This window comes from Mastacembelus armatus, chromosome 11 (genome assembly GCF_900324485.2).
Source record: "Mastacembelus armatus chromosome 11, fMasArm1.2, whole genome shotgun sequence".
NCBI classification, from domain to species: domain Eukaryota; kingdom Metazoa; phylum Chordata; class Actinopteri; order Synbranchiformes; family Mastacembelidae; genus Mastacembelus; species Mastacembelus armatus.
In genome coordinates, this window is record NC_046643.1 from 19,786,024 (window position 1) to 19,844,764 (window position 58,741).

General features: G+C 44.6%; 4 protein-coding genes and 2 long non-coding RNA genes across 9 annotated transcripts; 2 read left to right on the forward strand and 4 right to left on the reverse strand.

Moving 5' to 3' along the window:
- Positions 1 to 323: 323 nt before the first annotated feature.
- On the forward strand, positions 324 to 22,419 carry chd4a (chromodomain helicase DNA binding protein 4a). 3 transcript variants are annotated; one of them, XM_026301029.1, is made up of 41 exons: positions 324 to 522; positions 910 to 1,093; positions 3,878 to 3,987; positions 4,285 to 4,527; positions 7,189 to 7,307; positions 7,556 to 7,821; positions 7,961 to 8,091; positions 8,191 to 8,329; positions 9,191 to 9,360; positions 9,931 to 10,164; positions 10,552 to 10,755; positions 10,870 to 11,078; positions 11,658 to 11,789; positions 11,883 to 11,982; positions 12,157 to 12,348; positions 13,148 to 13,348; positions 13,447 to 13,584; positions 13,845 to 13,966; positions 14,373 to 14,546; positions 14,688 to 14,829; positions 15,030 to 15,161; positions 15,419 to 15,536; positions 15,746 to 15,870; positions 15,969 to 16,061; positions 16,247 to 16,385; positions 16,493 to 16,662; positions 16,794 to 16,971; positions 17,634 to 17,723; positions 18,192 to 18,283; positions 18,433 to 18,566; positions 18,817 to 18,961; positions 19,276 to 19,426; positions 19,597 to 19,706; positions 19,786 to 20,023; positions 20,158 to 20,211; positions 20,340 to 20,504; positions 20,596 to 20,704; positions 20,821 to 20,953; positions 21,355 to 21,550; positions 21,846 to 22,015; positions 22,096 to 22,419. In XM_026301029.1, exons 2-41 carry the CDS (start codon positions 1,033 to 1,035, stop codon positions 22,108 to 22,110), a joined length of 5,844 nt encoding a protein of 1,947 aa, XP_026156814.1. In that variant the 5' UTR covers positions 324 to 522; positions 910 to 1,032; the 3' UTR covers positions 22,111 to 22,419. The 3 variants fall into 3 exon arrangements, with proteins under 3 accessions (XP_026156814.1, XP_026156813.1, XP_026156815.1); XM_026301028.1 differs by having other exon boundaries at positions 324 to 518; XM_026301030.2 differs by lacking the exon at positions 324 to 522 and adding an exon at positions 690 to 712.
- Positions 7,124 to 8,314, reverse strand: LOC117152703 (uncharacterized). The gene is made up of 2 exons (XR_004463172.1): positions 8,185 to 8,314; positions 7,124 to 7,859 (listed from the first exon to the last, which is right to left on the reverse strand). It is a non-coding gene; the product is annotated as an uncharacterized LOC117152703 (long non-coding RNA).
- Positions 22,420 to 23,584: 1,165 nt separating the features above from the next.
- LOC113126919 (vesicle-associated membrane protein 2-like) lies at positions 23,585 to 28,670 on the reverse strand. Its single transcript, XM_026301085.2, has 5 exons — positions 28,634 to 28,670; positions 27,438 to 27,567; positions 27,005 to 27,163; positions 25,093 to 25,144; positions 23,585 to 24,767 (listed from the first exon to the last, which is right to left on the reverse strand). Coding segments are annotated over exons 1-5 (360 nt in total). The 5' UTR covers positions 28,636 to 28,670; the 3' UTR covers positions 23,585 to 24,750.
- Positions 28,671 to 29,713: 1,043 nt separating this feature from the next.
- Positions 29,714 to 34,429, forward strand: LOC113126942 (uncharacterized). Its single transcript, XR_003295350.1, has 4 exons — positions 29,714 to 29,767; positions 30,663 to 30,766; positions 32,800 to 32,842; positions 34,293 to 34,429. It is a non-coding gene; the product is annotated as an uncharacterized LOC113126942 (long non-coding RNA).
- iffo1a (intermediate filament family orphan 1a) lies at positions 34,351 to 43,619 on the reverse strand. Of its 2 annotated transcripts, none has more exons than XM_026301046.1 (10): positions 43,526 to 43,619; positions 42,144 to 43,251; positions 36,678 to 36,738; positions 36,319 to 36,414; positions 35,884 to 36,024; positions 35,618 to 35,796; positions 35,419 to 35,536; positions 34,883 to 34,972; positions 34,624 to 34,754; positions 34,351 to 34,518 (listed from the first exon to the last, which is right to left on the reverse strand). In XM_026301046.1, exons 2-10 carry the CDS (start codon positions 43,109 to 43,111, stop codon positions 34,371 to 34,373), a joined length of 1,932 nt encoding a protein of 643 aa, XP_026156831.1. In that variant the 5' UTR covers positions 43,112 to 43,251; positions 43,526 to 43,619; the 3' UTR covers positions 34,351 to 34,370. The 2 variants fall into 2 exon arrangements, with proteins under 2 accessions (XP_026156831.1, XP_026156830.1); XM_026301045.1 differs by having other exon boundaries at positions 34,883 to 34,978.
- A 1,013-nt stretch (positions 43,620 to 44,632) lies between these two features.
- On the reverse strand, positions 44,633 to 49,353 carry LOC113126884 (glyceraldehyde-3-phosphate dehydrogenase-like). Its single transcript, XM_026301079.2, has 11 exons — positions 49,194 to 49,353; positions 47,619 to 47,718; positions 47,242 to 47,351; positions 47,050 to 47,140; positions 46,800 to 46,915; positions 46,494 to 46,575; positions 46,006 to 46,157; positions 45,847 to 45,925; positions 45,569 to 45,652; positions 45,219 to 45,316; positions 44,633 to 44,906 (listed from the first exon to the last, which is right to left on the reverse strand). The coding sequence occupies exons 1-11, from the start codon at positions 49,214 to 49,216 to the stop codon at positions 44,837 to 44,839; spliced, it is 1,005 nt and encodes a 334-aa protein (XP_026156864.1). The 5' UTR covers positions 49,217 to 49,353; the 3' UTR covers positions 44,633 to 44,836.
- Between the last annotated feature and the right edge of the window lie 9,388 nt (positions 49,354 to 58,741).

Sequence of the window (58,741 nt, forward strand, 5' to 3'; positions counted from 1 at the left end):
GTGACTGTGCTCATTAGTATTATGGGATGTGGTGGGAGGGGTGGGGGGGTGTGAGCGTGTCCATGGTAACCGTGGTTGCCATGGGAGGGGGTGGAGGTGTGTGTGTGGGGGGGGGTGCATGCATGGAGGAATGGGGAAGAGACTGTAGGAGAGGGAGGGAGGGGGTGAGATGACTATTATGGTCTGTACGTTGCAAGGTAACTATGCAGAGTGGGGGAGGGGTGACTGAAGTGTGTGTATGTATGTGTGTGAAGAAGCGAGGGGGGGGGTGTATTATGGGATGCCTGCCCCCTGATCTCTTTGTGTGTGTGTGCGCGCGCGCGCGCACCGGGTGTGTGTAGTGTGCGAGGGAGAGAAAGACGAGACGGCGTCGTGCGCACACGCTGCCACAAAAAAACACGGAAATATCTTTAAATTGTATACACACCGTTACCTGAACAAAAACAGCCTCCAAGTACTGACTGATACACAAACTGCGCCCGGAGTTACTGTGTTTGGAGGCTGTGTGGAGTCAAGTTGTGAGTATGTCAGTTTGGGGTTTTATTGTTTGTGAGTCAGGGTGACACAGCCTCGGATGCCGGTGTGGTTCCGCTGAGATATTTCACGTTTGTGTGAGCGGCTCGGTTCTTGTCTTAAAATCGGAACCTGAGCGCCGGGTCCACCTCGGCTAGCCCGCATGCTAATGGGACTGAAAGTAACGTTAACGACAGTGGTATGTCATCTGATGGCTGCTAATCTTTGCTGTCCAACTTGACGGCAGGATAAAGTTGAATTTATCGCCAAACAAGCCCATGCGGCGACTGTTTCTGCTGCTCGGTGTTTTACCGGGTGTTGTGTTTTTGAATGCTGCTAAATATTCACTTCCGTTTTCTCTTTTGTTGTTCTTATTTCTCTCTCCGAACTGTACAGCGCACACCACGACCTGGACAGACTCAAGACCGGGTCAGAATCTGGATTATCCCATAAAGGAGTAACTTTATTTAGTTAGCTAAAGTGCTAGCTAACTAGATAGAAAGTTTTCTTCTGTCCGCTATGTCTGGGAGCGACGATGACAGAGATGATTACGGAGCCCCCGAGGACCGGTTACTGCACGGTAAGACCAGGCTCATGTGTTAGCCGGAGCTGCTAATGGTCGCGGGTTAGCATGAGCAGATGTTTTTGACATTCATATCAATCATGTTAGCAACGCGCTAACGATGCTAGCTAGCGAGCTAACTCCACGGCTAACGTTAGCGCTAACAGTTTTCCCGCTGCTGCGCTGCTGTTAAACGTATTTTTCTAAAAAATCACTTTTACCCCGAACGCAAACTAACGCGGTAGGGCTGATGGTTTCGTGGTCGCGAAGTCACGCCGACTAACCGGCATGTTCCCGGGGCCTAACGTTAGCCAGCTACCGGTATTTTTTTTTACGTGTCGATGACAAGATGGAGGCAGCCAGTTAGCTTGGAAGCTGGCGGATGACGTTCAGGAGCTTTCCCCTCCTCATGGCCGGAGCCTTCGGTTTGAATGTGGAGGAAAAAGTAAAATAATGCTCTGTATTATGACGATATACTGCGTTTTATCCAGCCTGTTAAATTCCTAAACACATGGCAGTTCTCACAGGCTGCATTGTGCTTTGTTTACACTCGGTATAATTCAAGACGGGGACGCGCCGCGTACACGGTGGAAGCACCAAGAACAGACAAGTTAGCTTCAAGTGCTAAAACCGACCAAAATAGGATTTTGTTTCTCAGACATCCCCACATTTTCACAAACCTGACAAGTGTTTGTGTGTAAGTCGAACACTATGGAAACCGAAAGTAGAAACCTCCAAAATATGAATGAAATGTTGTGCATGTTTGAGCCAAACGCCTTTTAATGTGCACCTGAGTTACAAAATAATTGCGTCTAATATGAATTATATGTATTTTCTGTCATAACTGTGGACACAGCCACTAAAAATACATAACGACTCTGCAGTGATGGAGGAAATACTCCAGTAAAAGTGAGAGTGCCACCCTGTAAAATACTCAATTACAAGTAAAAGACCTGCACAAGTCAAAGTTTGAAGATAGAAACCAGGAGGATGTGCTTTAGCAGGGTCTCTGCAGGTGCTGAACAGTGTCAGAACCCTGATCCTTGTTTCCTCAGAAAGTCCTGTGAGGAAAGGCTTAAATGTGATTTTTTTAAAAAGTCTGTATAGTTTAAAAAGGTATGTGATTTTAGACAGAACGATCTGGAAAATCTTTTATTGTCACACCTCTAACATCATGTATAAGACAAATATATGGGTTAACCGTCACATATCTATCAATTTATCTCTTCTTAATAATTAATGAATGATGCTATTACATTCATTTCCTAACTGGTTAATCCTCACATCAGTGTGGCTGTCAATCTTCTGTCTATCCAGGTCATGTTTATTTTATGATGTTATTAGGATTTCTTCATATACAGCTGGGGGAGTACTGATAAAAGTCCTTGTTGGTTTTCACTGATAGTTATATTCTATGTTATATTAAAATGGTGTTAAAATTTAACTTGGTGGACCTGCAGAAACCTGGTGAAAGTATTGAACATAATGCAACTCAGTTCAGCTGTGAGTGTTTTAGCGTTATTATCATTAGCCTAATATTACCCATGCAGCAAGTTGAAGTAGCATTTTACAGTGGTTTGAGTTAAACTATTACCTATATCACCACAGTTAATTATTGTCGTTAAGGATTCGGCATCTTAATTATTATCTCAAAATTATGAAAATATTGAGAAGTTCCCATGACAGTTACTCACAGCCCCAAGTGACACCTTTTAAAATGCACCTTTTGCACTCGCATCTCAAGTAGTTCAAGTCTCAGGTCATGTAGATTCAAGTCAAGTGTAATGCACCTGTTTGTGACTTGAGTCAATCTAAATCTCTGGGGTCAGGTTCCTAAAAGTGTGTTAAAGCTAAGATGGTTTAGATCAAACTGGAGGTGTATGGATAAGATCATCTTAGCCCCAAGATACTTTTTGAAACCAGCTCCTGCTCTGAAAACGTTGAGAACGTTACTTGTGTTTACAAAGGGCTTCAAATTAAGTTTAGATTTTTTTTTTTTTTTAATGATTCTATGATAATGAGATTGGATCTCCCCCCCCAGTTGCATTTACATTTGTTCACCCACCCATCCACATACACACAGCTTGGTCTCTTTTAATATGGCCTGAAAAACTCATCACATTAAAGCTTCTTTCTTACCTGCGGCATCTTAATGGCAACTTGCCATTTACTTTTTACCATAGTCAATTACATTAATAGGTTCTGAGTGCAATGCCACTTCACTTTGCAGCCATTGAGGCAGTGCCAGATACTGGACTCAGGCAGAACCACTAGTTTATCCTTTTCTAGTTCTGATTTTAAGGACTTAGGGTCTGCTGGTTTTATGTCTTTGGACAGCAGGTGAATGTGGCTACAGCCTTGCAGGGCTGCAAAGAGGGTGAAATTAACCTGCTCAAGTAGAAACTTCCATCACCACTCTAAAATGGACAATCCTTCTAATTGAGTCATAATATTAGTTTACTCGCTGAGTTTAGACAGTAATGCTTCTCAAAAAAATGTAAGCATAAACAGAATCACAGATGTAAAAATGTAAAAATTCTAGCATGTGAGAGAAGTTGTTTAATGAGAGTTATTCGTTTACCTGCCGAGTAAACAAACCGGACCACAGCCAATATATGTCAGTATGTGATCAATGTTTTGTTTCCAGCAGGATATGCAAGTGTCTGCTGATATGCATGTTCTTTTCAGGTCTCCATCTTCACTAATGTTACACCACTGCCCAAATACACTAACACACACACACTCACAGTCATTCCTATGTGTATCTTAACCATGAAATGTCTATTCTGGCCTGGCCTGTAGATGACGAAGAGGAGGATATCTCGGAGAACGAGACTCCAAAGGTGAAGAAGAAGAAAAAGGCCAAGAAGAGCAGAGAGAGCAAGGGCAGCAAGAGGCGGTCGCGCAGAGAGGTACAGATGCAGAGTAGTATGTATGTGTCATGTAGCTATGCACTCAAATACATCTGAAGAAAATATTTTTGATTATTTCTATGTCAGGTCTACTCGCTGTGTTAAATGGAAACCAGGATCCGACAATTAAAACCCAGACACTTATTTTAGATTTACATGACATGCAGGCAACAGCTGACAAATTTGCCTGTAGTTTGTAAAATGTGCAGTGTTTAATTCCAGTGAGAGATCGGTTTCCCTGCCCTGTTTCCATTTTGCTCTGTTTGCTGACCTCCGTCTTTGCCATCCTTGTTCCAGGAGCTTCCTATCAGCTCCCCGGAGCCAATGGACGTGAGCGGGGTGGAAGAGGCAGAGGATGGCGGCCCTGCACATCGCTCCGACAGTGAGGGCAGCGACTACACGCCAGGGCGCAAGAAGAAGAAGAGAGCCAGCAGCGGGAAGGAAAAGAAAAGGAGCAGTGCCGGGGTCGATCGCAGCGCCTCCAAGAAAAAAGACCCTGAGCCCGAGGAAGATGAGGATGATGATGACGATGACTTCTCAGTAAGTAAACCCTGGCAAATTAGAAATAGTGTGTTGGGCAGTTTAAGGGCCGGCTCAACATATGCCCACACTGATAATCAATATCTGAAATCTTTGGCCACTTTAGTGCCAGAGAATGAGCCAGCAAGTATTGATCTCATAGCCGTGACACAGTGTTTACTGTATTAACCCGTAGAGCCGCTCCTTACAAAACCCCAGGAGATGCTAAAATTGCATTGAATGGCTGAGTAATGGTTTTTTTTTTTATGGAGACACACATGGAATCTAATCACATTGGTAAACTACAATCATTTCAAGCTGAGGTCTTTGTACAAATATCTTGTTGTTGTTCAACTAATATTTGATCGGACAAACTTAATTATCTCAGACTGGTGACAGTGGCTATGTCAATAAGAGATCTAGAACATGAGGAAAGAGAGGAAGGTGGAGTTTTACTCTTAAATTAGGAGCTACATAAATGCAGTGTGTAGTTTGGGTACAGTATGTTTTCCCTGGGGATTTTGGCACTGCAGGGCTTTTACTGTACTGTTTGTTTTTCCATATTCTAAACAGCAGCTGGTTTATGTTTTTGCCTGGAAATCTTCTCTCCTTGTGCCTTTGAAACTTGCATGACTTGTGCTCTCTGCTGAACATCACATCTGCATTCAGATGTGATGTTGCCTGTGTTGGCCTAGTGCTGATTTAAATCAATCAGTGTTTCACTTCACCAACACTAAGATTTGACAGAAATGAATCAGTAGATGTGGTGTGTGTGGTTCATACATATTAATGATGACTGTTAAGTGGAACAATGCAGAAAAATACCGAAACAACATAAAGCTGGGTTCTGGTGTGGTCCAGTTTGTGAAGATGCCCTGATAGAAAATACCTTCTGAAACAGCCCCTTTCTCTGGTCATGTGATAGCACCTGGGGTCTGTGTACCTGTAATGGCGTGGGTCACAGTTTGACAAACAGAGATGTGATATGAAAGATGGTTAAACAAAGAGCTGTGTCTGGTGGCCAATAGGGGCCCTTGTAGTTAATGACGCTTACGCAAAGGTGTGTGTGTGTGTGTGTGTGTGTGTGTGTGTGTGTGTGTGTGTGTGTGTGTGTGTGTGTGTGTGTGTGTGTGTGTGTGTGTGTGTGTGTGTGTGTGTGTATACATGCTATTACCATGGCAACCATGCCTAGTGCCGCACTGCGCTCTTGACCCTTTTTCTTTTTGGTTAGATAAACATGGTTTGATTCATTGGCAGGGCTGTCCTGGAAGGCAGAGAAATGGGCAGCAGCTTTGGTGAAGGCCTGCTGGAGGAGGAACATGTGCTGTGCAATAAACAGTGCATGAAACCAAGTGTTTCCATCAGGCTGGTAGAGGCTGAAATTAACTTTACTGTTCACCTGCTCAGGGACTTGAGGGATAAAAGCCCAGTGAGCAAGAAAGTGGTTTTATTGGCTAAAATATTTACAGGTGCTATAGAAGTGAAAACTAGTTCACACAGAAGTACTTTACGACAGACGGCCACACTGAAAATAGTCATCCAGTTTTTTTTTTTTAGGTTTGATTAACTGTGTAAGTCATTTTCAAGCAAAAATCTCACCTTTTGTGGCTTCAGCTTCTTCTTTTCCTTCCTGAATATGGTAAATTATGATTGTAAGAAATCACAGGCTGATCAAATGACTGATCAAGTAACGAAGAAAATAATTGGCAGATGAATCTACAGTGAAATGTTTGACACCAGGGGCAAAAACAGAAAAGCTGAAACCTGTTACTGTTAGAAATATTTCACTTCATAGCAACTTAAATCACTGATCGCTTATATTTATCAGTTTGTTGGTAAACTAGCAAATCAGCTGGTACTAAATTAATAACTATATTAATAAGCTAATGTAGGCTAAGCTTCAAAGCTAAGCTAATGTAGGCTTAGCTTCAAATATGTAGTTGTGGAAATGGGGGGGGAGTCACTTGTTTCAAATAAAAATCCATCCACAGTCATTTACGTCATCTGTGACATATAATTTTGTATATCATAATGTCAAATACTGAAATCCACCTTTCAATAACAGGCTCATGTTCAGTGCAGAGAGGAAACAAAAGAGTTGGCAGATTTGTTGGCACAAAGACGTAGCAACACTTTTTAAAGTCTCCACATGAAAGTGCAGTTTACTGTTAAACCACAGATCTGCAGTGAAGCCACAGCTGCTGCCACATGTTGGGTCACTCCCTGTGTGTGTGTGTGTGTGTGTGTGTGTGTGTGTGTGTGTGAGAGCAGTCAATGTTGTAATTATCCAGCAGGAGCTTCTTACATAAAATTTGTTAGTTGTGAATAATAATGTTCAGAAACATTCTTGGCACCAGTCACTGTCTCTTTAGCAGTTGAAGCATAGCAGAACATTAGGACCTGTCTGCTAAACCGGGTTCTCTTCCACAAGCTGGACTTCTGATCTGCTGATTAGATCAATATTAATAATTTCTCATGCAAAACAACAGAATGTGGTTGTGGGGAAAAAATAAGCTGTGCTGTGAACTTTGCTGTTCCATCTCAGCTAACGTGGCTGCTAACGGTACTGAGGAACTCACAGTCACTTTTTATAGATCAGTTTCAGTTTTCATATTAATCTTTCATTCTGCATTTGCCCTTGACGGTGGTATCAATGAAGCTTCTTCTTGGTATTTGCTGCAGGAACCAAAGTCGTCATCTCAGCTGCTGGATGACTGGGGCATGGAGGACATCAGCCACGTCTTCACCGAGGAAGACTACCGCTCTCTGACCAACTACAAGGCCTTCAGCCAATTTGTAAGGTATATACATACATTTAGACTCACACAAATGTGATAATGTGTTGGGAAAACTCCAGCTTCCAGCAACGAGCAACTGGTCAGGGAAGCAGAGAACTGCACAAGGTCTTAAGAAACATTAACGTTGGTTTGGTTTTGTCATGTCTTTGTCTACTCCTGTTACTGGTGTTGGAAGTCAAATTGAGTTAAAATGTCACTTGCAGGAACCTATAATCAGATCATGTTTTAATTTTTTTTTCACTATGCTCCAGGCCACTCATCGCAGCCAAGAACCCCAAGATTGCCGTGTCCAAAATGATGATGGTTCTTGGGGCCAAGTGGCGCGAGTTCAGCACTAACAACCCACTGAGAGGAGCCGCCGCTGCCAACGCTGCTCTGGCTACGGCCAACATACCCGCAGCTGTCGACACCATGGTGGCAGAGGTCATCCCGGCTCCTGCGGCACCGGCAGCCCCGGCAGTGCCTCAGCAGCCTCCTGCAGCACCACTACGCAAGGCCAAGACCAAGGAAGGCAAAGGTACAGTGGGTTGGAGGTCTCAAGTGAAAAGAGAGGACCTGGAATAACAATCACATATGAATTTTCAGCAGCTGAAGCTGACCCATGAATCTCAGGGTGATTATTCTTACACTTTTTAAAAAAATTTTTTTTATTATAGGTCCCAACGCCCGCAAGAAGTCAAAACCTGCCCCTAAACCACAAGAGAAGAAGAACAATGCCAAGACCAAGAAAGTGGCTCCTCTCAAAATCAAACTGGGAGGCTTCAACAGCAAGAGGAAACGCTCATCAGTACGAACCATTTCCCTCTGTCTCGTTTATGTCCGTGTGTACAATACATGTACAAAGATATTCTTAACACCACTGGAAATGTTTGTGTCGTACCTGTAGAGCGAGGAGGATGAACCTGACGTGGACAGCGACTTTGACGATGGCAGCATGAACAGTGTCTCTGTCTCAGAAGGGTCCAACAGTCGCAGCAGCCGCAGCAAAAAGAAGGCCTCCAAAAACAAGCCCAAGAAGAAGAAAGGTACGGCTCAGTGTTTGTCCTCTTACTGTTACTATCACCTTACATTGACTATGCAGTGGGATTTGTGGAAGCTGGTTGTTTTCACTGCTTTACCTGATGAGTCAGTCAGAACTCTACCTGTTGATAGAATCCAGTCTGAAGATTGCAGGTTAAACACACACAGTGTCTCTGTGCAGGATAAAGCATTAAAAGTCTGTGCACAGCAACATGAGGAGGTGTATGCGCACACACACACACACACACATAGACATTAGTCACTGTGACTGAGTCAGCAGAGTTTGGTATATTTAGAAGGACATCTTAGCCTGGCTGGTCACCTGTTGACGCATCCTCTGTAGCTTCTGTCACAAGACCAAAGCGCCACTCGGACGACGTCATGGACAAATTCAGATCGGCAACTGACAAGAGGTCAATAAATCCTCAGCGAGACATGACTGTGTCAGTGTGGAAGCTTTTCACTGCAACGGGCTGTTTGATTTATGTTTGGTTGTTTTTGAAATACACACATCATTAAAAAACAAATGCTGCAACTCCCCTGACAAGATGTTAAACTCCTCAGTGTGGGCTTTAACTTTGTTTAGCCTGCATTAAAACTCTACATGACAGAAGAAAGAGCACTTAGGATCAGTTTTGCTGCACTTAAATGGATTTTCAGTGACACCCCAATTTCAGTCTGTTATTGAGGAAATGTGTCTTGAGGGAAAAAATGACTCACTGAGTGGGTTTTCCTCTGACAAACAACAAACACGTAGCACCGCAATGTCATACATATAAATACAGCGCCCGGGCTCACAGCACATATCACATCCTGTGTCTGTTACATATGAGCTGTTTGGGTAAAAGATTTTTCCTGTCAATCAGACTCAGAGGACGGCGATGGCTATGAGACCGACCACCAGGACTACTGTGAGGTCTGCCAGCAGGGTGGAGAGATCATCCTGTGCGATACCTGTCCCAGAGCGTACCACATGGTCTGCCTGGACCCCGACATGGAGAAAGCACCCGAGGGCACTTGGAGTTGCCCACACTGTGTAAGCACAGCTGCTTAAGCCGTATAGGTTTGGCCCCAAGATGGACTCTTAAAGAAATACACCAACTTAAAATTATCTTTGTGTTTCAAAAATGCGACTCAAAGCTGAAAAAAAAAAAAGCCTCCTCAAACCTGGTGTTGCTGCTGTTCTGTATGTTTAAGGTTTCTGCACAGTTTGTAAAGCTAAAACAAACTCAGTCCAAGCAGCATCTCAAGTCATCAGATAAATCTGAACAGTGTTTGGCTTTGAGTCTTTACGACAGCACTGTTTGGTGGAGGATTAGACAGGCATGTTGTTCTGTAGCTGTAGCCCTCTGAAGCTCAGCAGCTGATGTCAGCCATAACTCAACTCTAGGTGGTTTGTGTTGTGTTAAAAGCTGATTTTCAGTGGACTATTCCTTTAAAACAAGAGCAGGAACAGCTCAACGCACAGCAATTATTACAGAAGAGCGTTCATAGGCTAAAAATGATCTTATTATTGATCTCAGTTATAGATCAAAACCTTGAGTTTTTTAAAGTGAAAATAGTATAAAATGTGAATTTTCATCTCTGACTCCCTGACCCCCCCCAGGAGAAGGAGGGGATCCAATGGGAGGCGAGGGAAGAGGTGTCAGACGGGGAGGAGGACAACGGTGAGACGGGAGAAATGGAAGAGGACGACCACCACATGGAGTTCTGCAGGGTCTGTAAAGACGGAGGAGAGCTGCTGTGCTGCGACTCGTGCCCCTCGTCCTACCACATCCACTGCCTCAATCCACCACTCCCTGAGATCCCCAACGGAGAGTGGATCTGCCCCCGCTGCACGGTGAGTCCAGTCAGATGACTGACTCGGTTTGACCTCTCGGTGACAAAATCTGCTGAATCTGGCAAAGTCTCTGTATTGATCCAGAGGATATTTCTGCTGTTTCTGCTCAGGAACGCTTCACGGAAAGGTATTTATTGATCCAGTGGATATTTCTGTATTTGTACAGGTCAGCATACTGGTACTTAAAGAGAAATGTGAAACAGATTTAATGTCGCCTGTCGCAACTTTAACAGCGGCTGAGTGGGTTTGATGAATCACTGGTTCACGTGTTGTCAAGTTTTCAAGTTGTTTTCATAAAACGCTATTTTAACTTAAAAAGTAATGAAAATTGGATTCTCGAACCAAGATGAATTTTCCATTGATCAGTTAACTCTTTCTCCCTTCCAGTGTCCTCCCATGAAGGGCAAGGTCCAGAAGATCCTGACTTGGCGGTGGGGAGACCCCCCTCCTCCCACCCCAGTTCCTCGCCCTCTAGACCTGCCAGCCGATGCTCCCGCCCCCGCCCCGCTGGCAGGGCGGCCGGAGAGGGAATTCTTCGCCAAATGGTCCAACATGTCATACTGGCACTGCTCCTGGGTCACAGAGCTACAGGTCTGTACAGTTTGCACACACAAGAAAATGAGTCTGTATTTGACCCTGTTCCATACGAATGACTAGTTTTTTGTTTGTGTTTTGTTCCCCCTCTGACCTTCTGTCCCCCTCCAGCTGGAGCTTCATTGCCAAGTGATGTTCAGGAACTACCAGAGGAAGAACGACATGGACGAACCGCCACCCATTGACTTTGGCGACGGAGAGGAGGACAAGAGCTGTAAGAGGAAGAGCAAGGATCCCATGTACGTACAGCTGGAGGAGAAATACCTCCGCTTTGGGATCAAGATGGAGTGGCTGATGATCCACCGCATCCTGAACCACAGGTCAGCACACAAACCATTCGGGTCAGAGCTGCCTGCAGTTCAGCTTTACTTGCTGCAGCTTTAGAAATGTAATGGTTTTTAATTACAGTGCTTTTAGTTTTATAGAACCATTTTAAACATTACTTTAAAAAAATGACCAGGCTTGAGCTGCATTTATATGAAGCATTTTATTGTATAAACAAAGTAAAAGCCCAGTGAAAATAAAAATGCTTCAGTCTTTCAGAGTAAAATGGCCAATTTGGCAAAAATGTGTAATAAGTTTATTCCTTTGACCTTCTACTTACATCATGTCTAACTTTTTCTTTTTGTGAGCTGCTGCCTTGGAAAGATACAAATTCAGTCTGAGTTCTGTCTGTCCCCCTTTTAAGAATTTACAAGCACTTAGACACATTCAGCAATTACTGCATCTCAGGAATGAGACATTTATCAAGCACAGCGTCTCATTTAGTTGAGGCTTTATTCCAAAGAGTTTCACGGAGCACAATGTTAACTTAGATGTCAAATATGTTAGGTATCGTGTTATGCTCTGTCCTCTGTCAAAATGAAGATAACGTGAAGTAAAGTAAGAATCTTTCTCAGCGTGGACAGAAAGAATAACGTCCACTATCTGATCAAATGGAGAGAGCTGCCGTATGACCAGGCCACCTGGGAGGCTGAGGACATGGACGTACCTGAGTTTGACACCTACAAGCTGCAGTACTGGAACCACAGGTAAGACGCAGAGGATGCAGACACAGGACAACGCCTTCCAACTGTGGTGTGCCTCAGCAACACCTGCTGCTTCATCGCATGGCTTTGTTTCAGAGAGCTGATGATGGGAGACGAGGGACGACCTGGGAAGAAGATCAAGGTGAAAGGAAGAGTGAAGCGGCCGGAGAGACCTCCTGAGAACCCTGTGATCGATGTAAGTCCAGGACTATGGATTGCTCATATTGGTATGAAATTCATTGTTCCAGTTCCAGGTCCCTGGAAGTTATTTGCCTATTTATAAAGAATTTAACAAACTTTTTAAGGGGGAACATTCTCTGAAACAGCTGTTATAGTTTCACTTAGACACTTATAATTTTTCTGTTCCCAGCCAACAATAAAGTTCGAGCGACAGCCAGAGTACCTGGACAGCACAGGAGGGACGCTGCACCCGTACCAGTTGGAGGGACTGAACTGGCTGCGGTTCTCCTGGGCTCAGGGCACTGACACCATCCTGGCCGATGAGATGGGTTTGGGGAAAACGGTTCAGACCGCCGTCTTCCTTTACTCACTCTATAAAGAGGTGGGTGCTGGCTGAAACTGGGTTATGTTTGTCTGTGGTAAAGACGAGCATCATGCTCCCACACACACAGTGTACACTTTGTGGTAAAATGTTTTGGAAATGCTTCTTCTCACCTGGTGTGTCGGATGCATCATCTCGACCTAAAAAGTTGAACCTGGTTTTGATTTTTAAAACTGTCTTTTTCACCATCGTTATTCAATCTGTTTCTTAATTAGCCTAAAAGAAATTATTTAAGAAAAATAAAATATTAGGGAATATTTGACCATTTTAAAACATGTTTTATCTCTGTAGTCACGGCTGAGTCTCTCTGCCTCACAGGGAAACTGTCTCTAAGTAGCTGTCGTCCTATTGGCCAGAAGCCATCCAGCCATTTTGTACAAGTGTGTTAAATTCTGACTGCATCAAATTGGATCTCAAACAGTCAAATCATTCACACTGCTCATTTGTGGAACTGCTGCCACCTAAAGGCGGGAGGCCAGAACACACTTCCTGTCAGTGGAGCAGGAGCTCTTGAACTGAATTGGATTAAACTTAAAAACCAAATATTTCTGTTTTTATATTTTTCTTTTATACTTTTTCCTTAATATATTTTTAAAATTAAAGTCAGTTTCAGAACTGTGGGAGATTTAAGATCACAAGTGCAACCCAACAAATGAGCATGATGGAGTCGGATTTATAACGTAGTAAAAGTCTCCTGGGATCATTGTTTTGGAGTCTCAGGCTGCTCATACAGGTGCAATAAATACAGAAACTGAGTGTAAAACTAAAACACACGACCAGACTCCTGTCTCTCCTCCAGGGACACTCCAAGGGGCCCTTCCTGGTCAGTGCCCCGCTCTCCACCATCATCAACTGGGAGAGAGAGTTTGAGATGTGGGCCCCTGACATGTATGTGGTGACCTACGTCGGCGATAAAGACAGCAGGGCGGTCATCAGAGAAAACGAGTTCTCCTTCGAGGACAACGCCATCCGAGGAGGAAAGAAGGCGTCCAGGATGAAGGTAAAGGGGAGAAGGTCAAGTCATTCCTGGATGACTAATTTTTAAATTGGGATAAAACTCTGAGCTGTAACATCTTTTATGTTGATTTTCTCCAACAGAAAGACTCATCCATCAAGTTCCACGTCCTGCTGACCTCCTATGAGCTGATCACCATCGACATGGCCGTCCTGGGCTCCATAGACTGGGCCTGCCTGGTGGTGGACGAGGCCCACAGGCTGAAGAACAACCAGTCTAAGGCACAGACTGATTCATTAATTCATTACTACTGATTTTCCAACACTGTCTAAAACACAGCAGAGTTTCCAGTAATTCAACTGTTGGATGTTCTGCTATACCATATTTCAAAACAATAAACAGTAATAGGATTATTGTATTATATTGGTATTGCTTATAAAGCAGGGCTAGAAACACATCTGGATTGAAAGCAGACAGCTGCAAGGGAAGTTTCACTCACTTTGAAATGGTTGTAAACATGTTCTTCTTTTCTTTGCTGTAGTTTTTCCGGGTGTTGAACAACTACTCTCTGCAGCACAAACTGCTGCTGACTGGAACTCCTCTGCAGAACAACCTGGAGGAGCTTTTCCACCTGCTCAACTTCCTCACACCTGAGAGGTTCAGGTAGGCTCCGGACTAACATAACATTTTTTTCTTATCTTGTTTTTTGCATCAGGTGTGTGTCTGCTTTATTAAATTTATTTTTCTAAATTGTGGTATCATAATACTTTTAGAAACCTGGAAGAAGTGAGGCTGCTAAAAGAGCCTGATTTTCTGCAGCAGAAATTAGCGTTTCCTCTTTTGTACCCTCAATCAACAAACACTCCTTTAAAGAAACTTAATGAAAGGTTTCAATTCAATTAAAAAGTACACAGATATTCAATATTCCAACAAGAGATGTAAAAAAACACATCCATGCTTTTGCCACAAACACGTCACTGCGCTGTTAAGTCTCAAGGTTTCATGCTGCTGCTGCTTGTGTCTGAGCAGGAAAATCCCACCTCACCTTAACTCACCTGTCTGTCTGCAGTAACCTGGAGGTCTTCCTGGAGGAGTTCGCCGACATTGCCAAGGAGGACCAGATCAAGAAGCTGCACGACATGCTGGGTCCGCACATGCTCAGGAGGCTGAAGGCCGACGTCTTCAAGCACATGCCCTCAAAGACCGAGCTCATCGTCAGGGTGGAGCTCAGCCCCATGCAGAAGTGAGTCAAGAGACCAGCGCTACACAAGCTAGTGACTTTTAAAAAATGTTTTTGGTAAAGATCGTATGTACAAATGGAGAAGTTTGAAAACGAGGCAGTATAGAAAGACAAAGGATACATGTTGATATCTTTTGTTTTTAGGAAATACTACAAATTTATCTTGACAAAAAACTTTGAGGCCCTCAACACCAAGGGAGGAGGAAACCAGGTTTCTCTGCTCAACGTTGTCATGGACCTCAAGAAATGCTGCAACCACCCCTACCTCTTCCCCGCGGCTGCTATGGTACAACATCAGGGAGAAACAGACGCAGTGTCGATTTAGCATTTAGTTCAGGGCCCACAGGGGTTTTGTTTTCTTTGATCGGTTTAAGTCGATTATCTTTTTCTAAGAGATAAGTTACTTCTTTTATTAATCCACACTTAACCAGATATTTCCCTGCTGAGTTCACAGAACCATTGTGTTTGATTTGTCACTTTGAACAGGAAGCCCCAAAGATGCCAAATGGGATGTATGATGGCAGCGCTCTCACAAAGGCTTCTGGGAAACTGCTGTTGCTGCAAAAGATGATGAGGAAGCTGAAGGAGGGAGGACACAGAGTGCTCGTCTTTTCTCAGGTAGGACCTCAGAGATGAGACCAGTGAGGTGACACCTCCACATTTTCCACACTGGACTGATGCCCTGTATTTTTAGTCTTTACACCAAAGCAGGTAGAAAAAATCTTTTTCTGTGCAGTCTCTATCTGCAACCTAAACATGTCTTTTAGTGTTTCTGTTTGGAACTGCGACATGATGAAGTCAACAGAAAACAAAGTTTAAAGCATCAAATCTTATGAAGTGTCCTAACAGACCCCGTCCTGACTGTTTTGCTGCAGATGACTAAGATGCTAGACCTGCTGGAGGACTTCTTGGAGAACGAGGGTTACAAGTATGAGAGGATTGATGGAGGAATCACAGGAGGGATGAGGCAGGAAGCTATTGATCGCTTCAACGGTGAGATAGAGCACAAACTCCTCCTCTTTATTTTGGTCCGACTTAATCTTTCCTTCCTCCTCTCTCTTTGACCCCTTACCACAAATACTAAAATTAAATCTTATGTTTCCAATGTGAATGTAAAAAGACTTACAGTCTTAAATGATTCTGCACATGATGTATTGTAAAAAATCTATAAACTGACCTTTGTTCCTGCTCCTTTTCCTCAGCTCCTGGAGCTCAGCAGTTTGCCTTCCTGCTGTCGACAAGAGCCGGAGGTCTGGGCATCAACCTGGCCACCGCCGACACCGTCATCATCTATGACTCAGACTGGAATCCTCACAACGACATCCAGGTACAGGGCGAGTCCTGCCCCTACATTTCTTTCTTGCATGGAAAATTGTAGAAGCACAATGTGCATTTTTCATGTGTTACCTCGTCTCGTGTGTCCAGGCCTTCAGCAGAGCTCATCGTATCGGTCAGAACAAGAAGGTGATGATCTATCGCTTCGTCACCAAGGCCTCTGTGGAGGAGAGGATCACTCAGGTAATCAGGATTGATCAATACTCAGACTAAATTATTTAACAATGAATTTTCCTTGCAACTCCCCATTGTCAGATGTTGAGATCTGGCCACTGGTTCATGTGATGAATTTCAGTAAATTTGGAACTCAAATGTTTGGGATGTGTCTGCTTCTAATTTTCTGCCAACCTTTTGCCTCCTGTGTCCAGGTTGCTAAGAAGAAGATGATGCTGACTCACCTGGTCGTCAGACCTGGTCTTGGTTCCAAGACAGGCTCCATGTCCAAACAGGAACTGGACGACATCCTAAAGTTTGGGACAGAGGAGCTTTTCAAGGACGACGGAGAAGGTGAGGACGTGTCAAATCCAGATGTGCATGGACAGAGAGCCACAGTGGACAGATTTATTGGTGTGTGATGAATCGTAGAGATTTAACTGGAGTCTGGGTGTGTTCAGGTGAGAATAAAGAGGAGGACAGCAGCATCATCCACTACGACGACAAGGCCATCGACCGTCTGCTGGACAGGAACCAGGACGCCACGGACGACACGGAGCTGCAGAGCATGAACGAGTACCTGAGCTCCTTCAAGGTGGCTCAGTATGTGGTCAAAGACGAGGAGGAGGAGGTGAGTGGTGTGTATGGTGTGACATTTCATCTATCCATCCATCCATCCACCCTTTCCTCTCTACTCACCTTATTTCTCTCTCTTCCTTCATCTCCCATGTCCTGTTTGTCCTCCTTGTCCCCGTCGTTCAGGAGGAGGAGGTGCAGCGAGAGATTATCAAGCAGGAGGAGAGTGTAGATCCAGACTACTGGGAGAAGCTGCTGCGTCACCACTACGAGCAGCAGCAGGAGGATCTGGCTCGCAACCTGGGCAAAGGCAAACGTATCCGAAAGCAGGTCAACTACAACGACGGTTCACAAGAAGACAGAGGTAAGAGGAGGGAGGAGACGCTTGTTAGGCTTCATCACTAGTAGTCCAATTTTCATTATGTAGGTTGGTATCACAAATTAGTCTGAGGAGGCTCCACAGACTGTACAGCACTCTGCCTCCTCACTCTGAGGAGCTAGAGAAAGGACATAATTCATCTTTCATTTCAGAATTTCAAACTTTTCTTTGCAGATTTGATTTAATGTGAAAGTTCTTGTGCACATCTGCTTATTGACAGTTTTAGTGCTTTAAGTGTAACAGCAACAGGATAGAGACTTTATTAACCATTAATTATTTACAGCCAGATTCATACAGTTTAGTGGGTGTTCCCCATGATGAGACCACATTACCCAGGATACACAGCACAAGCCCGCCTTTATATTTGTTTGTTTGTCAAGAGGAGGGACACACACACACACACACACACACACACACACACTTGTAGTGGTGTAATGGCTGCTGTGGTCCTGAAGTGACATGGTGACACAGCAGCTGAGACTTGTGTTTACATGCAAACAAAGAAATGACAGTTTGATAAATTTCTCTGTATTTCCGGCTCTTCGCCAACAGAGAGTCGCTCTGAGCAGTAAAATTCGTGTGATGATGTGGGGAAACTCCAGGTCGTATTGAAATTCAATAAAAAGCCTTTTGTTTTTGTCTCACAGCTGATTGGCAGGATGACCAGTCTGATGGCCAATCAGATTACTCCGTGGCATCTGAGGAAGGAGACGAAGACTTTGATGAGCGATCAGAAGGTCAGAGTCGTCACATGCTAAACGACCTCTATTTATATGTCAATATTTATGCAGCTATATAAAACGCTGAACAAGGTTGACGCTAAGTTGACATTAACATGATTGGGGCAATGGAAGTTAATAAGTTGGTTTAGCACCAGAATTTCTTTCAGCCGCCCCAGCTGTTATAAGAAAACACATGTTCACCTATTAGTTTGTTGTTTTGATGTTAATGAAGTCCACGTCCTAACTAACACACTGACAATGCTGTAATTAGTTTTCTCTATATAGAATATGTCATTTAGAAACTTTGTCTGTAACTGGGACAGAAATTGTTTGAAAATGAAATAAACTAGTTCCTGGTCCAGTCAGTGTAGCGCTCAGCAGACTAATGTATGTGAAATAAAAGTGGCCTCCCTGCCTCCCTGCCTCCCTGCACTGTCTGGTATAATAATGTCATCAATCAACACATCTGTTTCCTGTGTGCAGCCAACTCCCGCAGGCCGAACAGGAAGGGCCTGAGGAACGACAAAGACAAACCGCTGCCCCCCTTGCTGGCCAGGGTGGGAGGCAACATCGAGGTGAGCAGCTCAGAGTTTAAACTACTGCACTGGCCCCACAGGGGTTAATGTATTTCAGTGTTTTGTCTCTGTAACTGAAAATATTCTTTACATCTGTAACAGTAGTACAAACTGCACGTGAAGCTTTATTCATCCCCTGCTGTTTCCAGGTGTTGGGCTTCAACTCTCGGCAGAGAAAGGCCTTCCTGAACGCGGTGATGCGTTATGGGATGCCTCCACAAGATGCATTCACCACCCAGTGGCTGGTCCGAGACCTACGAGGGAAATCTGAGAAAGAGTTCAAGTGAGAAACAAAAAGCGATTCAGTGTCCAAAACACCAATTTACAGCCTGAAGGTTGCTGTGTATTAATATAAACAAATTTATAGGTTTATGGGTCGCTAAAGTATGTGGGTTTGCTTTTATTGGGAGGGAATGTGGATCCAGTTGTGGTGCAATATTTTATTTAAATCTTCCACTGACCACATCTGGACCTCATCTGGCTCATCTTTGTCCGTTTACTGGTCTTAAGTTAATCTTCATTAACGCTTTCAGGGCCTACGTCTCCCTGTTCATGCGTCACCTGTGTGAACCCGGAGCCGACGGCGCCGAGACCTTCGCAGACGGCGTCCCAAGGGAAGGGTTGTCCCGACAACACGTCCTCACTCGCATTGGTGTTATGTCACTTATTCGCAAGAAGGTAAGAAACGCAGCATCATTACAGTTTATGTTCAGAATTCCCAGGAAGATATGCAGCTGTGGATTCGTCATCATCATTCAGTTAATCGTTTAGATCAAAAAGTCAACTCCTGCTTCTTAAATGTGAAGACGTGATTCTTCTGTTTTATATCATAAAAACTGGGTTTTATTTTTTAAAACAGTTTTCAAAAATCTAGCAAAGTTTTCAATATAAGAAAATTGTAAGGTCTTGATTATCTGCAGCCCTAGTGTGGAAGTTAATCTCTATAGTTTGAACAAATAAAAATCGTTCTGACTCTGTTCTGTGGTTTCCAGGTTCAGGAGTTTGAGCATGTGAACGGTCAGTGGTCGATGCCGTGGATGGCAGAGCTGGAGAACAAGAGGGCCGCCGCTCAGCCTGAATCCCCCGGAAAAACACCGTCCACCGGCACCCCCGCTGACACACAGCCCAACACACCTGCACCAGGTAACACACACACACACACACACTCTGAAAGCCTGACCTTTTGTACAAGTGAAGCAGCAAACACAAATTCGTGTTTCAGTGCGTTATGCAAACATTCCTAAATGGTTACTGTAAATAAGAGTTTCCTGTATGCAAGAACAGAAAATCATAACGGACGAATGTGTTTGTAGCTGATGACTCCTCGAAGAATGACGACACACTGAAGGACGGCGAGAAGGAGGTGAAGAAAGAGGGCGACACGGAGAAGAACGGCAAAGACTCTGGAAAAGTTGTCAGTGAGGTGAAGACGGTGTTTGAGTGATTAGCTTCCATTTCCAAGGCATGTCTTAAAATCCAGTTTCCTGCTGCGTCTCCTGCAGGTGATCTCCATCCCCGACGACGACGAGAGTCCGTCAGCCGAGCAGGAGAAGAAGAACGGGGAGGAGCCGATGGAGACGGACAAACCGAGCAACGGGGAAGCAGAGAGCGTCCGAGAGGGAGAGAAGAAGGAGGGCGAGAGCGAGAAGAAGAGTCCAGGGGGAGGAGATGAAACCAAGTCGCCTTCAGAGGCCAAGACAGAGGGGTCAGAGGTCAAACCTGAAGACACCGAGGTCAAAGGTAAAGCTGGGGACTTTCCTTTTTTTCTATTAAATCATTTTTTGTCTAATAATAACCAGAGAGAGAGAGAGAGAGACTTCACTAAAAGCTCCTTTCACCCACTGATTTGTGGTATAATCCTGTTTGTTTTGCAGCCGAAGAAAAGACAGAAAAGATGGACACCACTCCTCCTGCAGATGAAAAGAAAGGTGAAATAACTGATGATTTACTTTTATATACATGATTTGGTTTTCTTGATCTGTTTCCAACGATCGCTGCTGTCCAGTTTCTTTCTCTTGCCTGTTGTTAAACGCGTCTCTTCCTGCTCCGGCTGCAGATCTGAAGGAGGAGAAGGAGGCGCAGAAACCAGAGGATTCGACCAAACTACAGAACGGAGACAGCAGCAAAGAGGGCACAGGCTCAGCCGCCGGAGCCGTCACTGAGGAGAAGAAGAAAGCCAAGACCAGGTTCATGTTCAACATCGCAGACGGAGGATTCACAGGTACAGACACACACACACACACACACACACACACACACAGAGGGAGTGGCTGTGTTTCATCACTGACGTCTCCTCTCTCTCTCTCTCCCAGAGCTTCACTCCTTGTGGCAGAACGAGGAGCGTGCTGCCACAGTTACCAAGAAAACCAATGAGATCTGGCACCGTCGCCATGACTACTGGCTCTTGGCCGGCATCATACAGTATCCTTTTCCCCTCTTCTGTTTGGCTCATGTGGTGGATGTTTAGATCATGGTGTTTCTCTGGCCTTCACCTGTGACGTGAAGCAGTTATTGCTCTTAACTCCAGCGCCCTGCAGACACGGCTACGCTCGCTGGCAGGACATCCAGAACGACGAGAAGTTCGCCATCCTCAACGAGCCGTTCAAAGGGGAGATGAACAGAGGCAACTTCCTGGAAATCAAGAACAAGTTCCTGGCCAGGAGGTTTAAGGTACGAACAGAGAAGACACAGAGCGGCGTTAAAATCTAAATGAGTTGGAGTCGTTCTCTTACGTCGTCATCCTGTTCCTCGTTCCTTTGGTTTTAGACTTAATGATAAATTCATTTATTTAGCTGTGATTACGAGGAAAAAACCAACTCTTCAAAAAGAACACCCAGGTCTTTGTGTTATTGGCTGCTCGACTGTGTTTTCTGCCCATATGTTGTTTTCTGCATTAGTCCAAAATTTGTGGAGCTGATTCCAAGAATTCCTGTTAAGTCAGATGTAGGGACCAGTGGAGTGGAAATGAAATGAGATTGAAGCATCTGCTGCTCCTTAAGGATCTGTAGCTCTGATATGTTAATGTTTGTTTTATGGTGACGATGGCCCTCACGCTTTCTTCTCCTCTCCAGCTGCTGGAGCAGGCGCTGGTGATCGAGGAGCAGCTGCGTCGTGCCGCCTACCTCAACATGTCGGAGGACCCCTCCCACCCCTCCATGGCCCTGAACACCCGCTTCAGCGAGGTGGAGTGTCTGGCCGAGTCCCACCAGCACCTCAGTAAGGAGTCCATGTCCGGGAACAAACCGGCCAACGCCGTCCTGCACAAAGGTTTGTCCACAACTGGCCTTCAGATGATCTTCAGTCATGACAAGTACAATAATGTCGTCGAGTGACTGTTTTCTTGTTTTTGGAGCATAAACAAGGCCAAACAGGAAATAGTCTGTATTGACATATGTTTTCTACTTCACTCCGTGCTGCTACTTGTTAATTATAACTTTCTGATTTTCTCATCTAGTTTGAGTTCTCGCTGAGGGAAATAAAACTCTTCACTGCAGCACAGAAACCTGACCCTTAAATATGTTCTGACTGTGGGTCCTCATTGCTCCGTCTCTCTCTCTCTCAGTGCTGAAGCAGTTGGAGGAGCTGCTGAGCGACATGAAGGCAGATGTGACCCGCCTCCCGGCAACCATTGCCCGGATACCGCCGGTTGCCGTGCGACTCCAGATGTCTGAGAGGAACATCTTGAGCCGGTTGGCGAGCCGGGGCCCCGAGTCACAGGCAGCGACACAACAGGTAACACACACACACTTGTCTCACTGCACTCGCTGACACACACATCCTGACTTTGTTCCTTGCGTCTGCTTTTCCTCCAGATGTCGCAGCCGTAGACTGAAACTCAGCTCTTTACCTCGAAAACCACCCCCTGCCTCACCTCAACATTCCTGATTGGTGCACAGCAGAATGATGGACAGTGTGCCCTAGCTTGAAGCTACGCCCAGGTCACACCCCCCTTTACCCCCAAAAAGACTTTTCACAGTTTTTCTGAAGGATCGAATCCTTTGCCCTACGTTTGAGGCTGTGGACAGAAAAGCGATTTTATTTTTTTTTCCCTCCTTTTTTCAATTTCTGTATTAATATTATTGATATAATGTTATTATGATGGTTTTTTGGGACCTAAATAAAAAATGTAATAAACACTTTGTTTGTTTGGTCTGTTAGGCAGGTTTTAAGTTGGGCATTTAAAATAATTATTTGAAATGAAAAAAGTAAAGTGGTAGTTTTATACAGGCTCAGCAAATCTCACAAAAATCCTTTACATTTATGTTCAGGATTCGTTTCTTTGGGTTTTTTATTTTTCTTCTGGACAAACTTCATCATCGTCCAACATGAAAATTCAACATGACAAAACTAAAATCTAACCTGAGGTGGTTTTGGACACTAGTTGTTGCCACAGTCCGATATTTGTAGGACTGGGACCCGTTACTATTGTACACCCATGTTTTGAGATGGGTGGAGTCAGTGTAGCTGTAAGGACAGTGGGAACGACCAGTTCAGGATCATCAGCTACTGTTTTGTTTTTTTTTAGAGCTTTATAGTTTCAGCTTAATGTTTAGTGTCCAACCTGCAACGTTACTGTTCCAGCCACAGCAGGCAGATGTTTCTCCACAGCAGCAGGCAGATGTTTCTCCACAGCAGCAGGCAGATGTTTCTCCACAGCAGCAGGCAGATGTTTCTCCACAGCAGCAGACAGACACAGATAGTGGAACATTCAGCTGCTGCTCTGTAACTGGTTGATGTCTAAATAAGCAAGATTTTCCTCTCCAGTTCCCCATATTGACTTAACAGGTGAGAAGCCAAACATGATTCCACATTTTAAAATGTTTTAACAAACTGGAAATGGATTTCACAAACTTCTGTTTTCAGTTTTGTCCCAGTGAATCAGGGTAAAACTAAAGTTTTTCCCTTTTCTGTACGTGACACCTGGTTTCTGCTGCATCGCAGAAAATCTGCTCAGTCTCTTCTGCAAAATCATCTCTGAGTCATCACTGCAAGAAACAAGGTGGGGTTTGATTTGTTCTTTACTGAGCTGCAGCTGTGACCTTCTGTTGTTTTAAGCCCACCAGTGAATATGTGATTTAACCATCAATAAGTTTTACATTATTTTTATTGGACCACTTTGATTCTTTTCTGACACCAGGGTCAAATCAGACCACAAACACTATATGTCTGTTGCAAACATGAATTTATTTTGAAATCTCAGACCATAATCAGAACAACAGCGCCTGCTTTATTAGCAGTACAGAATAAGCACTGATCACAGTGGGAATAACACTCAGCTGTTTGAATCCACTCATGTCTCCCCCCAGGTTCAGCAATCAGTGATTTTTAATATGTACAGTGTCATGGAGGAAAACCCACACTCGCCACCAGTCGGAGGGTTTCACGGAGAAAACGCTTCACATTCAGTCCACGGCCGGAGCACAGAGATACACGTCGGGTTGGTTCACGAGACAATAGAGGTAAGAACGGGCCTGTTGCTGCATCACAACTGTTACAATAACCAAAGAGGACAGGACAGACGGACAGACAGACGGACAGACATTTGTCCTGCTGTGTTTAAACAGGAGCCCAAATCTCTGCTCAGAGTGAACACACGTCAGCAGCGGTGACCTCATGAAAAATACACCACAGGTACAAAACAGCCTGACAGGAGGGAAACAAAAGCAGAAATCTATTTAGCCCAGGTGTGAAATACCGTTCAGAGATTTTAGATTTTAAACTTTAAACATGTCACAAAGATCTTTTTAAAGTTTTATTCACTAAACATTTAAAAGCTCCTGCCTCCATTATAGACAAGCAACTAAACATTCAGTATGTCAGTTCATGTCAAACCAGTCTGATGACCTCAACCACCATGCAAACATTCACTTGGTTACTATCAAGTGCATGTCATGCTTCAAACTGCCACCTTAATGTGGTTATTAACATGTTGTTCTGTGCAGGTATAACACAACTGAGACACGCATGTTAATGATCAGTCTAAACCTCTGATTCCAAACAAACACGCCTGCTGCACCTGGACAACCAACCTGGATCAGTGGGTCATAAACCTGCAGCAGAAAATAGACTTTTATCTGTGGTTAAATCCCTCGGCTACATGGAGGCTGGTATTTCTAACAAGCAGTGAGTCAGGAAGAACAGAGTCGGTTTTAGTCTAGTCTTCTGTAGCTGATAAATGAACCACAGTGTAAACAGTGTAGATGCAGTAAACGGTACCATCTGTCATTCACAGACCACATGCACCTGGTGCTGGACTCGGTAAAAAACCCGCCCGGAGAGACGGGCTTCCTGCTGGGAGCAGTGAGGAGAGGAGGCACTGGAGCACGTTACAGACCATGCATGGAGGGATCTGAGGAAGGCATCTGTGAGGAAGAGGAGGATGAAGCTCAGGAGAAGAGGCTGAGTTGGCCCGGTGATGTCGGTGCAGACTAGTCCGGCGACCTGTGAGTCCATCTGTGAAGGCCAGCTCAGTAGAAGAAATACACTGAGGACAGAGAACAGACATTCATATTAAAAGGTTTTAGTGATTTTATTAATCTAAACAAAAAAAAAACAGAAATATCACTAATTTACATAAACTGACATGAAACAAAACCAGGGCTCAGACGATTGTGTCATTTTATCCCAGTTGAAATTCAATATTTGAGACTCATTAGTGTCTTTGGATCATCAATAATATGATAAATATATTTTTCAGCACGATTTTTAAAAATGCTTTTTAGCTTTGAGGTGAATTATTCTTTAACAAGTGAAGTCCGATTACTGCCAGTTCAAAATGTTGCAGTTTATTGAGGGAGGACGTTACTCACAGAAGATGACTCCAACACATATAACACCTATAACTGCCATGATGATCATCATCTGGAAGAAAGACAAACATCAAACTTCAGCCCAGGAATAAACAGAGAATCAGAAGTTTGGAGGTTTGTTCTTTTTGCTGTTCTAAATGTTTCTGAGCAGCCGCCCAGCGTGACACAGGCGTGACACAGGCGTGACACAGGCGTGAGCAGGGCCTTCTTTATAAAACAGCACTGTCATCAGAGAAAACACCTGAAAAAAATAAAAGCTCCAACCTTTTTTTTAAAGCTGCCCTGTGCAGAAAAAGTGGAGTAGATGATGAATAGATGGATAATATTTAGCATATTAAGGCAAAACAGCTGATGTTTTTTGTGTGTGTGTGTAAACAGCCCATAAAAAAATCCACATGGTGACAGGGAATCACCTCTAATGATGGGGGCAGGGCGAGAGAGATTAACAACAACAGGGGGTTAGAGAGAGCGAGAAAGAGATTGAGCCGACATGGTGTGTGTGTGTGTGTGTGTGTGTGTGTGTGTGTGTGTGTGTGTGTGTGTGTGTGTGTGTGTGTGTGTGTGTGTGTGTGGGGGACCACGAGGAAAGGGAAGAAATAGAAAAACCAGATGTTAGCGGATGAGTTGTGAGCTGTGCTGGTTGTGTGTGTGTGTGTGTGTGTGTGTGTGTGTTGTGTTTTGGACCACGGACATTTCCGAGGACAGTCCAAACCGAAGCGAGGCAGATGAATCCAGGAAAATGACTGATTCTTTAAAAACCATGATCTCGGTGTCAGTTGGGTTGGGTCCATGTTGGAGGCCCGGTGTCAGCGAGGGTCCTCACAGAGATAGAAGTACACTGTGTCCTGGGGGGAGGTACTGTTACGTCACAAATCACAGCTGGCTCTTTAATCCCGAGTGTCACTATAATCCAGATTGGGATTTTTCTCTCCTCCCTCCTGGTCGCCGTCACTCAAACAGTTGCCCCTCCTCCTCAGGATGAACGGCAGCTCCTGATTGGCTCGTGTGAAACTGCCCCATCTGTCCAGTCGAAGGTGGGGGTAAAAATGGATGGATGGAGGGAGGGTGATGTGGAGAAGGATGCGAAAGATGAAAATGGCAGCTGATGGGAAAATCCAGGACCGACTGAGTCCAACTGAATCCTGCTCCAGACCAGTAACAATGAATGAATTTGTAAAATGGGACCATCATGTGTTTCAGTCTCGGTGAAACTGGCCCAGTTAGTCCTGTTTGTTTTAGCTTCTACAGCAGCTGCTTGATTTCTCTGCTTTGTGATTTCCCAGGATTTAAAAACATGTCCTGGGGAACAACAGACTCCCTGAGGTGCTGTGCACAGACGGACTGACCACCTTGTGCACAGCTGGAGACGGACGTGGTTCCATCCACGGCATCATGTCGACTCTGAATGCTAACAGGTCTAAACTGGCTCTGCAGGTAACTGGTCAAACAAACACCTTACTGGAATCTCCAACATCTGCTCCATCCCACAGTCTGATGATTCTGTTTCCCAGGTTAGAAAAAAAAAATACTCCTGAATGGTTTTAAGGAGAAGGGAGGCACAGCAGTGTGTCGCCTCACAGCAAGAAGGTTCTGGGTTTGAACCCTGGTGTTTCTGTGTGGAGTCTGTGTGTTGGCCTCATGTCTACAGTCCAAACACATGCAGGTTTGGTTGGTTGGTGAATGTGAGTGTGAGTGTGTCAGCCCTGTGATAGACCCTGCCTCTGCCCCACTGCATGCTGGGATTGGCCCCAGCCCCCTGTGATGTTCCAGCGTAAATGTTATGGGTGATGGACAGATGGTTTAAGTGGAGGCTTGATTCAGTAAAAATGAGAGAGATTTTAGCTGAAACGTGTTGGAATAATCAGGGAAACCTCAGCTTTGACTCTGATCTGATCTGAAATCAGCTGCCCACCTTGCAGTTTTTCCACCAGTACTTGTTCTTGAGTTTGGCGGCGCTGCTCTCGAACTGCGAGGCTCCGGCCTGCAGGGCGTCGGCCCGATCGTCCAGCTCCGACAGCTTCTGGTCTCTCTCCAGGACTTTGTCCACATTCACACGCATGATGTCCACCACCTGAGGGACACAAACACCCGTCAGCACCACCACAGCTACGACCGATCCAACTCATGCTGATGACCACTCTGAATTCCCGTGTGTGTGTGTGTGTGTGTGTGTGTGTGTGTGTGTGTGTGTGTGTGTGTGTGTGTGTGTGTGTGTGTGTGTGTGTGTGTTTAGTCTTTTCTTCTCTACTCAGTCACTGATTTGTCTTCATGTCCTATGTCTTTCTGTCCAGAGACCTAAACTAGGGACAGAGCTGAGCTCCTCCTCCTCAGGGCCGAGTCCTCACCTCGTCCACCTGTGCCTGTGTCTGCTGCAGTCGCCTGTTGCTGGTGAGGTTGGGGGGTCCAGCTGCAGGGCCCCCCTCGCCCTCCGGGGCCCCAGGAGCTCCTGGAGTTCCTGTCGGTTCTGGTGTCGACCTGCAGGCCGAGAGCGGGACAGAGACAGAGAAGTGTTGCAGTGATGCAACGTCAGAAATAAGACCAAACGAATTGAGTCCATCACTCTGAGTTTGATCTGGTCTGTGCAGGATAAAACAGTATCAGTGGGGACCAGACAGAAGCAAACAGACAAAAGGATGAAAAATGATTCCAATGCTACTTTTATTCAGGTGACCTTTTAAATGCAGACCTTTTTATTTCACTTCTAACTATAATGTTTCTTTACCAATGGAGATTTAGAAGAACAGGAGCTGCCTTTGCCTCTGTGCTGTCGGTATAAAACACAAAGTCTGGATCATAAAACCCAGCCAGCCTTGGCCCCCAGCCATCTAATCAAAGTCTCTGCATTTTAGACAAATTAAATGACAAAACCCCGCAGAAAATGACAAAGTCTGCATGTTTGGCTCCTGTTGAGCCCGCTGCTTTATTCTGCAGCGTCCACACACACGATCACAGCAGCTTTAGTGCCTGTGTCCTCACTCAGGAGCCTGGACTGGACTGATGGGGATAAACACGCACGCAATAATCACACCCCCCACACGCACGCAATAATCACACCCCCCACACGCACATATAATCACACCCCCCACACGCACATATAATCACAATTAAACAAATCTCCATCCTATGCTGCTTGTCTAAAAACCGAGCCCTGGTAGTTTTGAGGCATTTTGAGCCGTCACTGTGTTTGCGGACTCGCTGCGGGTCTTGTCTTTCCCCCTGGATCCAGGTCCCGTAGCTGATAATGTGGAGCAGCGTTTCAGCCGATCGCAGTAATGATGGATAGTTTGTAGGTGAGTCATGCTCCTGTGTTTCTGCAGAGTCCAACATCTGCAGCACAGACATTTCCAGACTAGGCGCAAGTTTCATCTTTGCGGGATGAAGCGGTGACTCAAATTAAAGCAGCGGGACTTTACACGACAAATGTCACAACATCTGCAGACAGACGCTGCTGGTTCGACCAGAGCTTCAGGTGGAAAGTAGGAAACAGGTATTTGAGGAGATTTTAGAGGTTGAAAATAAAAATAACAAATGAAGTACTCACATCTCAGCGGCACGATGATGGAGATAATCTGAGTCTGAGAGAGAGACGGAGGGTGAGGGAGGGGAGAGATATAAAGACAGGGGGAGGGAGGGGGAGAGAGAGAGAGAGAGAGCTCATGAATATAAATGAAGGGTGACTTGAATTTTATTCCCTGAATGATCTAGACTGTTTTTCTTTTAGTTATACAAACATATAGGTTATATATCTCCGCCCCGCCCCTCTCATTAACATTTCTGATGATCAATTAATCAGTTTCTCTTCCAATGGCAGGTGTTAATCGCTTCTTCTTCTGTTGTATGTCACTGTAGATGTGATATTCTGGGGTTGTTGAAGACTCAGGGTCATTTTCAGGGGTAGAAGAAGTACTCATGTACTCCTATACTGCAGTAACAGTAGAAATATAATAAAAGTCTGCATGGGGTGCCACGGTGCATGAGTGGTTTCCACTGTTGCCTCACATCAAGAAGGTTCCTGGTTTGAAACCCATCAGGGGCCTTTCTGTGTGGAGTCTGCATGTTCTCCCTGTGCTTGTGTGGGTTTTCTCCAGGTACTCTGGTTTCCTCCCACAGTCCAAAAACATGTATGTCAGGTTGATTGGTGACTCTAAATTGCCCATAGGAGTGAGTGTGAGTGTGTGAGGTTGTTTGTCTCTATGTGGCCCTGTGATGGACTGGGGACCTGTCCAGGGTGGACCCCTGCCTTTCACCCAAAGAGAGCTGGGATAGGCTCCAGCTGATCCCTGGGACCCTGGTTAAGGAATAAGTGGGTATAGATGATGGATGGATGTATATCGACGGCACGAGGCCTGTCTGACAGTGAAATAACCAGCAGGTTGGTCGTTACCAGAGTCAAACTGTGAGGACACTGGATTTATTCACTCCACATGTCACAGATTATAACAGTAATAAGTTAATTATTGAAAATCAAATGAAGCTTTTGTTCTTATTGCAGGTCGAATTGAGTTATTAACGTGTGCTGCCATTTTGGAGCCCATGTGTCTGGTAAACGTGTCACGTGATCCGCGCTAACCACACCTGTCTGTGACGTAGACGCAGGTGCGTCTTCCTGCTCCGGAAGTGTGTGGTTTTTGGCGCCAACATGTCGGGTCATTTGTTTCGAGCTCGGCGTCTCTCGGTGAGTGTTTCATTGTTTCCTGTTGGAAAGGTTCTGTTGTTGTTCTGATGAGCTTTGTTTGGTACCGGAACCTTCTGGTTCTTTGGAGCAAAATCGACTCAAAGTCAAAAGAACCGTCCAGACTACTGTCCAAGAGTATTAGAGGGTACTGCAGAGGTACTACTAAATACTTAAGTACTTCCATTTGAAGTGTAATCTGGAGAAAAGTACCTGAAAATGAAGTAGCGTGATTGAAGTACTACTAAAAGCACTACTGCATATTTATGGGCAGCAGGTACCACACTGTACTGCAGTTTGTTTGTACTGTGTTTATGGAAGTAAATGGAAAAGTCCAGTTCTGTGTAGAAGAGACCAAAGCTGCTGAGTAAATGTACTGTAGTATAAATGAGCATACAATGGAAACATAAGAGTAAAACTCTGAGTTGTAGTACAGTATTTGAGGTACTACCTCAGTGTGCAGTATTTGGGGCTGATTCCCCACAGCCGCTCTTTCTTCTTCTGCTGTTTCTGTGTTTTTTGTGAAATTACTTTTTAACCTTCAAACGCAGTTGGAGCCAGTTTAAGTTAATATGCACAGTGTAGTCCAGTGGTTCTCAACCTGGGGGTCAGGCCCCTACAGGGGGTCATGTGGTGACTGATTAACGGGACAGGACAGATGAGACAGATGTCTACTTGTATTTAACCTAAGGACTTGGTTAGAGTACTACAAAAGCTGTTTCTGCAGTACTTTTGTAGTACTCAGACTGTGAAGGACGTACTGTGTGATGCTGCTGCGTTTACTTATAGATATAAGTAAACTACAAAAGTAAAGTAAAAATATTGATGTGTACAGTTTCATGACGTCTTGAGATCGTTTCTTTCCTCTGACTCTTGTTTATTTCTGCTCCGTCCACAGGTTCACAGTGAGATAATACAGATGTGTACAGCTTCATGAGGAGTACTGTTAATGGACAACAGTCTGTGTTCCCAGTGGTGAGAGAAGTACTCAGATCCATTAATGTAAGTAAAAGTACCACATTGTAAAAATTACTCCACTAAAAGTCTTGGAGTCCAAAGAACAAAAGTATTATCAGCATAATTAAAGTATCAAAAGTAAAAGTACTTTCTATGCTCCCTGTTAGTATGTTGTTGTTGGATTAATCCTAGTTACATTTACTGCAGTAATTGTACTCATTTTAACAAGAACAGTGTTGTCACGTTTCTAACACGGCAGGTTATTTAACTAAATTCATTGTTTAGTTTATCAGAAAATATTAAATTTAACAGCAACAAATTTGTGAGTCAGAAACTGTCACATGTGCAGTAACTAGTAAAAGTACAAGATTTCTCTCTGACGTGTGTAAACATGCACAAAGTGAAAATACTCAAGTACAAGCTCTTCATCTTCGTAGTACAATGCAGTAAATGTACTGAGTTACAGTGTTTTCAGAGTGTTAAAATTACCTGGAAGCAGTAAATAAATGATGATTTATTTCATTGGTTCAGTTTTGAGGATAGAACAGGATTTGTCCTCTCAGGTTTATCTTGTGGATCCATGCAGGGTCATGACCCCCAGTTTGGGAAACCCTGGGTACTGCATATAATAATAATAATAATAATCATCATCATCATCATCATCATCAAAGTGGAAAATAGATTCAAGTCAATTTTGTGCTCAAGTAAATTCTCTGAGATACTTGTACTTCAGTATTTGCATTTTCTGCCACTGCAAATCAGAAGTAAATATTGTACTTTGTACTTCACTGCGTTTAATTGAAAATGTTACAAACAAAGCATTAATGAATTTATGAAATATGATGAAAGTACCCACCAGTACATAAAAATAGTATAGTAGTAGACTGGGAACCACAGGACTAAAGTACCCAGTAGTATAATAAGATGTGAAAGAAATACTGACACCAAAATGTCATATTCCTGCATTAAAGACTAAAGGTAGAGGGTTAGTACATCAACATGTACTCATAGAATCAAAAGTAAAAGTACTCAATGTCCCCTCTGTGATGATTTATGTATAAACAGGTTTTTACAGTTGGAGCCAGTTTAATTAAGTTAATATGCACAGTGTGGTCCAGTGGTTCTCAACCTGGGGGTCATGTGGTGACTGATTAATGGGACAGGACAGATGAGACAGATGTTTTCTTTTTGTTTATTGTGTCTTGACTGTTGGAGGCAAAATGTCTGAGATGTGAAGTAACAGCTGCAGCAGGACTGGAGTAGAAGTAATGTCAAAGTCATGTAGTAGTATTTAATGCAGTAATGTAAAAGAAAAAGTATGAGTTACTTGTATTTAACCTAAGGACTTGGTTAGAGTACTACAAAAGCTGTTTCTGCAGTACTTTTGTAGTACTAAGACTGTGAAGGACGTACTTAACCCTTTCATGTACAGCTGTTTAAAGCAGTGTGAGATTGTGTAGCTGCATGTCACCCACTACAGTGGACCCTGGGGTGTCACCCACTACAGTGGACCCTGGGGTGTCACCCAGTATTGTAAGACAAACCCTCAGTAGCTTAGCAATAGGAGGGATTTTGGTTTGCACTGAATAATGTTAGGATTCGTTCAAATATATAAACACATAAGTAACAAAATTTTTAAATATCATTTCATAGTTTTAATAAGGTGTGTTTTTTAGGTTCAAGCCCAAAGAGCAATAAAAACACAGGAAATGAATCTGACTCATGCATGAAAGGGTTAAAAAATGTTTGCTCATGACAGCAGTTTTGTTTTTATCCTCAAATGCTCTGTAGGAAAATGTTGCAGCACAGACCTGGAACAGTTAGAACCAACTCACAGGCTGTTTCAGTGTCGTTTATTGATTTAGCGTCAGTCAAACATACAGCTCTGCTCTGGAAACCAGACGAGTCAAAGGCCTCAGGAAAACAACAACAGTCTCACTGTGTTTAGTTGATACAGAGAATCAAAACGTTCCATCTTCTATTAACTATCTGAGACACACTCGGTCGCGTTTCTGTTTCATGACGCCTTGAGATCGTTTCTTTCCTCTGACTCTTGTTTATTTCTGCTCCGTCCACAGGTTCACAGTCAGATAATACAGATCTGTACAGTTTCATGAGGAGGTGAGTGATGCTCGTCTGTTCAAACTGTATCGTACAGTCGCAGTTGCTTTGTTTCTCATTAAAGGAACAGTTGGACTCTTCGTCTGAGCAGTGGAAACGTGCTCAGAGGAGAAAACTCCAGACTAAAACAGCAAGTGTTCCTTTAATGGACCTGGTTTCTGTGGCAGGTTATTGTATAAGCAGACACTAATTTAATCAAAGATGTGACAATGTTTGAACCAGAGACTAAAAGTTTCACTGCAGCAGGTCAACAAAGTCTGAAATCTGGCACAAACATATTGAAAACGATGATTTTACTGATTCTGGCTACAGACGTTTCCTGCTAAATGGCTTCATTCCCCATTTAATCTACATACATGTTTCAAAGTGCAAATTAAAACAAGGCTAATGTTATTTTTCCTGCTGTGCCCTCACTAGTTAACAGCGAAGCTAAACTGAACAGTGTTGTCGATAAAATGTGAAGCTGCACTGTCCTGAGCTAAATGTACACGAAGCCTGCAGCAGCATCAGTTAACGTTCTATGTTTATGTACATTACATACAGGAACAGGTCTTTACAAACTGTACATCTTTGAGGCCAGGGGTTAGTTTGAATATGTTTTTACTGAGGTTTCGTTTCATCCATTTCCACCAGCAGGTCCTGACCCGGACACTGGTTTTGATTGATGGCAAACAGAAAAGAGACGCCTTCTTTAAATTCCTTAAACAAATTAGAAGTTAATCTGCAAAGAACTGAAAGGATTTATTTGATCAATGAGCATTTACTTCAAAATTTACTAACAAAGTTTATTTGGTCATTAGACTCTTTGTCTCTGATAGTTAATAAAATATAATAATAAAATAGCATCAGCCTTAGAACCATAAAATATAGATTTTAAACGTATATGACAAATATTACTTCAGTTTTAATTTAAAGTAAGTGTAACTTTGCAAACAGGCAAATTTAGCAGATTGACTTCGTTTCGCCGCTTTAGACTGAGGTTGTTTTTAATGAAGCACAAGAGGTAGAAGTAGAGAAGTTAGCTGTCGTTCTTCTGTTTGCCATCAGTGTGTGTTTAAGGCTGGTTGGGCTGTGATAGTGTTGGAGATATATTAATAACCTAATGACTGTAACTACAGAATAGTCCCAGTCTCTTGCACATGGCATAAATCTAAACTACAAACACAGAGAACAAATATAAAGTGAAAATAAATTATTGAACTGTTAATCTGATTCCTCTGAACAGTTCATCATGTGCAAAGTATTTGTTTGTGCCTCAGACCTGAACCTGCAGGCAGGGTCCTATTTTACACCCAGCTGTAGTAACAACCAGTAACCACAGGAGGGCAGCGTTGACACAAAGGAGGAACTTGACTTATAAATGCAGCAGTTTAAAGTTTACTAAGGATGTTGCCGTAAGTTTCTTTCTGCCTGAAACGGATAAATCCACTGTTTTGCTCTAATCCTGCAGATCGGCTGCTTTCTGCGAAGCAACAAACAGACAGTGTGGCTTTCTATTGTTGGAGAAGAGCAGCAGCAGCAGTGTGTGTTAGGGTTTCCTCCAGGTCACAGGAGGGACGGCAGCGTTTGTGCCGCAGCAGGAATCGACGCTCTCGCACTCAGCGGGTAGCGGCGGCTTCTTCCTGTCCTTATCGTCGCTGTCGTCCACCATCAGCGTGACGAGGGAGGTGGACTTCCTGTGAGTAGAGAGGTAGATTGATGCTGCTGCAAACATGTAAGACGACGTTTTCTCTTCTATTGTCTACTCCACTCCCTATCTCCTCTCCTCGTTACCATGTTACCTGTCTCCGCTCTGCGTGATGAGTCTCCTGCAGGTCTCCATCTGAACGTCCAGCCCTCGTTTCATCGAGCACATCTCCATGTACTCGTGCAGGTGACGGTTCATGTCGCTTTTTGCTGTGGCCAGTTCCAGCTGACAGAACACAAACACAAATCCATGAATTTTACTTCAAGGTGATCCGGTTCCAGATGTAGCTGCTGTAAAATATCTCAAGGGAAGGACTTTTGTGACTGTGAACATCGTGTAATAAACTATCTCACCTCTATCTGGTCAATGGTGTCCTGGTATTCCTTCTCTCTGGATTTGAACAGAGACTCTGTGTCTTTTATCACTTTCTCTATAGACTCCTCCTGTAGCTGAGTGACAGAAACACAGTCACACAAACACTTAAAACACTTTAAAAAACTTGGATGATGATATTTTTCTGGGAGTTCACATAAACATTACATCTACCAAACTCATTAACCCTGTGTTAGTAATAAGAGTCAAAATACCTGGTAGGATGATGTGGTCTGTGCACGCCAAATACCAGAAAACAGGGGAACTTCAGAAATAACTGCAATAATTATATTAACTGTATATTTATTTATCAAATGCACCTAAATAAAGCTAATTTACTCAATCAACTAATGATTGATCAGTATTTCCAATGCTCTCTCTAGGTTAAAAGTCAGAAATGACAAGTTGACAAGATGAAACTATTATTTAAACATTTACAGATGAATAAAAATAATTTTAAGTCACAGCCCCACACCATCCTCACCCTATATGAGTGAGTGTGTGTGTGTGTGTGTACCTCTCCCTGTGTTTCCACTCCCAGTGAGCATCCAGGAAAATCTTCCCACAGCAGAAGAGTTTCTTCGGTTTCCTCCCAGGCCAGACTGTCGCAGTCGTCCTCAAACTCACTCTCCCTTCTGGACAACACAGACACACGTCAGACACGTCACCTGCAGGACGGTTTCATGTCAGAAACCACAGAACGGAGAAACACCTACAGCTGATTCAGCATCTTCTGCATCTGCTCATTGAGCTGACTGGCCGACGTGCTGCATGACTCTTCGTCCCTGGCCCCGCCTCCCTCGCTCTCGGACATGCTCAGTTCGTCCCCATCCTTTGATGATTGTCCGCTCTGTTTCCTAGTCCGGCGGTTCAGAGTGGAGGGGGGCGTGGCCACCTGCAGGGGAGGGGGAGCGATGAGAGACAGGTTTGTTTAAACTGCAGGATCAGGATTCGTGGAGGATGTTTATCATGTCACACGTACCTGGAAGATGTTGATCATGTCCTCACAGTTCCTCTGCTGGGCCACGTCACAGAGACGGGCGGTGATGTCGATACGGCGGCAAATATCCATGTCCACCTTCATGGCCTTCTCCTGGATCTTACTGTCCAGGTCTGACAGGTTCTGATGGAGAGACACACAGAGGAGAACTCAGTCCTATGAGAAACTGTAGCAGCTGTTCCCTAAGGCTGCAGACTCTGGTCAAGTTATGAAGGAAACCATAAACAAACAGTCAGTAAACATCCACTGATCATCTTGTGCTCAGTGTTTAAATGATGGAACATCCAGACATTTAAATGTGTGAAACCTTAAGGTGCAGATAAAGAACAGTGGGGAGAATGCAAACCATCAGAACACCCATCATGTCTCATGCTTGGTGACGAGAGAACAGTTGACTAGAGCAGAAAACAGACTTACGTTGCTGACGAGTCCCTTGAAGAGAACGAGCTCCGCTTTGAGCTGCTTCACCCGAAGAGCCAGCTCATCCTGACACACCTCACTCTCCTGCAGGTCCTGCAAAAAAAAAAAAAACAAAGCACACACACACACACACACACATAGTGAGCTATGTCTGCAAATTGATGCAGGTGTGGAGTCGTGATCAGAAAGTCTGAGATTCATTTTCAACCTGCAGACAATCCTGGGGGGGGGTGAACAGCTGGTTTAGGTTAGAGAGGAGCAGCTGGAACTGATTGGTCCTGTTTTGGTGTCATTCATTGAGGTGTTAGACCGTGTGTGTGTGTGTATGTGTGTGTGTGTTAGCAATAGTACTTCACCTCCTCCAGTTCTGCCACCCTCTCCTGCAGGTCCATTCTGGCCATGTACTCCTCCTCCCATCTGGAGACAAACAAACAAACATGGCAATAATGAAGAACTGCACCAGGCAACCGTTTACATATACGTGTCTACCCCAGACTGGCTGCACTACATGATGAAGACGTGTGTAGACTCCTACCACAGTCGATTCATTATTGCACTATCACTCTCATTTATGTTTTAAAAGGCTCGATGGCCGATATCAGCATCATACCAGGCCCTGGTGTCTGAGCTGCCAACACATTAACGTCTAAGAGCTCGTAAACATTAGACCACAGGAAACGGGGTTTAGGAAGTCCTCGCACCTGCTCCTCATTACTGAAGTCAGAGACGTTCGCTCCTCAGAGAGAGTTTTTAAAGCTTTACCAAGTTAACTAGTAGATCAACCGTTATTCTCTTTAACGTGTGAACATGACTTTATCTTTGCAGGGATGAGACGGGTGAAAGGTTTTAGCCTGTGATTATTCCAGCATCCTGATCCTCCTGGCTTAAGTCAAAACCCACCACAGTCGCTGGCCGACCTACAAGCTGCAGAAGCGAGTCTCCTCCTGTCACTACCAGTGAAACTCAGCACGTTACATAACGAGAAACCATCGGAGCATGTAGAGCAGGAGAGAAGACAGAAATAAACCCTCACGACAATAACATGAAACTATCATTTCTCTGATGTTTGGGGATTTTCCTCACCTGTGATACATCTCCATGGAGAATGGATGGATAGGAAAATAACATCCTGCTCCAGTGACGGTACCTGAATATATCTGATTATACACGGCTACCTTTAAGACTTCAGTACCTCTAAAAGACAACACGAGCTCAGAGATTACTGAGGAACTAAAAACCAAATGAAAGCAAGTGATGGATGGATGAGAAACTACCAACCAAAGTCCTGATAGTCTCAGGTGTAACTGTGCATTCAGGTAATGCACATAATAACAGTGTTAGCACGGCTTCCTGCTAACGGTTGAACTCAGGCCGACAAAGTCCAGCTAAGCACAGAGGCCAGACCTTTAAAGGTTGTGACCCACTAGTTTTCCTGTGTAGCTGTTCACAGAACTTTCACCACATCCACTAAAAGCTGCCCTGCCTTTTTTTTTTTTACACTGACGCCTCTCAGGAAGCTGCACTTGGCCGAGACATCAGGGCCCTGGACTGGTGTGGTATCAGCTGCAGGGACCAGAGCCAGACAGACGTTATGAGACAGCACTAACGTCGTTGTCAGTCTCCACACGTGGCTCTGCAGTCGGGCTGCTGGTGACATGTTAGCTGCTTTATCTGTTGAACTAATAACGTCCTGACGTCTGCATGAAGCAAGAGCTTGTTAAAATGCAGCATAACTACAGCAGCCACCAGGTTTCACTGTTAGATTTCTCCTGACATTAGTCTGAGACCAAGCTGCTGCTCTCGTGACCTGCGGCGTTAGCAAATTAGAGGCTGGTGTGAAGTTAAAATGTGCTGCCTGCAGAAACAACAGTCTAACACAACTGAATACAGACCACACACACACACACACGTGCTGATCCTTTAAACGTGTTTTGTGTCTTTTCTAATCCAAACCATGTAGTTGAAGTCACCAGACCTTAAATATAAGTTTAGCTGTTTAGAAAATAAGAGAATTACAAACATGAGAGTGGCATCAATCTCTCATCTACATTCCTGCAGCAAAATCACTGAAATGCTCCTTTAACTTCCAGCTCGCTGACAACAAAGGACTAACTTTGGCTAAATAAATATCTGAAAAGGTTAAATCTGTTGTATGAAGATCAATAAAGCTGTGAGACCAGTGTGGTCCAACACGCGGCCTGAATGACCCAGATGAAAGCCACATGTTGGACCACCATGAAGATGTTCTTCATACTTCAAGTGCTACTGGAGCTTTAAGCCAGAAAAGCCAACGATCTCATGTAAAACCCTCAGCTGTGATTGAAACTGCACATGATGCACTAGAACCACAAACTGTGTGTAGAACCAGCAGCAGGTCCTGTTAGATCCAGCCCTCAGAGCAATGGAAGCGTCCTGGTGCTGTTTCAACAGGACAATGGCCACATGCACAAAGTCGGAGCTATAAAAAAAAATGCTTCTCCCAAAGTGGTGACCTCAACCCCAGCCAGCACCTTAGGGTGAACTGTAACACAAACGGTGAGCCAGGCCCCAGATGATGCTGCAGTTTGACCACATGCAACAACACAGACTCATTGAACGAGGCTGAATCAAAGGAAGACAAGAGGAAACAGAGTGAAAAGGATGCTGCAGTTCTGTGGTTTGGGAATGAGGATGGTGAGGATGATGATGGTGGCGCCGCCTGTCTGACGCTGCAGACGCCCACACCAGACAGAGAGGAGGAAAACCAGGTGTGTGCAGGCAGCCATGGATGAGGAGTCAGCAGCAAACGGTCTAACAGAAGAAGAGACGGAGGGGAAAGTAAAGAGATTTAGGACGACACCAGAGAGAAACAAAGAACGGAGAGGGCACAGAAACAGAGAGAGAGAGAGAACAGAGGGGGAGGCAGAGGGTGAGTGAAGAGGGGAGACAGGGAGAGGACTGGGTGACATCACTGTTGGCAGTCACAGGCCTGTGCTGCATTGCAGTTACCAGGACAAACCCCAGCAGGAGGAGAAGCAGGAGGAAGATGGGAAACGAGGATTAGAGTAGGGAAGAAAGAAAGGAGGGGATCATGGGAGACAACAGCAACAACTTCTCCCCAGGCGGTTCCTCCCTGCAGACAAGCAGGCGGCCAAACATTTACAGTCACAGCAAAACAAAGTGCTGCTCCTTTAACTTTACTGGAAAACAGTCTGTCAAGTCTTTTTCCCACAGTAAATTAACACACAGTCAGCTCAGGGCACCTATAGATGAACACTGAGATGTCTGTAGTCAGGTCTTTGTCACAGGACTCCAGACCTACATGCAGACTACAACGCCCCACAAACAGCTTTTCAAAAGTCCTCTGGGAATGAAACACCCAGTAACTGCTCAGCTTCCATGAAACAGATGATGCATTTTGTTGATTTGTGAAGTGAGAAGAAGCAAATCCAGACACATTAGTACCATCTACCTGTAAAACACACCTGAGATATTTTTAGGCTGTGCAGCCACAGACAGCATCTACCCACAGACTCACACTGTTCACGGACTGTGAGGATCTAACAGTCCTGGTTCGGGGATTACTGAACTAGTTTTTCACTGTAGAAGCTAGTCCCTATCCCTATTCAGTGGAGTCGCTGCTTTAACAGGTCGAAGTTAATTGTCTATTTGCTGCAGGGGGTTGTATTTAGAACATTCATATATTTAGAACATTTATGTATTTAGAACATTCATATATTTAGAACATTTATGTATTTAGAACATTCATATATTTAGAACATTTATGTATTTAGAACATTCATATATTTAGAACATTTATGTATTTAGAACATTCATATATTTAGAACATTTATGTATTTAGAACATTCATATATTTAGAACATTTATGTATTTAGAACATTCATATATTTAGAACATTTATGTATTTAGAACATTTCATATGTGCAGGGACTACAGGGAATGATTGTTTTGGGGATAATCCAGTTTGTCCAACATGAACATTAGACGTCAGTCTGTGTTTCAAACCTCAGTGCATGTTCCAGACAAGACGTTTATAGAAGAGAGAGGTGGAAATTCAGTCTGCAGGGAAAAAAACTAAGAGCGAGATTCAAAACCTTTCAGCGACGTCGGGACAGACGATGGAGGCTCCTGCAGCTAAAACAAACCTTTGGGTAGAAAGATGCAACCCTGACTGATCAGTACAGAAATGCCTGTTAAAGTCCCACCACAGGATCTCACTGGAAGCAGCGACCTGAAACACCCAGTCAGGGTAAAGTCCAGCCCACGGTTAGAGCTCAGGTTTAAAAAAAAACCAGTCTGATATAAAGGAAAAGTGGAGAGAGGGGAAAACTTTACTGGAAATCGAACCAGCGGCTCCTGAACAACACACAGGTTTGACTGGAATTTGCAGTAAAACATCTCGTTGCTTCTGAAATCGATGCGGCTGAAGGTTTGTCTGCAGCGGCATCCTGACGCACAGAGCAGGGACACACAGAAACCCCGCACTCATTTCACGTTCATGCCGATTACACACCGTCATCTAAGATCCTGCTGAACCACAGGACGACGCTCACAAAAGGCTCGACCAACATCTGACGATGAATCTTGTTCTGAGTTGATCATATTTGTTTCAGCGCTCGACACACACACGTTTATTACATAGATAGGTGAAGAACTACTCATATCAACACATTTAATCTAATTGAACGCACCTCCAGATTAGAAAATATCCCATAAAGCAGTTCTGCTCATCGACACACACACACACACACACACACACACACACACACACACACACACACACACACACACACACACACACACACACACACACACACACACACACTAAAGGGAGAACTACCTCAGCACAAAGTGACAAATCCTGAGCATCCGATCACTCAGCTGTCACACTTCAGCTTTTCAGACAGGTCGATAAATAAAAGCCTCAGTGTTAAAAGACACAGTGGAGCAGCGGAGCAGTGCTGCACTGGGACATTAGCTCAGCAACATAAACGTCCAGAAATGTCTAATATTTGTCTCAGTCCCAGTTTGACGTGGAACCAAAAAGGCCTTTTAAAGTCTTTGGGGCATCAGACCATCGACACCATCACGACCTTCAGACAACGTTCATCATAAAATTTATTGCTTATAATAATAAATAATATTATTTATCGCTTTTTCCTGAGGGAGATTCTGTTGCATCTGTTTTGACATGGAACACGCTAAAATAAAAAGAAGGAATATATGACTGTTTAATCATATATAATATATATATATCAGATAATCATTTTGAGTGGAGCAGCTTAATTAAAATATCTGTTTTATAATTTTACAAAATGTTGATTTAACTGATCATTTCAAATAATAAAATGTGTCTGTCAGAGTTTTTGTTTTGCATATATGAAAAGTTGATGTCTGACCTAAAGAAAAACAAGTTTCACTTCATCTACCAATTCTTTTCAGAAAACAGCTCTAGATGCTATAACTTCCCACAGCCTGAGATCATCTCTATATAATAACAATGATAATAATAATGATGATCATAATAATAATGATGATGATAATAATAATTATGATCATAATAATATTAATGATGATAATAATAATGAGTCTATAGCAAAGAAGCTGATAGATCCTGATATTTGTAAAGTTCGATCCACATGTTTTGGCTCCACAGTTTGAAAAAAGACTCAATTCTAACAACAGCTGCCAATTAATTTCTATGACTGTTTCATTTCCTGTTATGGCTCAGTGACGAACCGCAAAAGGCCTGAATGTCTGCAGGAGCCTGGATTTCACCGTGGACCGTCACAAAACCTGAAACCTGCGTCACCAGCTCTCACCTTCTCTTGTACTCGTCCCTTTCCCTCTTCACCTTGGCCAGCACGTTGTACAGAGCCCTGATCTCTGGTGTGATGGTGTCGATCTGGACTCCGATACCGTCTGGGTGAGTCCAGGAGACCCCGGGTCCCGTGACGCATGACTCCCTACCGGGGCCAAACCGGCAGGTGTGGTTGAAAGACCAGATCGTCCCTGGGAGGAATCGCGGCGGAGGTGGAAGGGTGTTAGACCCAGTTTCAGTGGCGTATCTCTCGTTGATGTTGGTGATGGTTTTATAGGGGTCACTGGGGCTCAGAGCCGGGCTGATGGAGAAACCGGATGTGGTGAGGTTGGAGTTTGAGTCGGTGATGGGGTTAAGGTTGTTCCCCAGCAGGTACTTGTTGTCAAAGACAGACGGAGGATTCAGGGTTGGAGAGAGGAGACCACCGGGCAGGTAGGCCGCGTTGTTGGCGTTGTGGAGCGGGAGGAGGCCCGGCCTGCCTGGAATAGGCCCAATAAAACCTGTCTGGACACCAATGTCTTTGGTCAGTGGTTTTTGTTGTCCGTCCCCTGCGTTCTTCTCCTCCAAAGCCTGCTCCAGCTGCTTCTCCAGCAACTTGTTCCTGCGCTCCAGCTCATGCACTTTAGCCAAGAAGCAGCGGAACCGCAGGTTCAGGGTCTTCAGGACGCTGATGTTGGAACCCAGGTCGTTGCGCAGCGCTGTGGCCATTGGGGGCACCCGGTGCAGGGGATTGGTCAGGTGCAGGTAGTTGAAACCGGACGGTGGGAGGATGCCCAGGTCCAGCCCGGAAAATCCATCCGGTCCGAACCCACCGTGGTCTCCCAGGAAGTAGCCAGGATCTGGGATCGCGGGGTCCGTTTGGCCCGTGATCTGCTGGTGCTGCTGCTGTGGTGGTGCCAGGAAGCCATTCTCCCCCAGGACCGGATTCATGCTCGAATAGGAAAATCTGAAGTGCTCGAAATCCGGCATGAACCCAAGCTTCTCTAAAGTCAACTCAGCAGGTAATTCTGTTTCAGACCCGGTTATTGCACAGAACCAGAATCGGAAGCTTCTTGTTGAGACCTCCTCCTGATTTCACCTGATGATCACCAGCGCAGAGGAGCCGCGGCCTAAACAACAACAAAAAAAAGCAGATGATGCGTTTTTAGACAGATGCTTCATGCGCATGAAACGGCAGCAACAAACCCGCAGGTTGGACCTTAGGACAAATCAGTCCTGGCTCAGGGTCTGGGTCCTTCACACATTAACACGCAGCTGCAGCGAATTAAAATCACCGTGAACTTTAGCGCAGCGGAGACGCCAATGAAAACGCGCCGTGATGACGCCGTTTATTCTCAGCCTTAGAATAACGCGCTGCGGAGGACGAGAACAGAAGGACCGTACCTGCCCACGGGAGCAGGAAACACCGACTTTGGTGCCGAATAACGAGTGAAAGCTGCGGGTCAGTGAGGAGCAGCAGCAGCACTCAGGAATCAACACTGCGGCTGTAGGGTACCGTAAGGACGCGAAAGGAGGAGCACGGGGCAGCGTTACCTACCGTAATAACCAGAGCAGCGGTGCAGCTACTTATCGCCTAAATATGTGACATTAGCAAAAGTTCTTGTGTTCATCTTTCACACACAGACATTACAGCTTGTCACTGATAACCTACCTGGGATGGGGTTTGTCCAACACTTGTGATTTAGGTGCCACATTAGCCACCATATTAGACAGGTAATGTGGAGCCACCTGTTCCACCTGTCTGAAGGCCTGTGGCCTGTCTGCCATTAAAATGACACAAATATCTAGTTTCCCCACAGCTGTTTGTGCTTCCACCTGGTTTTGATGTATTTACTTTTCATAAAAATGGATTTAGGCTCAGAACCATCATCTGATGGATGCATAGATGCATCTAATGTTCAGACTCCAAAAGTAAAGAACAGCAGCCTCACCATAAATAATATGCAACATACTGGTTCTACTAGAACTGGACACAGGCCAAACTGCCCCAGGGAACATGGCAGATGCATCTCAAAGGCCCTGATGCTGCAACTGAATGTAGATATGACTTTTTATTTTGCACCAAGCTCAGTGTCACATGTGTGACCAGAACCTGAACATGAACAGCTTCAGAACATGGCTGAGAAACTATTTCCCTCAAAACATTAAAGAGGTACCACATTAAAAGAAACCTTTATCAGTTGTGATGCAAATGGGATTGAGGATAAGATCTTTTAACTGAAAAGTACTTGTTCTGGGAGCTAGAACAGAACAGAACTCCCCAGGAAAAAAAAAAACAAAAAAAAAAAAACCCCAAAACACTCTGCACCAAATTCAATTCCAGCATCTGTGCAGGACTAAGACCTGCTCAGATTCTGGGATCTTGACTGAAAACACCAAGAACCTCCAGGTGACACAAAAAGCCTGTATAAAAGTGGGCAAACAGAGCAGCTGCTAGCAGGAACATTTCATCAGCTGTAGATACCAGGGTTGTTGACAAAAACGTTAGTCTTTCCACAAACTGATACCTTTATTATTTCAAGTGCCAAGGAGTCACTGAGCCCATTCAGTACAACACAGTGCAAACAGTGCCTGCTGTGGTCCATGGTGAAAAGGCTTTCAGATAGACATTTGTTTGTTCCCAGGATGGATGGCGTTGCATCCAGAGACAGGTGAAGTGAATCATGGGAAGGAATGGCATAGTCATGACAGACTTTACTCCTTGGAGAACATGTGCTGGACCAGGTCACACACACGGTTGCTGTAGCCGAACTCGTTGTCGTACCTGCGGACAGAAAATATTCTGGTATCAACCAACAAATCCCAATTTAATTTGTCAGGTGTGTGTGAATTCAGATTAATACAGTCGCCGTCTCTCTCAGGCAGAACAAAACTGTACTATACTTTTCACTGTATGAAGGGTGTATTATACACAGACAAGATATTTCTCTGCAAGTGCTAAAACTGATTTGTTACTTCATTTCAAATGTTTGTCAGAACAAAAACTGCAAACAAAACTTTAAAGACACTCAGCTCCAAACTAACGATGTATAAACTCTGCTCAGCTACTGAACCTAAACCTCACACACTAACTCACCATGAAACCAGCTTGACAAAGTGGTCGTTGAGTGCGATGCCAGCACCAGCATCAAAGATGGAGGAGTGGGGGTCGCCGTTAAAGTCCGAGGACACAACCTGAGCAAGCAGACAAATGTTCTTGAAGAACAGTGGATGTAACACACCACACTGAGGAACAGCCAGGATGAGAACAGATGAATAGCACAGTGTGTTTTGATCCAAGCATCACAGCAGGGAGCAACTATTTGAATGTTTATTCAAGGAAACTACCTGGAGATGATACAAGGACACCACCTAGTGGTTCAGGTATGGTTCTACACAGTCCACAAACAAAATGGACTCATTCTGTTGTGTGCATGTTTCCTGTACCTGGTCCTCTGTGTATCCCAGAATTCCCTTCATAGGTCCCTCAGCAGCAGCCTTGATAACCTTCTTGATGTCGTCATACTTGGCCTAAACAAAAACAATTATAAGAGCATGTCAAGATCATCTAGCAGAGTCAAATCTGCTGAAACTACAAGTATGAAGCTCAGACTGTTCTACATTTAAATCAAATGATCAGTTAGATTATTCCAAAGTAAACTTGGTTGGACTGTCACATGACCGACAGTAAAGCTTCAGGTTATATAAAGACGACAGCTGCTCACAGGCTTCTCCAGACGGACAGTCAGGTCAACCACAGACACGTTGGGGGTGGGGACACGGAAAGCCATACCGGTCAGTTTGCTGTGAGAACAAAAACAGTCAGTCAAACATAAAAACATCAGAGACACACGAGACGACTGGAGGTGAACGTTAAACCTCACCCGTTAAGCTCAGGGACGACCTTTCCCACAGCTTTGGCGGCACCGGTGGAGGCGGGGATGATGTTCTGGGACGCCCCACGTCCGTCCCTCCACATCTTACCAGAAGGACCGTCCACAGTTTTCTGTGTGGCAGTGACAGCGTGGACTGTGCTCTGTAAGGAAGTTAGACAGATCCAAAATCATCACCAACAAAACCACTGGACACCTGAATATACAAGGAAGAATTCCCTTTGCACAACAGAAACTGATATTAGTAAATGAACACACTTGATTGCTGCCTAAATTAACAGTGTCCTGTCTATGTAACTGCAGAGACTGTTCAATATGAACTGAACCCTGATCAGTTTAGCTAACTCATAGCTGTGACTCTGGACTGATAACTTCACTGGGTGCAGCTGCTTTGCTCCCAGCTGAATAAAACCTGAAGTCTCAGGATCCTCGGGTATTTCGTTAATGTGGGTCAGTGCTAAAATGTCCAGCTTCTTTACCATGAGACCCTCGACGATGCCGAAGTTGTCGTTGATGACCTTGGCCAGAGGAGCCAGGCAGTTGGTTGTGCAGGACGCGTTGCTATGGAAACAAGACGGGGACTACTTAGACACACTATGGTATGTTTTAGATGATTTTGTTCGACACGTTCACATCTGTCAGCAGCAGATCTGAAACCACTGGTCATGCTGTTATATGCTAAATGATGCAGGTGCAGCCAGACAGGCCTCACTTCTAATTAATACCAAACATGTCAAATGAACTACATATTTATTAAATCACCTGCTGTGAGGTGTCAGACTCACCTCACAACCGTCATGGAGTTGTCGTACTTCTCATGGTTGACGCCCATGACGAACATGGGAGCGTCAGCACTGGGGGCTGAGATCACCACCCTCTTGGCACCACCCTTCAGGTGAGCCTACAGGGACCAACAGGTGATAATATCTATACTCTTTAAACGTCACTTCTGTATGAATCACTAATGTTCTTGATTTAAACAGTACAAATCAGTGTCCAGTCTAAGACCTGGGGGTTAGTACTTGGTAAACCTACAGAGGCCTTCTCTATGGTGGTGAACACACCGGTGGACTCCACGACGTAGTCCACCCCAGCATCACTCCACTTGATGTTGGCAGGGTCCCTCCTGCAGGTTACGACATGTAGCAGACACTTAGACACATGCACAGAGCTGGAAAAGACTTCACGTGTGAAAATGTGAACTGCTAAGACACGAGGTGTTCGTACTCGTGGAAGACCATGATGTGCATGTTGCCGATCACCAGCTTGTCGCCCTCGGCCTTCACCTCGCTGTGCTTCCACAAACCGTGAGTGGAGTCGTACTTGAACATGTAGACCTGCCAGAGAGAAATACAGTAACAGCACATGCGTCTTACAGAGAAAGACTCACTTATGTAAAGTTTAACAGGGTTGTTTTTACTCTTTGTAGCTGCACTACACAGCATCAAACATTCACAGAGGGTTTAACATTCATTGGTCCCTTCAGATTTTCACTCATGCTTCTCAAAAGCCAAAGATGGTCTGACAGATGAACAACAGTCTTCCTCTTTTTAACGTAAGCTGTGAATCTGCAGGCACGTCTGAGCCGCACCCAGGCCCCTCACCATGTAGTCCAGGTCGATGAAGGGGTCGTTGATGGCCACCACCTCTACCTTCCCACCTGTGGCTGCAGCTCGGGTCACCAGACGGCCAATACGACCGAATCTAGGAAACAGGGTGACACTGAACTATTCAGAAGGGACAACACAGGTCAGAGCTGTAGACAAAGGATGTTTTGAAAGACAGTATTTATCATTTTAGACCCTTAGAAAACAAGATCATGGCTGTGGACTCAAACCTCAGTGACGACTAATTAGCCCTCAAATTGTTTCATCAACCTGCTGCTGCTTCCACATTTTCCTTCTCTGTCCACCAGGTGACACTGACAGTCAAAGATGGAGTCAGTGCAGAGGACAGCTGGGACATACCAGGCCTACCAACCTTGACTGAAGATAACAGATCACACCCACCACAGGAAATCTGTTTACATCTAATGTGGCAGCAGCATCAGGTCAAACAGTGGGACACGGCTCTAAGACCATCTAGGAGAGACAATTCTCCCACAGAATCAAGTGAAGCTTTTTATGGCTGCAGGATTTTTATTCTTAGTCCATGTCTCTGAACCAGTGAAGAGCCACAGCATCTAATGAACATCACTGTCTTTTACTAAAAAAATGGACTTGAACTCAGGACATGCAGTTTTTCTTGATTAGTTTTAGGACATCAAACAGTCTAAAAGCCAAAATGGACCAGAGCCCTTATTGTGCTTCCAAGCTCAGTGTTGCTGCTGGGTCAGCGCCAGGACCAAGGAGCTAAATCTCCCTGCTGCAGCTGCTTCACAGAGAAATCAAACGTTTCACGGCCGCTCTCCGAGCGCAAGCAGAGTCCAGGATCCACCGGCCGGATGATCCCCCAACTTCACTGGAAAGGTTGGAGGGTTAAAAATAGACAAAGGGAGAATAAAAGGAATGTGACAGCTGAGGAAAGCAGCGATACAGACACAGAGGGGATTGTGGGAGATCTGAAGGGTGTGGAAGACAAGGGGCCGGCAACCGTGACGCCACCGGACTATAAATAACCAGAAAATAGACAGGTCCAGTCAAGAGTCCTGTCCCATCACTGCTGCCATTTAGACAGTTTCAGTAAATATAGTGCAGGTGAACATTTAAATTACACACACACACACACACACGCACACACGCTATTTTGGGCTCAGTGACGTGTTCAAGGACACATTTTCAATGTCTGTATTTTACATTTGCATAATTACTGTCAGTGATCTTCTACCTGCCCTAGAGCTCAGCATCTTAATTCAATTCATACTGTTTGTCAATCATTTCTCACTAATCTGGATTATGATGATCCCCAAAATGTCCAGTTAAGACAAAGACTTTCAGCTTATTAATCACACAAGGAAAAATAAAGGACTGGGTTCAAGGTCTGAGCAGGTTCTGAGGATAAAAGACCTGATCTCATGCTGCTGAGACTCACAGGTTTATTTGTGAAAATCAGACCGTGATGAATTAAAACCCTGGAGACTCAAAGTATAAGTCGGTGCCTTCGCTTCTAACTGGTGAACCATGAAGCACCTTTAAGGCACAGAAAAGATAATTGAACCAAAGCAAAAAGCATCAACTCACCCGTTGACTCCAACCTTCACCATTTGGCCGCTGTGGTCTGGAACTCACTGAGGCGGAAACGTTGACAAACCAAAGTCACCACGTGACACAGAAACAAGGAAAAGTCACCTCGACCTTCTTCTGCTGCGACAACTGGACGAGAACCTGCGTCTCGTCCATTTATATACGTCCCGGACACGCCCCCGTGACGCGGGCAAGGTCAAAGGGCGTCAGGGGCTTACACCTGACCTGAATTACCGTAATATCCCCCTGAGAGCATCACTCATTTGTTCGGCTTTGTCTAAAGGTGCCGCAGTGCGAACACACCTGGTCTGACCCAGAACCACAGCCAGGTAGCAAAAGTCGCCAGACCACCTGCTGGTTAAAGGCTGTGACCTGAAACTAAATGAAGTGACTTTAAAGTTTAACACCCTCAGGTTTCTGTTAGATAAAAACATTATTTTCTCATTAATCTACAGGAAGTAACAAGAAATACGTGAAAACAACTTTGGCAATCTACCCAAATCAAAACGTGAACCCTCTCATCTCAAACGTTTTGATATTTGACGGTAAAGAAAATCAGAAGAGGAACGTATCAGTTCTCTCTGGTGGACAAACAATGTGTTGCCACAACTTCTAAAGGATCCTAAACACATCTCACGTCCTGCACTGTAGGTCACTGATTCTGACATTAAGAGAATAGAAATCCAAAATAATAGAACCATAAAAAGGTACCAACAGCACACAGAGGGAGAACCTCACACACAGGGAGAACCTCACACAGAGGGAGAACGTCACACAGAGGGAGAACGTCACACAGAGGGAGAACCTCACACAGAGGGAGAACGTCACACAGATGGAGAACCTCACACAGAGGGAGAACGTCACACAGATGGAGAACGTCACACAGAGGGAGAACGTCACACAGATGGAGAACGTCACACAGAGGGAGAACCTCACACAGAGGGAGAACCTCACACAGAGGGAGAACGTCACACAGAGGGAGAACGTCACACAGAGGGAGAACCTCACACAGAGGGAGAACGTCACACAGAGGGAGAACGTCACACAGATGGAGAACGTCACACAGATGGAGAACGTCACACAGAGGGAGAACGTCACACAGAGGGAGAACGTCACACAGAGGGAGAACCTCACACAGAGGGAGAACGTCACACAGAGGGAGAACCTCACACAGAGGGAGAACCTCACACAGAGGGAGTGTAGAGGTGAAGAGTTCAAGACACTGAGTGACCACGAGCTCCTGAGGGTCATGTGACACTGAGGGTCAAGGTGAAGCAGAGCACGAACAGAGGGGACAGGAAATATCATGGCAGGTTCCCTCACTTTAAGCTGCTGCTGAACAGGGACTATGGGGACGTGATACGTTATGACAACAAAACAGAAGTTATAAAATATCTAGTGACCATGACATTGATTTCTTTATTTCTTCATTTAGAGAGTGACCAGAGAGAGAGAGAGAGCTGAAATGAAGCTGCTACTTTAAAACACCTGAGACATAGTTGGATTTGTACAGAACCGAAGGATGTAAACCTGAACCATGCAGCAGAACCTTCTGACCCTGAAAACATGTAAATCAGTCAGTGCATGTGGAAATAAATGTGACATCCCGCTTTGTTCTGTCCTAAACCTGAGCTGCGTCTCAGCGTGTTGAGGTGTGTGACTTTGGGCAGGAGGACACCGTGGACCGGGCCCCAGCGGTCGGGGTCAAAAGGGGTCAACGCCAAGAACGCCTGGAAAGAAAACTGCTCCACAAAAGCAGAGAAAATACACGGATAAGACAAACGTGCTTCTTTTGTTTGTGCTCATGCACGTGATGGTGTAACAGTGTCCATAAACTCTGCACTGATAATTCCCATGATACACCACGACCATGCTTTATCGGGAAGAAACTAGGTTGCTATGACAACCCATGTGGTCAGACAGCTGGTTAATGATTGAAGCCTCGCTCTCTCCAGGCTGATATTTGTCTTTCTGCCTCTCAGGTTGTATAAACATGTTGGATTCAGACATTGTGAGATGATTCCAGCTTCTCTTCAGTTTGACGTTTCCAGCTGAACATGTTTATATTCACTGAGCTGGACGCAAACGGCCCCGTCTCAAAAAACACAAAGCTTAGAAACAGTTTTTGGACATTTCTCGAACCTTCATCAGCAGATGGAAAAGTCCAGATGTGGCAGAACAAAGCAAAGTTGATACAGAAAGTTTATTGTTCAACTTCAAGACAGTTACACACACTCTGATTCAAAGTCAGGCTCATCTGTGCCAAAGTTCAGGTTGATGGCAACAGGAACAATAAGTTAAATACAGAAATCAAGAGTCGACTGGTGTGTAAAGGCTATTTCACTAAATTAAGGTCAGACATGCAGACAAACAGCAGCAGGACAGGACAGGCTGCAGGGTTTCCTGTAAAAACAAATAAAACAATAAAAATGATTCTCAGCATTAAAGTTTTCAATCACCTTCATCTCGTTTCTTCATCGTCGTCTGTGAACTGAAGCCGAGCGGCTCAAAGTGTTTGAGATGACCTTTCCGTTAAAAGAGTGGACATGACAGCATGTGGAGGACAAAGGAGCAGAAAGACGTAGCACAAAGGTCAAGAAGCAGATCTGAGTCCAGACGACGGCAGCGGGCGGTGAAACCTGCTGAGCCAACGGGACAAACCAGACCTCACCCCTGCAAGTAAAAGCAAAATGCAGCCTGGAAACTTTCTCCTGCAGTGTGGTAGGAAATGCACTCGACATTAATGTAATGACACTTGGTATAAAACAACATGTTTACATCTCCTCCCACATGACAACTGGGCAGTTTAGCCTGATCAGAGGGAGCAGCACTAATAAAGTCAGTAAGAAACAGAAAGGAGCTCTGGAACTGACAAACTGTAGTAAAATAAGTTTAAAATATAACAGTAAAATGGCATATAAAGAAAGAATAATAATCATATTTTTAAGACTTGTATTTAAATAGTTGTCACACAGCAGACTCTGTGGCTCCCTCTAGTGGAAACACGCTGAAGCACCAACTTTGCTTTTCAGTTTCAGCTTCATTCTCCAGCTGCTGAACGTCTCTGGTGTGGACACAAAGGAAAATAACATTAACCCTAAACTGACACACACTGATCTCAACCACAACCCACAGCAGTTTGTGATTATCTCATTAAAACAGTCCTGTGTGCCTGACACCTCCAGGCCACGTCTTCAACCCGCCTTCTCCTCGCAGGATTGGACCATCCGTCTTCATCGGGCCGCATCCCTGCTCCAGCCAGACCCGCTAACTGTGAGAGCTTTGCAGGCAGACGGAGAGCGCGGCGTCCTTGCCTTGTCCTCTGCTGCAGGAAGGGGCCTCTAATCAGCTCTGCAGAGGATGCTGGGATAACTGGCAGGAAACCAGGTGAGGAGAGGTAAATGAGATGCTGCTGAGGTGGACTGTGCAGGTTTACAATCCATAATTCATTCACCAGGTGTTTATTAATTCACACTGCAAAGAGGAGGCATTTGAAGAATCACTCAGACAAACACACAGCGAACTGTGCGAGTCGGTTCTGGTCTTTTTTATTTTTTTAGACGTTTTCTCAGGTAATTTTGCAAAGTCCATGTACTGACTGACTCAGTCCTTCCTCCTCTGATGGATTCATTTGTCTGTTTATCTCATTTATCCTTCATTGAGTTTAAGGTTCATGAGCTTATCACACAGTTGAATTCTGTTCTGTTCGCCATGAATTGATCCAACACGGTGAATAAAACCTTTTCCCCTAAAAGCAGCTGAACACACTGACCTGGAGACGCTTAAAGAAAGAAAGACTGTTTTTGAGCCCCTGTTATTAATGTATGGTCCTGTTAGAGTTATTGATGTATCTATTTCTATTTTAGTCATTTCACTTCAAACTTTTCCAACATGTTTGCTAATTAAACACATCTCATTTATATAATAACGTCAGCAGATACTGATTTTTGCAGCAGCTGAAACATTCGTCCATCCACAGCTGCATCTCCGCACGCACACACACACACACACACACACGCACACACACACACACACACACACACACACACACTGCCTGCAGACCTGACTGATGAGTCTGGACCAGCACACAGACAGGAAGACAGATGGGCTTTCAGGAAGTCAAAGCATCTCACTTACATCATTTCCACACATTATACACACACACACACACACACACACATAAGGCACTAACATGCGCTAAGCTCTACCTGCTGCTCTGCATGTGTCACCAGGGCTTTGAGCTCGACACTGACTCAGCGCTGGTCTGAAGTCCTGAGGTAAAACCACGTGGACGTCTCTGTGGAACCACTTTTTTTTCATAGCTTTTAAGTCTGAAGATGAAAATGCGGAGCAGCAGAGTCGTATAGTTCTGCATCGTTCTTGTCCAGCTCCACTTGGAAAGGTTCAGGTCGGGATTCACTGCAACAGAAACGTGACATTCATTCACTGTGACATTCAGGTTGAAGCCGCAACCTTTTCTGGGAATGTCCTTTCTAACCCTCAGCCCTCTGTGCTCCCAAAGCTTTTACATCTTACAAATAAACCTAAGAAGCAAAGAGCTGAGCCCATAATAAAATAAACCTGCAGCTACATAAAACCATAAGGTCCGAGGTGTCGTTGAGATCTTTAAACTAATGACATGTTATTTTGTCACGTAGCTTCAGGGGTCAAACCAGAAAACACTATTAGCTTCAGTCATCACCTAAAAACTAATAACTCTAATTTGTGCCACACATCAACTTTGTCTTTTAATAATAATCACCAAAGTTTCGTTCTTCTCGTTTCTTGGCTTTTTGCAGCTGCAGCCGTGAGTGTGAGACTCAGCTTTGCCCTCACAGTCACGGCTTCATTTCATATCTAACATGCAGGAGAACAGAGCAAACACTGTTCCAGTAATTTCTGACTGCACCGCATAATAAGGAACTGCTGCAGGAACAGTCGGAGCCGAGCACAGAGGACTCTGCTCTCAGAGTTTCCATTACATGCAGGCAGCGACCTGGAGCCTCAGGGGCCGTTTGTGCGGGTTCAGAATCCTGACGCGCGGCTAAATGCGGCTTCAGAGGCCTTTTCACGGCAGCGGGGGAGCGGGCGGCAGGACCACGCTGTGAGCACAAAGCAAAGAGTATCGATTCCACCGGACTCAAGTGTGGGATCGATCGATATGGCATTTAATGTGAGCTCTGAGAAGCCCATATGAGCTGCTGCTGGACTCTGAGTCTGCGTGTGGGTGGTGACAGTATGTGACTGTCCTGGTTCAGGTCATGAGTTTGTCACAGTGTTTACCTTAAACACCCCATGTGTCGGAAATAGCTTCAATTTTAACTGGTTTCACTGTGGCAACATTAAATTATTGATCAGAGTTTAGAGGTAGATATATATCGAAACCTATTTATTTAAATATACATTCAAAAAAATATTAATTTGACAGAACCACCAGGTCATGAAATCCTCTTATGCCAGTGCACGGCCTCTCTAACAAACGAATGTGTCATCCTCTTCAGATGTTATACAGTAGACGTGTGTGTGAAGGCAGGATTACCCAGCAGCCCCTGTCGTTTCATTTTTCTTCTACCTGTGAGAAAAAAAAAAACAGAAGCTACATCCAGAGTTTGACTGTGTCCAAACCATCAGTACTCACCCTGCCACCAATACTCACCACAGACCACATGTGGATGCATCCGCTGCTGAAAATAGTCCCCAGCAAGCTCTTACCTGCCTCGTCGGCTGTTTTAGAAACTTGCTGACACGTTTGTGAACTGTTTTTAAAGGTTCACCTCTTCAGTCAGAGCCACACACACAGTCAGACTAACTGTTGATGGGTTTTTTTCAGGGGATGTGTTGACACCAGTCTTACCTGAGTGCTAAAAAGGCTGATTTTCATGTGTGAGGACATCTGGCCTGCAGCAGGAAACAAGCAAACAAAAAAAGGACATGTGGTTAGATCCTCACTTTTTGTGTGGTTTTCCTTATTTGCAGTAATTTAACACCTATTGTCCACTGAAGGGCCTTTCATCATTTTCCTTTGTCCTCATGCGTCCCCTTGCAAACAGACAACCAGCTGTACAATTATGCATCCATGCACACAAACAGTAACACACACTCGCAGCTATAAATAGTACTCTACGTGTTTGTCTCCAGACATATAACATTTCTCCTTCTCTTCTTCACCTTAATTTTCTCTCTTTCTCATCCATCCCTCCCTCCTGCTCCTCTCACTGCAGCTTTCCCCTTCTCTCCTTTTCCTCTTTCTTGTCTTCCAGTCTCCTCTCAGGCTGAATACTAATACGGCTCTTTCCTCCTCTCCCATCTCAGGTTTGTTTCATTCCTACAGAAGCTCATATTCCCCATAAATTTTCTTTGTCCTCATCTCTCAGCATGACTCATACACTTTACCCTCCTCCTCCTCTTCCTTCATCCCTCCATCTCTTCAGTCTCGGGCAAGTTTTATTTAGAAAGCATCCACGGTTGCTCAGGTTTTACCTTCCTCTTGCTCTCCCCATGTTTCTTCTTCCTTCTTCTCTATTTTTTTTGCCTCTGAAATCTTAAGCTAAGGTTTGTACAGTTTTCAGAAAGCAGGGACAGAAAGTGTGAAGGTGTGAGCACGTACCTGTCGACATGTACTGTCACGCTTCACGCTTGGGGGGGGGGGGCTCAGAAAGCACATCTGCAGTTTTCTTCATGCTGCTGTTCTTAAGTGACATGTTATTAAAACTGTATGATCCTTTAATCACATCTTGTCATTGAACAAGAATTATTAGCAATACATAATAATGTCAGGGTGCACGGACCACAAGTGTCTACAGAAAGTCACAGAGATCCGTCAAAGTGAGGGACCAACAGAAAGTGAATCACCTTCTTTTTGGATTACACCAGTGGGTGGTGCCAAAGTTTGACTTTCTAAATTTTATAAGTAGTGAGGTCACTAAAGAGTCTTGTACTTACGTACCACTTTTCCACATGCAAGTGCACCCAAAGAGCTTTACACCAGTGGTCTCCAACCCTGGTCCTCGAGACCTACTGTCCTGCAGGTTTTCCAACTATCCTTCTCCTTCCAGTTTCTGAGTGGATGAACACACCTGATCCAGGTGATCAGCAGGGATATCTAGAAAACAAGCAGGACAGAAGCTCTCGAGGGTTGGAGACCACAGGTTTAAGCTATTTGCCTATTCACCCAGTCTTACACACTTCCACAGCCACTGGGACCACCCTGGCTTTCAGTGTCCTTCCCACTGACATGTGGACTAGAGAAACCAGGGATCGAACCAGCAGCCTTCTGGTTTAGCAGACAACCCGCTGTACCTCCTGAGCCAGAGTCACCCTATCGTTCCCATCCTTATATTTAATTCAACACTAAAACTCCTATTACACGAACATTAATACTCAGATCTCCATTGAGCTACATAAATACATGTTTATATAAATACTGCACTGACTAATTCATGTGTTAATTTGCTTAATTATTTTCACTCTTGCTCAGCCCCGATGCAAATGGTCTGATGCTGCTTTGTGTTGGTCGGTGTTTGTTGTTCTGCAGTTTGTGCTGTGTGGGAGTGCAGCCTTAATCACAACACAGAGAGTCACGGAAAAACGGGGAAGCTGCATTTGTAAGGAGTCCATGCAGCAGCAGAGATGTTGGCATTCGCTACCGTGCCCTGCTGTCAACATCTCAGGCGTCAGGGTGAGCCGGCAGGGAAAGCTGAGGCAACACGGGGCCGGGAACCAAACCAAGCAGCTCTCAGCTGCTCCGGCTGAATGTTTATTTGACTGTGACTTCGACAGAGACAGACGGACTGAAAAACGGGACGACGCACCGAATATCGAACTGAAAACCGTCTCCCACATGGGACTGTCTGCTCTTCGAAAAACGCTGTCATAAATAACGACTGCTGCACGGAGGTAACTGTGAATTCAGGTTGACTTGACTGTGTGTTGGGATCCTTTATGTAATTAGCAGTAAGTAATTAATGTTTTCGTCCCCGTTCACTGACGTCAGTTTGGGTTGAAGCCTATAAATGTGTCTCAGCTCTCAGACTGTGCTGGTACAACTCTGACGACAGAGGAAGGATGACACATTTTGGCACCGTGTCCTGGTCTTTATGGGAAATATCCTGCCAGGTCTGAGCTACAACCAGAAGAAATAGAAGGTATTACAAATACTACAGCAAATACTCATGAGTTTAGGGAAAAGGCCAGATTTATTGTGAAAATATTTGAGAAACCTAATTCTTAAGGACTGTGGTTTTCTGAGACTCCTCTGGCTTTAATTTAAAAGCTGGGTCTTATTTTAGTCATTCTGGTGCAGCATTTCTATCAGTTTTGAAAATAGATTTTCTATCAGTGAAAATTTTACTGCTGAGGTTTGGGCATATGGTGAGAAACACGTGGTGTCAAACAGTCATGAAGATGAACAGGTAAATCAACAGTCAAACTGAACGTTGTCCATCACAGTCAATCGTCTGATTTTGTGCCAATAAGTTTCCTATACAAACATATTGATAAAGTGCTTTTGTCGTCTTGTTCACAGCCTGTCACGCTGAATGATCGGTGTTTTAGTTGCCCTGACAGCTTTGCAGCAAGGTCACCACATCCCCACGTCTCAGAACTGCTCAGGCCTGGTACGGTGTTTTCATGGATATTAACAGAATCATTCATTCTAACGGAGAGTAGAGGACCAGGTTCTTCCTGCTGCTGTCGGATCATAGACATGTTGGATTTTCAAATGAAAAAAGTCCACAAAAAAAAAACACTGTACGTCGTCCATCGAGCATTAAAAACGACAAAACTACAAAAAAGACTGCAACAACAATAATGATAATACACTAGAATGATCCTTTAAGTCAATTGTTTTTGAATCACTGTGCATTAAATGCTTGGATGAGACTGTTCTTCCCAGAGGGATTAGATAAGCAAACACTTATATGTGTCATTCAGGTGGGTAATTACAAACTGTGTAATATGTTGTTTAACCTCATGAGACCTGACTGGGACTCTGTGTGCACTTTGTCACGTCTCCCAGCTCTCTGGCCTTAGCTGAGCGGTTTTCTAAAAAAGTGACGTGCAGGGTTCAGGGAGTCAAAGCTCAGCTGAGATGGAGATCGACTTAATAGAGTCGGGAGCCCCCCGACCCTCTCCGCCCGACTCCGCGGCTGAATCGTTGCGTTTCCATATTCATATCGTGGTGGGGTGAGATGCAGGGAGGCAGGGAGGGAGCGAGGAGCACAACAGCTGTACTGCAGCGTTAGGAGAGAGGGAGGAAAGCCCAGCTGCACCGTGACACACATTACATGCATCACGTATCGCTTGTATCAACACTTGCTCGTTTTTACTCGAGCAGAATAAAACTTTCAGACTCTCCAGACACGATGAATATAAAAATGATACATGAGGCAGTTCATCAGAGGGCAGCAGCTGAGAGCAAATCATCAGCCAGCATGTCATTTGCACGTGTTAGTGCTGCGACACTAAAAACATCCAGCTCAGAAACTTCACGTTTTGTTGGGTGAAGCTCAGACCTGGTCGTTTAGTGGAGCGAGGCTTCGTTTGGG

Bases quoted from the DNA above. Each gene is read 5' to 3' on its own strand.
- LOC113126884 (XM_026301079.2), bottom strand. From the start codon at position 49,216: ATGGTGAAGGTTGGAGTCAACGG. The intron at 47,352-47,618 runs GTGAGGGGCCTG...TCTCTCTGGCAG, and splicing joins TCATCGACCTGGACTACATG to GTCTACATGTTCAAGTACGA. The intron at 46,158-46,493 runs GTAAAGAAGCTG...ACTTCCTTACAG, and splicing joins GCATCGTCGAGGGTCTCATG to AGCACAGTCCACGCTGTCAC.
- chd4a (XM_026301029.1), top strand. From the start codon at position 1,033: ATGTCTGGGAGCGACGATGACAGAGATGATTACGGAGCCCCCGAGGAC. The intron at 7,308-7,555 runs GTATATACATAC...ACTATGCTCCAG, and splicing joins GCCTTCAGCCAATTTGTAAG to GCCACTCATCGCAGCCAAGA. The intron at 18,962-19,275 runs GTAAGAAACGCA...TGTGGTTTCCAG, and splicing joins TGTCACTTATTCGCAAGAAG to GTTCAGGAGTTTGAGCATGT.
- iffo1a (XM_026301045.1), bottom strand. From the start codon at position 43,111: ATGCCGGATTTCGAGCACTTCAGATTTTCCTATTCGAGCATGAATCCG. The intron at 36,025-36,318 runs GTAAGTCTGTTT...TCTCTCCATCAG, and splicing joins TCAAGGGACTCGTCAGCAAC to AACCTGTCAGACCTGGACAG. The intron at 34,755-34,882 runs GTGAGATAGTTT...GTGTTCTGTCAG, and splicing joins ACACCATTGACCAGATAGAG to CTGGAACTGGCCACAGCAAA.
- LOC113126919 (XM_026301085.2), bottom strand. The intron at 27,164-27,437 runs GTGAGGACTCGG...TGTGTCCCTCAG, and splicing joins CACAGGCACAGGTGGACGAG to GTGGTGGACATCATGCGTGT. The intron at 25,145-27,004 runs GTGGGCAGCTGA...TCTTTCTTCCAG, and splicing joins ACTGGTGGAAAAACTGCAAG to ATGATGATCATCATGGCAGT.